This window comes from Rana temporaria, chromosome 12 (genome assembly GCF_905171775.1).
Source record: "Rana temporaria chromosome 12, aRanTem1.1, whole genome shotgun sequence".
NCBI lineage: Eukaryota > Metazoa > Chordata > Amphibia > Anura > Ranidae > Rana > Rana temporaria.
This window is the reverse complement of record NC_053500.1, coordinates 2,993,272-3,061,212: the sequence shown is the minus strand read 5'-3', so window position 1 is coordinate 3,061,212 and position 67,941 is coordinate 2,993,272. Positions and strand designations below refer to the sequence as shown.

General features: G+C 50.3%; 1 protein-coding gene across 1 annotated transcript; it reads left to right on the top strand.

The window, feature by feature from the left end:
* The first annotated feature begins 15,998 nt into the window (after nt 1–15,998).
* PECAM1 (platelet and endothelial cell adhesion molecule 1) lies at nt 15,999–60,182 on the top strand. Its single transcript, XM_040331556.1, has 15 exons — nt 15,999–16,152; nt 16,240–16,266; nt 20,703–20,996; nt 23,296–23,589; nt 24,937–25,209; nt 26,113–26,400; nt 28,134–28,424; nt 29,909–30,196; nt 31,598–31,705; nt 35,646–35,673; nt 35,781–35,851; nt 38,744–38,800; nt 39,511–39,579; nt 54,218–54,240; nt 59,477–60,182. The coding sequence occupies exons 1-15, from the start codon at nt 16,122–16,124 to the stop codon at nt 59,504–59,506; spliced, it is 2,172 nt and encodes a 723-aa protein (XP_040187490.1). The 5' UTR covers nt 15,999–16,121; the 3' UTR covers nt 59,507–60,182.
* Nucleotides 60,183–67,941: the final 7,759 nt, after the last annotated feature.

Sequence of the window (67,941 nt, the reverse complement as noted above, 5' to 3'; positions counted from 1 at the left end):
GTTCAGTATTTTTGAGGCCGAAGCTAAAGGGCCAAACGCCTACATTGGATTTAAAGCCGACAGTCCACTGCGAGCAAGCGCCATGGCCAGGGCAGAACTTGCAAGCGCCTCTGCCAGTGCCGGGCCGCTTGCGGCTACAGTTGGCCTCAGTGTGGACACTGGGGTGTCTTTAGAATTTACAAACCTTGAGGTGAAACTCTTCGGCACCGGGTTCACATTGGGGTCAACAACCAGCATTTCTCTGTTTGGCAGTAAGCTGGCATTTTCTATATTTTAGGCTTTCTTTAGACACATTTGTGTATAAAGCAGAACTCCACACAAGTCACCAAAGTCACCAAAGTCACCAATGTCACCAATGTCACCAAAGTCACCAATGTCACCAAAGTCACCAATGTCACCAATGTCACCAAAGTCACCAATGTCACCAAAGTCACCAATGTCACCAAAGTCACCAATGTCACCAATGTCGGGGTATCAATCATATCAATCAATACATACCAGAGGTGACATGGTGTTTAAAGAGGAACTTCAGCCCCGTGACATTTTGGTCCAGCCCCGCCCTCACGCACGGCCATCTTTGAATATCCTGGATGTGCGCAGATGTGTTGAAGGTCGGTCTTCGGGACCCCCCGGGGGAGTTTCTGCACATGGGCGCACAATGCTGGTATCCAGGATCCTAACCACTTGCCCGACCGCCTACCGCATATTTATGGCGGCGGGTCAGGTCTGTCGCGCGATATGTAATACCGCTAGGTCATTTTGTGCACTAGCCACTGGGCGGTGTGTGTGTCGTGCCAGAGGCGCGATCGCGTGCTAAATGGACAAAGTAGATGCCAATCAGCGGGTCTTGCAAAGCCGATGAGCTCCGGCGTGTTCGCACAGTGCACGTGCGGAGCCCGCCAGGAAGTCTGCACCGTGTTCGCACAGTGCACGTGCGGAGCCCGCCAGGAAGTCTGCACCGTGTTCGCACAGTGCACGTGCGGAGCCCGCCAGGAAGTCTGCACCGTGTTCGCACAGTGCACGTGCGGAGCCCGCCAGGAAGTCTGCACCGTGTTCACACAGTGCACGTGAAGAGCCCGCCAGGAAGTCTGCACCATGTTCACACAGTGCACGTGCGGAGCCCGCCAGGAAGTCTGCACCGTGTTCACACAGTGCACGTGTGGAGCCCGCCAGGAAGTCTGCACCGTGTTCACACAGTGCACGTGCGGAGCCCGCCAGGAAGTCTGCACCGTGTTCACACAGTGCACGTGCGGGGCCCGCCAGGAAGTCTGCACCGTGTTCACACAGTGCACGTGCGGGGCCCGCCAGGAAGTCTGCACCGTGTTCACACAGTGCACGTGAAGAGCCCGCCAGGAAGTCTGCACCATGTTCACACAGTGCTCGTGTGGAGCCCGCCAGGAAGTCTGCGCGGCGCTGCGCTAACCACAGGCAGGGAGACATTTCCCAGATCTCTGCTGCCGAGCATCAGAAATATGTCTCCCTGCCTGTTATTAGCGCAGCGCCGTGCAGAATTCCTGGCGGGCTCTGCACGTGCACTGTGTGAACACGGTGCAGACTTCCTGGCGGGCTCCGCACGTGCACTGTGTGAACACGGTGCAGACTTCCTGGCGGGCTCCGCACGTGCACTGTGTGAACACGGTGCAGACTTCCTGGCGGGCTCCGCACGTGCACTGTGCGAACACGGTACCGACTTCCTGTCAGGCTCCAGACGCTTGTAGACGCTATAACTTTTGCGCAAACCAATCAATAAACACTTAATAGGATTTTTTTTTTTACCAAAAATATGTAGCAGATTACATATTGGCCTAAATTTATGAAAAAAAAAATTTGGGGATCTTTTTATAGCAGAAAGAAAAAAAATATATATTTTTTCACAATTGTCGCTCTTTTAATGTTTATATCGCCAAAAAAAAAAAACGCAGAGGTGATCAAATACCACCAAAAGAAAGCTTTATTTGTGGGGGGAAAAAAGGACGCCAATTTTGTTTGGGAGCCACGCTGCACGACCGCGCAATTATCAGTTAAAGCGACGCAGTGCCGAATCGCAAAAAATGTACTGGTCATTAACCAATTAAGGACCAGGCCTATTTTTTAGACTCCATGGGCCAGACTCACGTAGATCAGCGGATCTATAGATCCGCTCGATCTACGTGATTTAAGATCCGCTCCCGCAAGTTTGCGAGGCAAGTGGGTAATTCACAAACCACTTACCTCCAAACTTGCGGCGGCGGATCGTAAAACCCCCGGCGGAATTCAAATTCCGCGGCTAGGGGGAGTGTACTATATAAATCAGGCGCGTTCCCGCGCCGATTTAAATGCGCATGCGCCGTCCGGGGAATTTCCCGGCGTGCATTGCTCCCACTGACGTCGTTAGGACGTCAGTGGTTTCGACGTGAGCGTGACTTGCGACGCGCGTGTTTGTGAATCGGCGTACGCAAACAACGTAAGAAAATTTAAACTTGACGCGGGAACGACGGCTATACTTAACATTGGCTGCGCCTCATAGAAGCAGGGGTAAGTATACGCCGGGAAAGCCTCTACGGAAACGTCGTAAGAAGACTGCGTCGGGTCCGCGTACGTTCGTGAATTTGCGTATCTCGCTGATTTACATATTATTCAAGGTAAATCAGCGGGAACGCCCCCGGCGCCATTTTTAAATTGAAAATAAGATCTGACAGTGTAACACAGTGTAACACTGTCGGATCGTAGCCCTATCTATGCGCAATTCTATGAATCAGGCGCATAGATAGGACCATTTTCAGGCAGTGTAAGTCGGAGAGTGCGTAGAGCAGGGCGCACTCATCTCTTTGTGAATCTGGCCCCGTATTTAGGCGTTAAAATTATTTATTTTGCTAGAAAATTACTTGGAACCCCCAAACATTATATAGTATTTTTTTCAGACACCCTAGAGAATAAAATGGCGGTCGTTGCAATACTTTATGTCACTCCTGTATTTGCGCTATTCTTGAATTTAAAAATAAGACAACAGTAAAGTTGGCCAAATTTTTTTTTCTTATATTGTGAAAGATGAAGTTACGCCGGGTAAAATGATACCCAACATGTCACGCTTCAAAATTGCGCCTTCCGCTCGTGGCAATTGAACATAATTGTTCTCCAATTGGGAGAGAGGGAGGGGGAGGAGCCAAGAGGGAAAACGTTGATTTTCTGGGTGAAGGTCGGAAGTGTTTGTCCGGAGTTCTGCTTTATTCTGCAGGAACCCAACATACGGGGATCATAAGATAATGACGCTTCTGTAAAATGTCTCTGATTGGCTGTCTTCATTTACTGCTCATTAAAGATAAAAATTGCTTACAAATCGCATTCTATATCGCTGATCTGATACAAAGTTACCAATGTAATCAATATAACCAATAAAAATCAATGTAAAGAGAAGATGTGTGCTCCGTACTTTGTGTGACGTCATTTCCTATCACACCCCTCACACCTCTACGCACTCAGCCCCCCTCACACCTCTACGCACTCAGCCCCCCTCACACCTCTACACACTCAGCCCCCTTCACACCTCTACGCACTCAGCCCCCCTCACACCTCTACGCACTCAGCCCCCCTCACACCTCTGCACACTCAGCCCCCCTCACACCGCTACGCACTCAGCCCCCCTCACACCTCTACGCACTCAGCCCCCCTCACACCTCTGCGCACTCAGCCCCCCTCACACCTCTACACACTCAGCTCCCCTCACACCTCTACGCACTCAGCCCCCCTCACACCTCTACGCACTCAGCCCCCCTCACACCTCTACGCACTCAGCCCCCCTCACACCTCTACGCACCCAGCCCCCCTCACACCTCTACGCACTCAGCCCCCCTCACACCTCTACGCACTCAGCCCCCCTCACACCTCTACGCACTCAGCCCCCCTCACACCTCTACGCACCCAGCCCCCCTCACACCTCTACGCACTCAGCCCCCCTCACACCTCTACGCACCCAGCCCCCCTCACACCTCTACGCACTCAGCCCCCCTCACACCTCTACGCACTCAGCCCCCCTCACACCTCTACGCACCCAGCCCCCCTCACACCTCTACGCACTCAGCCCCCCTCACACCTCTACGCACCCAGCCCCCCTCACACCTCTACGCACTCAGCCCCCCAACACACCTCTACGCACTCAGCCCCCCTCACACCTCTACGCACTCAGCCCCCCTCACACCTCTACGCACTCAGCCCCCCTCACACCTCTACGCACTCAGCCCCCCTCACACCTCTACGCACCCAGCCCCCCTCACACCTCTACGCACCCAGCTCCCCTCACACCTCTACGCACTCAGCTCCCCTCACACCTCTACGCACTCAGCCCCCCTCACACCTCTACGCACTCAGCCCCCCTCACACCTCTACGCACCCAGCCCCCCTCACACCTCTACGCACCCAGCCCCCCTCACACCTCTACGCACTCAGCCCCCCTCACACCTCTACGCACTCAGCCCCCCTCACACCTCTACGCACTCAGCCCCCCTCACACCTCTACGCACCCAGCCCCCCTCACACCTCTACGCACCCAGCCCCCCTCACACCTCTACGCACTCAGCCCCCCTCACACCTCTACGCACTCAGCCCCCCTCACACCTCTACGCACCCAGCCCCCCTCACACCTCTACGCACTCAGCCCCCCTCACACCTCTACGCACCCAGCCCCCCTCACACCTCTACGCACTCAGCCCCCCAACACACCTCTACGCACTCAGCCCCCCTCACACCTCTACGCACTCAGCCCCCCTCACACCTCTACGCACTCAGCCCCCCTCACACCTCTACGCACCCAGCCCCCCTCACACCTCTACGCACCCAGCTCCCCTCACACCTCTACGCACTCAGCCCCCCTCACACCTCTACGCACTCAGCCCCCCTCACACCTCTACACACTCAGCCCCCTTCACACCTCTACGCACTCAGCCCCCCTCACACCTCTACGCACTCAGCCCCCCTCACACCTCTGCACACTCAGCCCCCCTCACACCGCTACGCACTCAGCCCCCCTCACACCTCTACGCACTCAGCCCCCCTCACACCTCTGCGCACTCAGCCCCCCTCACACCTCTACACACTCAGCTCCCCTCACACCTCTACGCACTCAGCCCCCCTCACACCTCTACGCACTCAGCCCCCCTCACACCTCTACGCACTCAGCCCCCCTCACACCTCTACGCACCCAGCCCCCCTCACACCTCTACGCACTCAGCCCCCCTCACACCTCTACGCACTCAGCCCCCCTCACACCTCTACGCACTCAGCCCCCCTCACACCTCTACGCACCCAGCCCCCCTCACACCTCTACGCACTCAGCCCCCCTCACACCTCTACGCACCCAGCCCCCCTCACACCTCTACGCACTCAGCCCCCCTCACACCTCTACGCACTCAGCCCCCCTCACACCTCTACGCACCCAGCCCCCCTCACACCTCTACGCACTCAGCCCCCCTCACACCTCTACGCACCCAGCCCCCCTCACACCTCTACGCACTCAGCCCCCCAACACACCTCTACGCACTCAGCCCCCCTCACACCTCTACGCACTCAGCCCCCCTCACACCTCTACGCACTCAGCCCCCCTCACACCTCTACGCACTCAGCCCCCCTCACACCTCTACGCACCCAGCCCCCCTCACACCTCTACGCACCCAGCTCCCCTCACACCTCTACGCACTCAGCTCCCCTCACACCTCTACGCACTCAGCCCCCCTCACACCTCTACGCACTCAGCCCCCCTCACACCTCTACGCACCCAGCCCCCCTCACACCTCTACGCACCCAGCCCCCCTCACACCTCTACGCACTCAGCCCCCCTCACACCTCTACGCACTCAGCCCCCCTCACACCTCTACGCACCCAGCCCCCCTCACACCTCTACGCACTCAGCCCCCCTCACACCTCTACGCACCCAGCCCCCCTCACACCTCTACGCACTCAGCCCCCCAACACACCTCTACGCACTCAGCCCCCCTCACACCTCTACGCACTCAGCCCCCCTCACACCTCTACGCACTCAGCCCCCCTCACACCTCTACGCACCCAGCCCCCCTCACACCTCTACGCACCCAGCTCCCCTCACACCTCTACGCACTCAGCTCCCCTCACACCTCTACGCACTCAGCCCCCCTCACACCTCTACGCACTCAGCCCCCCTCACACCTCTACGCACTCAGCCCCCTTCACACCTCTACGCACTCAGCCCCCCTCACACCTCTACGCACTCAGCCCCCCTCACACCTCTGCACACTCAGCCCCCCTCACACCGCTACGCACTCAGCCCCCCTCACACCTCTACGCACTCAGCCCCCCTCACACCTCTGCGCACTCAGCCCCCCTCACACCTCTACACACTCAGCTCCCCTCACACCTCTACGCACCCAGCCCCCCTCACACCTCTACGCACTCAGCCCCCCTCACACCTCTACGCACCCAGCCCCCCTCACACCTCTACGCACTCAGCCCCCCTCACACCTCTACGCACTCAGCCCCCTTCACACCTCTACGCACCCAGCCCCCCTCACACCTCTACGCACTCAGCCCCCCTCACACCTCTACGCACTCAGCCCCCCTCACACCTCTACGCACTCAGCCCCCCTCACACCTCTACACACTCAGCCCCCCTCACACCTCTACACACTCAGCCCCCCTCACACCTCTACGCACCCAGCCCCCCCTCACACCTCTACGCACTCAGCCCCCCTCACACCTCTACGCACTCAGCCCCCCCTCACACCTCTACACACTCAGCCCCCCTCACACCTCTACACACTCAGCCCCCCTCACACCTCTACGCACCCAGCCCCCCTCACACCTCTACGCACTCAGCCCCCCAACACACCTCTACACACTCAGCCCCCCTCACACCTCTACACACTCAGCCCCCCTCACACCTCTACGCACTCAGCCCCCCTCACACCTCTACGCACTCAGCCCCCTTCACACCTCTACGCACCCAGCCCCCCTCACACCTCTACGCACTCAGCCCCCCTCACACCTCTACGCACCCAGCCCCCCTCACACCTCTACGCACTCAGCCCCCCTCACACCTCTACGCACTCAGCCCCCTTCACACCTCTACGCACCCAGCCCCCCTCACACCTCTACGCACTCAGCCCCCCTCACACCTCTACGCACCCAGCCCCCCTCACACCTCTACGCACTCAGCCCCCCTCACACCTCTACGCACTCAGCCCCCTTCACACCTCTACGCACCCAGCCCCCCTCACACCTCTACGCACTCAGCCCCCCTCACACCTCTACGCACTCAGCCCCCCTCACACCTCTACACACTCAGCCCCCCTCACACCTCTATGCACTCAGCCCTCCTCACACCTCTACGCACTCAGCCCCCCTCACACCTCTACGCACTCAGCTCCCCTCACACCTCTACACACTCAGCCCCCCTCACACCTCTACACACTCATCCCCCCTCACACCTCTACGCACTCAGCCCCCCTCACACCTCTACGCACTCAGCCCCCCCTCACACCTCTACACACTCAGCCCCCCTCACACCTCTACGCACCCAGCCCCCCTCACACCTCTACGCACCCAGCCCCCCTCACACCTCTACGCACCCAGCCCCCCTCACACCTCTACGCACTCAGCCCCCCTCACACCTCTACGCACTCAGCCCCCCTCACACCTCTACACACTCAGCCCCCCTCACACCTCTACACACTCATCCCCCCTCACACCTCTACGCACTCAGCCCCCCTCACACCTCTACGCACTCAGCCCCCCCTCACACCTCTACACACTCAGCCCCCCTCACACCTCTACACACTCAGCCCCCCTCACACCTCTACGCACTCAGCCCCCCTCACACCTCTACGCACTCAGCCCCCCTCACACCTCTACGCACTCAGCCCCCTCACACCTCTACGCACCCAGCCCCCCTCACACCTCTACGCACTCAGCCCCCCTCACACCTCTACGCACTCAGCCCCCCTCACACCTCTACGCACCCAGCCCCCCTCACACCTCTACGCACTCAGCCCCCCTCACACCTCTACGCACCCAGCCCCCCTCACACCTCTACACACCCAGCCCCCCTCACACCTCTACGCACTCAGCCCCCCTCACACCTCTACACACTCAGCCCCCCCTCACACCTCTACGCACCCAGCCCCCCTCACACCTCTACGTACTCAGCCCCCCTCACACCTCTACGCACCCAGCCCCCCTCACACCTCTACGCACTCAGCCCCCTCACACCTCTACGCACTCAGCCCCCCTCACACCTCTACACACTCATCCCCCCTCACACCTCTACACACTCAGCCCCCCTCACACCTCTACGCACTCAGCCCCCCTCACACCTCTACACACTCATCCCCCCTCACACCTCTACGCACTCAGCTCCCCTCACACCTCTACACACTCAGCCCCCCTCACACCTCTACGCACTCAGCCCCCCCTCACACCTCTACACACTCAGCCCCCCTCACACCTCTACGCACTCATCCCCCCTCACACCTCTACGCACTCAGCCCCCCTCACACCTCTGCGTACTCAGCCCCCCTCACACCTCTACGCACTCAGCCCCCCTCACACCTCTACACACCCAGCCCCCCTCACACCTCTACGCACTCAGCCCCCCTCACACCTCTACGCACTCAGCCCCCCTCACACCTCTACACACTCATCCCCCCTCACACCTCTACGCACTCAGCCCCCCTCACACCTCTGCGTACTCAGCCCCCCTCACACCTCTACGCACTCAGCCCCCCTCACACCTCTGCGTACTCAGCCCCCCTCACACCTCTACACACTCAGCTCCCCTCACACCTCTACACACTCATCCCCCCTCACACCTCTACGCACTCAGCCCCCCCTCACACCTCTACACACTCAGCCCCCCTCACACCTCTACGCACTCATCCCCCCTCACACCTCTACGCACTCAGCCCCCCTCACACCTCTGCGTACTCAGCCCCCCTCACACCTCTACGCACTCAGCCCCCCTCACACCTCTACGCACTCAGCCCCCCTCACACCTCTACGCACTCAGCCCCCCTCACACCTCTACGCACTCATCCCCCCTCACACCTCTACGCACTCAGCCCCCCTCACACCTCTACGCACTCAGCCCCCTCACACCTCTACGCACTCAGGCCCCCCTCACACCTCTACGCACTCAGCCCCCCTCACACCTCTACGCACTCAGCCCCCTCACACCTCTACGCACTCAGGCCCCCCTCACACCTCTACGCACTCAGCTCCCCTCACACCTCTACACACTCAGCTCCCCTCACACCTCTACACACTCAGCCCCCCTCACACCTCTACACACTCATCCCCCCTCACACCTCTACGCACCCAGCCCCCCTCACACCTCTACGCACTCAGCCCCCCTCACACCTCTACGCACTCAGCCCCCCTCACACCTACAGGGGGAATGCAGAAGGGCACAGTACATTGTGTAGATTCCCCCCTGCTGCCCCCCACAGAGCGGGTGGCTTCTGTCCTCTCCTCTCCTGCTGGCTTCCATCCTCTCCTCTCCGACTGGCTTCTGTCCTCTCCTCTCCTGCTGGCTTCCGTCCTCTCCTCTCCGGCTGGCTTCCGTCCTCTCCTCTCCGGCTGGCTTCCGTCCTCTCCTCTCCGGCTGGCTTCCGTCCTCTCCTCTCCGGCTGGCTTCCGTCCTCTCCTCTCCGGCTGGCTTCCGTCCTCTCCTCTCCGGCTGGCTTCTGTCCTCTCCTCTCCGGCTGGCTTCTGTCCTCCCCTCTCCGGCTGGCTTCCGTCCTCTCCTCTCCTGCTGGCTTCCGTCCTCCCCTTTCCGGCTGGCTTCCGTCCTCTCTTCTCCGGCTGGCTTCCGTCCTCCCCTCTCCTGCTGGCTTCCATCCTCTCCTCTCCGGCTGGCTTCCGTCCTCTCTTCTCCGGCTGGCTTCCGTCCTCCCCTCTCCTGCTGGCTTCCGTCCTCTCCTCCCTGGCTGGCTTCCGTCCTCTCCTCTCCGGCTGGCTTCCGTCCTCTCCTCTCCTGCTGGCTTCCATCCTCTCCTCTCCTGCTGGCTTTCGTCCTCTCCTCTCCGGCTGGCTTCTGTCCTCTCCTCTCCTGCTGGCTTCCACCCTCTCCTCTCCGGCTGGCTTCCGTCCTCTCCTCTCCGGCTGGCTTCTGTCCTCTCCTCTCCGGCTGGCTTCCGTCCTCTCTTCTCTGGCTGGCTTCCGTCCTCTCCTCTCCTGCTGGCTTCCATCCTCTCCTCTCCGGCTGGCTTCCATCCTCTCCTCTCCGGCTGGCTTCCGTCCTCCCCTCTCCTGCTGGCTTCCGTCCTCTCCTCTCCGGCTGGCTTCCATCCTCTCCTCTCCGGCTGGCTTCCGTCCTCCCCTCTCCTGCTGGCTTCTGTCCTCTCCTCTCCGGCTGGCTTCCGTCCTCTCCTCTCCGGCTGGCTTCCGTCCTCCCCTCTCCTGCTGGCTTCTGTCCTCTCCTCTCCGGCTGGCTTCTGTCCTCTCCTCTCTGGCTGGCTTCCGTCCTCTCCTCTCCAGCTGGCTTCCGTCCTCTCCTCTCTGGCTGGCTTCCGTCCTCTCCTCTCCTGCTGGCTTCCATCCTCTCCTCCCTGGCTGGCTTCTGTCCTCTCCTCTCCTGCTGGCTTCCGTCCTCCCCTCTCCTGCTGGCTTCTGTCCTCTCCTCTCCGGCTGGCTTCCGTCCTCCCCTCTCCTGCTGGCTTCTGTCCTCTCCTCTCCGGCTGGCTTCTGTCCTCTCCTCTCTGGCTGGCTTCCGTCCTCTCCTCTCCTGCTGGCTTCCATCCTCTCCTCCCTGGCTGGCTTCTGTCCTCTCCTCTCCTGCTGGCTTCCGTCCTCCCCTCTCCTGCTGGCTTCTGTCCTCTCCTCTCCGGCTGGCTTCCGTCCTCTCTTCTCTGGCTGGCTTCCGTCCTCTCCTTCTGGCTTCCATCCTCTCCTCCCTGGCTGGCTTCTGTCCTCTCCTCTCCTGCTGGCTTCCGTCCTCTCCTCTCCGGCTGGCTTCCGTCCTCTCCTCTCTGGCTGGCTTCCGTCCTCTCCTCTCCTGATGGCTTCCATCCTCTCCTCCCTGGCTGTCTTCCGTCCTCTCCGGCTGGCTTCCATCCTCTCCTCCCTGGCTGGCTTCCGTCCTCTCTTCTCTGGCTGGCTTCCGTCCTCTCCTCTCCTGCTGGCTTCCATCCTCTCCTCTCTGGCTGGCTTCCGTCCTCTCCTCTCCTGCTGGCTTCCATCCTCTCCTCTCCGGCTGGCTTCTGTCCTTTCCTCTCCTGCTGGCTTCCGTCCTCTCCTCTCCAGCTGTAAGCACAAAGGGGGATGTTTCAGAATGCAGAGCAGTGGAAGGAGCTGGTAATTATGTCATTTACAGGCCCATTCCTTTTCTGAATAAACACAGTGAGCAGTTGGTGCCAATCACTCACTGTGTTCAGTCGTAACTTGAAGCGTAGTAAACAGCGTGCTTTCGGTTTGTGAATGAACAGGAAGCCGCTGAGGCTACATGTGTGTTTGAGCCTCGGGGGGGGGGGGGGGTCACCCCTGTACCGATCATTATTTCACACGTCTATGTAAGGACAAAGATAAATGTCTGCAGCGTCCAGTTACAGATCATTACCCAATCTCAGCAGCAGGTGGCGCCCAATAGCTGCTAATGAAAGTCAATCTAATCCCAGCAGCTTCCCCCGTCCCTGTGTGCGGCGGCTGCATTCGTTGTCTTTTTTCCGGGCTAAGAATATATATGTAGTAATATATAAATATACATTCACACTATATTACCAAAAGTATTGGGACGCCTGCCTTTACACGCACAAGAACTTTAATGGTATCCCAGTCTTAGTCCTGAGGGTTCAGTATTGAGTTGGCTCCTCCCTTTGTACCCTATATATATATATATATATATATAGATAGATATTCATCAAATTAAAATGTATTTGAATAAATAATAATATATAATAACCACTTTACAACCGCCCTATAGCAAAATTACCTCTACAGGGCGGTTGCTTAACTCTGGGAGGCCGTTAATTTACGTCCTCCCAGAGAATCGTTCCCGCGCGCGCACACGGGAACATCCGTGCGCGCCGGGTCCACGGGACCCGTAGCAACACGGATCTCGGCAAACGGCCAATGACAGCGGCCGTTTACCACGTGATCGCTCCGTCCAATGACGGAGCGATCACAAATGTAAACAAACAGACAGCAGGGTCATTGCAAGTTCATCACTCTCCTCACACCGATCCAGCGTGAGAGGAGAGTGATTTGTGACCCAAACAGTGAGTTTTTTTCTATTGAGCAGTGCCCAGCAGTGCCACATCTGTGCCCCAAAGTGCCACCTCTGTGCCACCTGTGCCACCTCAGTGCCAGCAAACCAACACCAGTGCCACTACAGTCCACACCTGTGCCCATCAGTGCCACACCTGTGCCCATCAGTGCCACCTGTGCCCATCAGTGCCACCTGTGCCACCTCAGTGCCAGCAAACCAACACCAGTGCCACTACAGTCCACACCTGTGCCCATCAGTGCCACACCTGTGCCCATCAGTGCCACACCTGTGCCCACCAGTGCTTATCTGCGCCACATCAGTGCCCACGAGTGCCGCCTGTGCCCACCAGTGCCACCTGTGCGCTAATCAGTGCTACCAGAGCCACTACAGCCTGTGCACATCAGTGCCACCTGTGCCCATCAGTGCCTCCTGTGCCCATCAGTGCCGCCTGTGCCCACCTGTGTGCTAATCAGTGCCACCAGAGCCACACCAGTGCCATCAAAATTCATTTTTTTTACAACATTTACGTTATTTTTAGAGTTGAGCGGACACCTGGATGTTCGGGTTCCGACCCGAACCCGAACTTTAAAAAAAAGTTCGGGTTTGGGAACCCGAACTCCGAACCCCATTGAAGTCAATGGGACACGGACTTTTCGTAAAAAAAAAAAAAAATGCGCGGAGGTCCCCCCAAATTCAATAACCAGACCCTTTAGGTCTGGTATGGATATTAAGGGGAACCCCGGCGTCAATTTAAAAAAAAATTACGTGGGGTTCCCCCCCAAATATCCCTAACCAGACCCCTCAGGTCCGGTGTGGATTTTAAGGGGAACTCCACCCCAAAAAAAAATGGCGTGGAGTTCCCCCTAAAATCCACACCAGACCCCTTATCCGAGCACGTTAACCTGGCCGGCCGCAGAAAAGAGGGGGGACAAAGTGCTGCCCCCCCCCCTCTCCTGAACCGCACCAGGCCACATGCCCTCAACATTGGGAGGGTGCTTTGGGGTGCCCCCCAAAGCACCTTGTCCCCATGTTGATGGGGACAAGGGCCTCATCCCCACAACCCTTTCCCGGCAGTTGTGGGGGTCTGCGGGCGGGGGGCTTATCAGAATCTGGAAGACCCCTTTAACAAAGGGGACCCCCAGATCCTGCCCCCCCTGTGTGAAATGGTAATGGGGTACACTGTACCCCTACCATTTCACAAAGGAAGTGTAAATAGTAGTTTTCAGAAAAAAACACACACCGTAGAACAAATTACTTTATTAATTAAACCAAATAAAAATCCAGCGGTGAAAATAGACGATCGATGCTGCTCGCTGCTCCATCGTTGTCTCTATCCAGCGTCGGGTGATCTCTCCAGCGTCGGGTGATGTGTCCAGCGACGGGTGATGTCTCCAGCGACGGGTGATGTCTCCAGCGACGGGTGATGTCTCCAGCGATTGGTCCAGCGATGAGAACATCCATCCATTCAGAGCACAGGTCAGCGAATGACGCGCCGATGCTTTGACGTTTCTTTTATAGGGGAGGCGGGCCACGCGTCACGTGACCCCGTCCCCCTCTGACGCACACTGTGCTACGTCACTGGGACAGCCCTTGCGTCAGAGGGGGACGGGGTCACGTGACGCGCCTCCCCTATAAAAGAAACGTCAAAGCATCGGCGCGTGAGCTGTGCTCTGAATGGATGGATGTTCTCATCACTGGACCAATCGCTGGACACATCACCCGTCGCTGGAGACATCACCCGTCGCTGGATTTTTATTTGGTTTAATTAATAAAGTAATTTGTTCTACGGTGTGGGGTTTTTTTTCTGAAAACTACTATTTACACTTCCTTCGTGAAATGGTAGAGGTACAGTGTACCCCATTACCATTTCACACAGGGGGGGGCAGGATCTGGGGGTCCCCTTTGTTAAAGGGGTCTTCCAGATTCTGATAAGCCCCCCGCCCGCAGACCCCCACAACCGCCGGGAAAGGGTTGTGGGGATGAGGCCCTTGTCCCCATCAACATTGGGACATCCTCCCCATGTTGAGGGCATGTGGCCTGGTGCGGTTCAGGAGAGAGGGGGCCCCCAGGCAATAGGAGATTATGGGGCCCCCGGGCAATAGGAGATTATGGGGCCCCTGGGCAATAGGAGATTATGGGGCCCCTGGGCAATAGGAGATTATGGGGCTCCCGGGCAATAGGAGATTATGGAGCCCCCGGGCAATAGGAATTATGGAGCCCCCGGGCAATAGGAGATTATGGAGCACCCGGGCAATAGGAGATTATGGGGCCCCCGGGCAATAGGAATTATGGAGCCCCCGGGCAATAGGAGATTATGGAGCCCCCCGGGCAATAGGAGATTATGGAGCCCCTGGGCAATAGGAGATTATGGGGCCCCCCGGGCAATAGGAGATTATGGGGCCCCCCAGGCAATAGTAGATTATGGAGCCCCTGGGCAATAGGAGATCATGGGGCCCCCCGGGCAATAGGAGATTATGGAGCCCATGGGCAATAGGAGATTATGGAGCCCCTGGGCAATAAGAGATTATGGGGCCCCCCGGGCAATAGGAGATTATGGAGCCCCTGGGCAATAGGAGATTATGGAGCCCCTGGGCAATAGGAGATTATGGGGGCCCCTGGGCAATAGGAGATTATGGGGCCCCCCCGGGCAATAGGAGATTATGGGGCCCCTGGGCAATAGGAGATTATGGAGCCCCTGGGCAATAGGAGATTATGGGGCCCCTGGGCAATAGGAGATTATGGAGCCCCTGGGCAATAGGAGATTATGGGGCCCCCGGGCAATAGGAATTATGGAGCCCCCGGGCAATAGGAGATTATGGGGGCCCCCGGACAATAGGAGATTATGGGGCCCCCCGGGCAATAGGAGATTATGGGAACCCTGGACAATACGAGATTATGGGGCCCCCCGGACAATAGGAGATTATGGGGCCACACAGTATACACACACTGAAAAGGTACTGGAGAGGCGGGGCATCTATAATCTTGAGCTTTTTAAAAAAAAAACTGATTTTTACATACTGTCCCTGGTTTTACCGAGGCTGGCAACCCTGATGGGGCCCCCTAGTGGCATGGAGCCCTCAGGCAGTGCCCGAGTGGTCAGTCCCCCCAGAACATGACAAAATATGGGCAATTTCAAGGGGGTATGAATACTTTTTCAAGGCACCATCCTTTATTCTTTTCTATTCTATTCCTTTATTTTCTATTGTATTTTTATTCTATTCGGGGAAATCAGATTTGAATTAAATTTAAAAAACGATTCGAATTCAAATTGAATTTTTGAACGTTTTGCATTTGATTCAAATTCGATTTTTTTGTCTTTTTTGCTTGTAATATGTCAAAATGTGGAGAATTTTAAGGGGGTATGAATACTTTTTCAAGGCATTGGAAACCTCCGCAGGATAATTATTTCATCACAAGCTCGTTCATTCCCCCCCCCCCCCCAGCGCCGACCCCCCCGCCCCCCCGCGTCAATGCTGGCTTGGGCGCGCTTTAACCCTCTCCAGCCTCCAAGGGGTTACTGGCAATCCCTCTGCCACCCTCATCAGAGCTAATCAGGGCGCACATCCCCCGCCGCAGCGCCCGGCGGGGTCATTACGCCATTGTTCAGGAGAACATCTTAAGGACCCAGGCAGGAAAAGTCTCTGCAGGAAAAGTGTCGTTTCCCCAACTTCCTCCCTCGCCTGCCTGTGAGCCGAAATATTCCCACATCGCTTCGCCTCTCCAAACCTGCGCTGGCACCCGGACCATCGAGCTGGACCTCCGTCTGCGCTGGGCGAATCATTCTAGGGGGCGAGTCGCCGTCGCTGCCACCCCAGGACACCTGCGTCCCCACAACTACATTTGCTTGGAATATTATTTATTTTTATTATTTATTTCAAATCTTCAGAATCGCGTAGCGGGCGTCCGTTCCAATGTGGACATGTATTTGGCGGTAGTCTTACTCCTGGCGCGTAAGTGTTGACCAATTCCGCGAGGAAACAAAAGGTGACGACTGTCATTTCCAGGAAATAATTCCACCTTTTTTTTTGTTTTTCCAGCCTGGATGGTCGGCGGACAATCTGTCAGTGAGTAACGCGGATCTCTCTTTATGGCTTTGTGTCTTCGCTGTGCTTGTTTTCCGTTACTGAGACTGTCTGCGTCTTCATATTGTGACTATACATAGGGGGACAATATGGGGGACAATATGGGGGACACATAGGGGGACAATATGGGGGACACATAGGGGGACACATGGACACATGGGGGACACATAGGGGGACACATAGGGGACAATATGGGGGACAAATAGGGGGACAGTATAGGAGACATATAGGGGACAGTATGAGAGACACATAGGGGGACACATGGACACATGGGGGACACATAGGGGGACACATAGGGGGACAGTATGGGAGACACATAGGGGGACAATATGGGAGACACATAGGGGGACAATATGGGAGACACATAGGGGGACAATATGGGGGACACATAGGGGGACAATATGGGGGACAATATGGGAGACACATAGGGGGACAGTATGGGGGACACATAGGGGGACAAATGGGGGACAATATGGGAGACACATAGGGGGACAGTATGGGGGACACATAGGGGGACAAATGGGGGACAATATGGGAGACACATAGGGGACAATATGGGAGACACATAGGGGGACAGTATGGGAGACACATAGGGGGACAGTATGGGAGACACATAGGGGGACAGTATAGGAGACATATAGGGGACAGTATGGGAGACACATAGGGGGACAATATGGGAGACACATAGGGGGACAATATGGGGGACACAAAGGGGGACAATATGGGAGACACATAGGGGGACAGTATGGGAGACACATAGGGGGACAGTATGGGAGACACATAGGGGGACAGTATGGGAGACACATAGGGGGACAGTATAGGAGACATATAGGGGACAGTATGGGAGACACATAGGGGGACAATATGGGAGACACATAGGGGGACAGTATGGGGGACACATAGGGGGACAAATGGGGGACAATATGGGAGACACATAGAGGACAATATGGGGGACACATAGGGGGACAATATGGGAGACACATAGAGGACAATATGGGAGACACATAGGGGGACAATATGGGAGACACATAGGGGGACAGTATGGGAGACACATAGGGGGACAGTATAGGAGACACATAGGGGGACAATATGGGAGACACATAGGGGGACAATATGGGAGACACATAGGGGGACAATATGGGAGACACATAGGGGGACAATATGGGAGACACATAGGGGGACAATATGGGAGACACATAGGGGACAGTATGGGAGACACATAGGGGGACAATATGGGAGACACATAAGGGTGACAATATGGGAGACACATAGGGGGACAGTATGGGAGACACATAAGGGGACAGTATGGGAGACACATAGGGGGACAATATGGGGGACACATAGGGGACAATATGGGAGACACATAGGGGACAATATGGGGGACACATTGGGGGACAATATGGGAGACACATAGGGGGACAATATGGGAGACACATAGGGGACAATATGGGAGACACATAGGGGGACAATATGGGAGACACATATGGGGACAATATGGGGGACACATAGGGGGACAATATGGGGGACAATATGGGAGACACATAGGGGGACAATATGGGGGACAATATGGGAGACACATAGGGGACAATATGGGGGACACATAGGGGACAGTATGGGAGACACATAGGGGGACAATATGGGAGACACATAGGGGGACAATATGGGAGACACATAGGGGGACAATATGGGAGACACATAGGGGGACAATATGGGAGACACATAGGGGGACAATATGGGAGACACATAGGGGACAATATGAGAGACACATAGGGGGACAATATGGGAGACACATAGGGGGACAATATGGGAGACACATAGGGGGACAATATGGGGGACACATAGGGGACAATATGGGGGACACAAAGGGGGACAATATGGGAGACACATAGGGGGACAGTATGGGAGACACATAGGGGACAGTATGGGAGACACATAGGGGACAGTATGGGAGACACATAGGGGGACAGTATGGGAGACACATAGGGGGACAATATGGGAGACACATAGGGGACAATATGGGAGACACATAGGGGGACAATATGGGAGACACATAGGGGACAGTATGGGAGACACATAGGGGGACAGTATGGGAGACACATAGGGGGACAGTATGGGAGACACATAGGGGACAGTATGGGAGACACATAGGGGACAGTATGGGAGACACATAGGGGGACAATATGGGAGACACATAGGGGGACAATATGGGAGACACATAGGGGGACAATATTGGAGACACATAGGGGACAGTATGGGAGATACATAGGGGGACAATATGGGAGACACATAGGGGGACAATATGGGAGACACATAGGGGGACAATATTGGAGACACATAGGGGACAGTATGGGAGATACATAGGGGGACAATATGGGAGACACATAGGGGGACAATATTGGAGACACATAGGGGACAGTATGGGAGACACATAGGGGGACAATATGGGGACAATATGGGAGACACATGGGGGGCAATATGGGAGATGATGGTATTTAGCCGCAATTTTAAAAGGGAACCTATCCGTTTAGAAATCAGGGAGTTGCCGCAATCTGCATCTTTCCTGAGCAAGTCACCAGTTGCAGTTCTTTATGTGTTTTGTGTCCTTGCAGATTCATTCTGCTCTATGACGTTGTGTGGGCCAGGTCCACCATAGTCAAGTGAAAAACTTGGGTGGTCTAACCTGTGCTTATCCATATTGTATTTCGATCACTTATTATTATTATTATTATTATTATTATTATTATTATTATTATTATTATACAAGATATTTATAACATCACCAGTGTGCTCAGTACAACTACAACACAAGACACGAGGGGTCTTGCTTCTAAAAGATTACAATCTAAAGGGGGAAAGTGATACCAAAGGAAATAGCTGTGGTGGAGAAAGTATAAGTTCATTTGTTAGATGGAGGCCTGATAGGCTACCCAAAAGAGAGGAGTTTTCATGGATCTCCCAAAGGTGGACAGAGTAGGAGATAGTCAGACAGATTGGGGTAGGGAGTTCCAGAGGCTCTGGAGAAGTCCTGGAGGAGAGCATGGAAGGAGGTGATGAGGGAGCTAGAGAGCAAGGAGGTCTTGGGAGGAGCAGAGAGGATGGGTTGGGTGATATTTTGGGATGAGGTTGGTGATGTAGCTTGGGGCATAGTTGTCAATGGCTTTGTATGTTGTTGTTAGTATTTTGAATTTTATTTGTTGGGCAAAGCCAATGAAGGGATTGGAGGGATGGGGACACTGAGCAGAAGCCAGTGCAGGTATTGGCAGAGATGGGTGGAGGACACCAAGTAGAAGCCAGAGATGGGTGGAGGAAACTGAGCATTATGCAGTGATAGGGATGGCAGAGAGGGGTGGAGGACACTGAGCAGAAGCCAGTGGAGAGATTGGCAGAGAGGGGTGGAGGACACTGAGCAGAAGCCAGTGGAGAGATTGGCAGAGAGGGGTGGAGGACACTGAGTAGAAGCCAGTGGAGAGATTGGCAGAGAGGGTGAAGGACACTGGGTAGAAGCCAGTGGAGAGATTGGCAGAGAGGGGTGGAGGACACTAAGTAGAAGCCAGTGGAGGGATTGGCAGAAAGGGGTGGAGGACACTGAGCAGAAGCCAGTGGAGAGATTGGCAGAGAGGGGCGGAGGACACGAGTAGAAGCCAGTGGAGATATTGGCAGAGAGGGGTTGAGGACACCGAGTAGAAGCCAGTGGAGAGATTGGCAGAGAGGGGTGGAGGACACTAAGTAGAAGCCAGTGGAGAGATTGGCAGAGAGGGGTGGAGGACACTGAATGTAGACCAGTGGAGGGATTGGCAGAGGGGTGGAGGACACCGAGTAGAAGCCAGTGGAGAGATTGGCAGAGAGGGGTGGAGGACACTGAGCAGAAGCCAGTGGAGAGATTGGCAGAGAGGGGTGGAGGACACTGAGTAGAAGCCAGTGGAGAGATTGGCACAGAGGCGTGGAGGACACAGAGTAGAAGCCAGTGGAGGGATTGGCAGAGCGGTGGAGGACACCGAGTAGAAGCCAGTGGATGGATTGGCAGAGAGGGGTGGAGGACACTGAGTAGAAGCCAGTGGAGAGATTGGCAGAAAGGGGTGGAGGACACTGAGTAGAGGCCAGTGGAGGGATTGGCAGAGAGGGGTGGAGGACACCAGTTGGTGGTGCAGGTCACGTAGTGTAAAACAGCCTCAGAACCTACTGTACCATTTATAAAAGTTTATTTTGTGGGGCTCCGGGGCGATAAAGGTCAAAGAGGGTGTGCCAGGATTAGATGACTTCAGCTATTGTTCGTAGGCTTCAATAAACATCCTCTAATGAAATACAAAATCTTTTCTTTTTTTTTATTAAATGTTAATTGATGTTGCAAATTAAACTAAATTGGAACATAAACTTCCATTTCCATAATTTGTTTTTCATTATTTAACCTTCTTCTTTAGACTTTACGATTAACAGTATTGAACTGCAGGCTTTACCGTCAAAAACCATAATAAATGGCGACAATCTGCAGTTGAAGTGCCTTGTGGACATCGCCAAGATCGGCCACTTTGTGCTGGCCAGTACATTCACCTTTTTCAAGGACGACAATCTGATCCACAATGTCACCACCACCAGCTCTGAGGCCATTTACACCATTCAGAATGCCAGCGTGTCCCGGTCCGGCTTCTACAAGTGTCAAATTAATGCGGAGACGAGACATAAAACGAGTGAAGAAATCAAGGTGAAGGTCACCGGTAAGTCTTTGTGTTTGTACACCGGCTAATACAGGTCACCATTTTTGTTTCTTTGACACATGCCGAGTTTCCAGTGGACACTACAAAACATGACGAGTTTCCAGTGGACACTACCAAACATGTCGAGTTTCCAGTGGACACTACCAAACATGTCGAGTTTCCAGTGGACACTACCAAACATGTCGAGTTTCCAGTGGACACTACCAAACATACCGAGTTTCCAGTGGACACTACCAAACATGCCGAGTTTGCAGTGGACACTACCAAACATGCCGAGTTTCCAGTGGACACTACCAAACATGCCTGAGTTTCCAGTGGACACTACCAAACATGCCGAGTTTCCAGTGGACACTACCAAACATGATGAGTTTCCAGTGGACACTACCAAACATGCAGAGTTTCCAGTAGACACTACCAAACATGCCGAGTTTCCAGTGGACACTCCTAACATGCTGAGTTTCCAGTGGACACTACCAAACATGTCGAGTTTCCAGTGGACACTACCAAACATGTCGAGTTTCCAGTGGACACTACCAAACATGCTGAGTTTCCAGTGGACACTCCTAACATGCCGAGTTTCCAGTGGACACTACCAAACATGCCAAGTTTCCAGTGGACACTACCAAACATGTCCAGTTTCCAGTGGACACTACCAAACATGCCGAGTTTCCAGTGGACACTACCAAACATGCCGAGTTTCCAGTGGACACTACCAAACATGCCGAGTTTCCAGTGGACACTACCAAACATGCTGAGTTTCCAGTGGACACTACCAAACATGCCGAGTTTCCAGTGGACACTACCAAACATGTCGAGTTTCCAGTAGGCACTACCAAACATGTCGAGTTTCCAGTGGACACTACCAAACATGTCGAGTTTCCAGTGGACACTACCAAGATTTCACTAGCTGATATGGGTTAATAGCATAGAACTCATCATGTCAGTGGCTCCATCAATGCAACAGGAGGAAAGACGGAAACATGCTACAGTAGGGGTTGGAGACTGGGGACATGCTACAGTAGGGGTTGGAAACTGGGGACATGCTACAGTAGGGGTTGGAGACTAGGGACATGCTACAGTAGGGGTTGGAGACTGGAGACAGGCTACAGTAGGGGTTGGAGACTGGGGACATGCTACAGTAGAGGTTGGAGACTGGGGACATGCTACAGTAGTGGTTGGAGGCTAAGGACATGCTACAGTAGTGGTTGGAGACTGGGTACATGCTACAGTAGGGTTTGGAGACTGGGGACATGCTACAGTAGAGGTTGGAGACGGGACATGCTACAGTATAGGTTGGAGACTGGGGACATGCTACAGTAGGGGTTGGAGACTGGAGGCATGCTGCAGTAGGGTTTGGGGACTGGGGACATTCTACAGTAGGGATTGGAGACTGGGGACATGCTACAGTAAGGGTTGGACACTGGAGAAATGCTACACTAGGGGTTGGAGACTGGGGACATGCTACAGTAAGGGTTGGACACTGGAGAAATGCTACACTAGGGGTTGGAGACTTGAGACATGTGGCAGTAGGGGTTGGATACTGGGGACATGCTACAGTAGGGGTTGGAGGCTAAGGACATTCTACAGTAGTGGTTGGAGACTGGGGACATGCTACAGTAGGGGTTGGAGACTGGAGACATGCTGCAGTAGGGGTTGGATACTGGAGACATTCTACAGTAGGGGTTGGAGACTGGGGACTTGCTACAGTAGGGGTTGGAGACTGGGGACATTCTACAGTAGGGGTTGGAGACTGGGGACATACTACAGTAGGGGTTGGAGGCTAAGGACATGCTACAGTAGGGGTTGGAGACTGGGGACATGCTGCAGTAGGGGTTGGATACTGGAGACATTCTACAGTAGGGGTTGGAGACTGGGGACATGCTACAGTAGGGGTTGGAGGCTAAGGACATGCTACAGTAGGGGTTGGAGGCTAAGGACATGCTACAGTAGGGGTTGGAGACTGGGGACATGCTACAGTAGGGGTTGGAGACTGGAGCCATGCTACAGTAGGGGTTGGAGACTGGAGCCATGCTATAGTAGGGGTTGGAGGCTAAGGACATGCTACAGTAGGGGTTTAAGACTGGGGACATGCTACAGTAGTGGTTGGAGACTGGGGACATGCTACAGTAGGGGTTTGAGACTGGGGACATGCTACAGTAGTGGTTGGAGACTGGGGACATGCTACAGTAGTGGTTGGAGACTGGGGACATACTACAGTAGTGGTTGGAGACTGGGGACATGCTACAGTAGTGGTTGGAGACTGGGGACATGCTACAATTCTCTTTTCTTTCTCTCCAAGGGCTGTCGGCACCTTTGATCAGCATAACAAAGATGGAGGTCTCAGAGGGAGATGAAATTACAGTCAGATGTGAAGCCCCAAATGAGGAACCCCCCATGACATTCAACTTCTACAAGACAGTCAAGGAGAGGGGATTACCAAAAAGGAAGCGCGCCCCCAACACAAATTATGCGGAAACCACGTATGAGATTAAAGAAGGGGAAAGCATATTGCACTTTGAGTGCACCCTAAAGCTGATGATCGAGGATGAGCCAGAGTCACCTTTAAGTAGGAGACAGACGGTGACCGTGGTGGGTAGGTACTCCTCTTCTTCTACTGCATCTCTAAAGAAGAACTTTAAAAGTTAGATCTTCCTAAATCTCATTGTGCATCCATGAATGACATCTAGATCATTGAACCGAGGCTTATGTTCCTTGGAATCTTCGGTGGAAAGAACTCGGCGGCAACAGCTCCAGGCTTTAGGCTGGATGAAATTAGGCATTCATCTGTATGAATTTTGGGTGAACTAACTCTTCTTAGGCCCAGCGCTCAGAATAAAAAAAAATACTTTGTTAGGGGTTATGTTTTCCCCTTGAAGAATAAGGCTAGGACTTAGGAATTGGAACAGGGACCTCCCCCAGAGGTCAAAGGTCAGAAGGCCTGTTCCCGGAGGTCAAAGATCATGAGGCGTGGCTGACCCACCCCCACCAAAGTATATCGCCTACCCCAACTAAGTCAGGGAATGAACAAGTCGGGTTAGGGTATAGGTTTAGGGGGTTAGGGTTAGAGGTTAGGGGTTAGGGTTTCCACTTGAAGAATAAGGCTAAGACTCAGGAATTGGAACAGGGACCTCCCCCAGAGGTCAAAGGTCAGAAGGTGGGTTCCCAGAGGTCAAAGGTTCCGAGGCGTGGCTGACCCACCCCCACCAAAGTATATCGCCTACCCCAACTAAGTCAGGAAATGAACAAGTCGGGTTAGGGTATAGGTTTAGGGGGTTAGGGTTTGAGGTTAGGGGTTAGGGTTTCCACTTGAAGAATAAGGCTAAGACTCAGGAATTGGAACAGGGACCTCCCCCAGAGGTCAAAGGTCAGAAGGTGGGTTCCCAGAGGTTAAAGGTTCCGAGGCGTGGCTGATCCACCCCCACCAAAGTTAACCGCCTACCCCAACTAAGTCGGGGAATAAAAAAGTCAAGGAATGAACAAGTTGGGTTAGGGGGTTAGGGTTAGGGTTTCCCCTTGAAGAATAAGGCTAGGACTCAGGAATTGGAACAGGGACCTCCCCACAGTGGTCAAAGGTCAGAAGTTGGGTTCCCAGAGGTCAAAGGTCACGAGTCGTGGCTGACCCACCCCCACCAGTTGGAGTGTGGAAGGGGTAGACCCTCAACTTTTTATTTTTGTTGGTGCTTCCATCTAGGAGATTTTTTTTTCTTCTTTCCTGTCTGACTGGACAGGAAGTGAAGGGAAATCCACGGATAGCACTAAATATAGTTTTTTAGTTGTAAAAAACATAATATGTATGGTAATGTTTAGTCCTGGTCAGCACAGACCTACTGGTGGACTTGGATCAGGACCAGCATTGCTTGTTCTGTTTCCTAACAATATCTACACAGTACATTAGCTGTAATGACACCTTCACATGATGTGTTTTTGGTTTTCCCTACAGAGCCGTTTAGCACGCCGACTATCACAGTTCGCCCATCCAACAATTTCACCGAAGGGGCGGTCATGGAGGTGACGTGCACAGTCCAGAAGTCATACCGGCGCTCCGAGGTAGTGAGCATCACCTTACAAAAGGGAAACCAAATTCTGAAGGCTTCCAACTCGGAAAGATTGACTTATTCTCAGGTGGCCACCGTGAGCGACATGGGCAACTACACGTGTAAAGCAGAAGGGAGAACGGCCTCAAAAACCACCAGTGCCATGGTCAAGGTGAAAGGTACATCACGTTCCGAGAGTTTTATCCTCTTTGTGTTGGTCCTCAGAGGGTCAGTGGCCAGGTCCTGGATTGTTGGTCCTTTGGGCAGCTTGCTAAGTTGGTACTCGTGTGTCACCATGTTCCATTCTTCAGTATTGGCAATTTTCTGAAACCTTTTGATGTTATTATTTGCCATAAGGGTTTATTTTGGCCATCAATTCGCTGTCTATTGAGAGTCATATCTTCCATTCTACGTAAAATAGGGATAGGCTCTTGGAACCCAACTGCCATTTTAATCAAGCAGATTGGCAGACTTAAAAAACAGGCAAACCATAGCGCCCATCCATGAGCAATCCGGGCAAGGCTTCCTTTGTTCATAGAAGTGTGTGTAGGCGGGGCCCTGATTTATACCACCGGCAATGACCATGCTAGCCAAGGACCCCTCCCACCATCCTTCTGCAAGAGAAACAAGATAGGGTACCAACACCCGTAACATGGAGGAAATTCACCACCTTGATTACTCATATTTTCCCGATTTCTCCAGAAATAAAGGAATGTCCACACATTCAAAGAAAGCTTTGTGGGTTCCTATCCAAGTTCATTAGTCACCATATTGGAAGACCGCAGATCTCCACGTTCTGTTAGGGGGCGTGGCTACGAGTGACACGTCACTGATCGCTGTTCCCGGTGAGAGGGAACAGACGTTCAGTGACATGTCATTAGGAAGAACGGGGAGATGTTGTGTTTACACTGACATCTCCCCGTTCTTCAGCTCCGTGACGCGATCGCGGGACACCGGCGAACATCGAGTCCTGCGGACACGATCACGGATTCTGATGGCGTATATCTGCGTGCGGCGGTCCTTAATCGGTTATTACAAATGCTGATCAACAACGCAATAAACAAAATGCAATTCTTTTCTAGAGCTGTTTCCGAGACCTCGACTAACTCTAAAGCAAATGAACAACAAGACGGAGTTCATCAATGATGGAGATCTGGTGACTCTGGAATGTTCTGTTTCCAGCTTGCCTCCTCAGGAGTCATCCAAACAGGACTTTTATTTAATAGTCAACAAAGGAGAGCGAAGACATATGCGAAGGGGAGGGAAGTTCATGATGCACTTGAGGTCAGCGGACAGCGGAGACTACAAATGTGAAGTCACCATCGCCAACATCACCAAGACCAGCGAGCAGGTTCCGGTGAAGGTCTATGGTGAGTCGAGTGAGAACCTTCTATATCCACATCTCTGTCTATTTTAGATGAACACACATGGCTCTATACCCACTGGGCGCTTTATTAGGTCCCCCTTGCTAGTACCGGGTTGGACCCCCTTTATTAGGTCCACCTTGCTAGTAGTGGGTTGGACCCCCTTTATTAGGTCCACCTTGCTAGTAGAGGGTTGGACCCCCTTTATTAGGTCCACCTTGCTAGTAGTGGGTTGGACCCCCTTTATTAGGTCCCCCTTGTTAGTAGCGGGTTGGACCCCCTTTATTAGGTCCACCTTGCTAGTAGTGGGTTGGACCCCCTTTATTAGGTCCACCTTGCTAGTAGTGGGTTGGACCCCCTTTATTAGGTCCACCTTAATAGTAGTGGGCTGGACCCCCTTTATTAGGTCCACCTTGCTAGTAGCAGGTTGGACCCCTTTGTTAGGTCCCCCTTGTTAGTAGCGGGTTGGATCCCCTTTATTAGGTCCCCCTTGTTAGTAGTGGGTTGGACCCCCTTTATTAGGTCCTCCTTGCTAGTAGCAGGTTGGACCCCCTTTATTAGGTCCACCTTGCTAGTAGTTGGTTGGACCCCCTTTATTAGGTCCACCTTGCTAGTAGCGGGATGGACCCCCTTTATTAGGTCCACCTTGCTAGTACCATGTTGGAACCCCTTTTTTTAGGTTCCCCTTGCTAGTACCAGGTTAAACCCCCTTTTTTTAGGTCTACCGGGTTGGACCCCTTTATTAGGTCCCCCTTGCTAGTAGCGTGTTGGACCCCCTTTATTAGGTCCCCCTTGCTAGTAGTGGGTTGGACCCCCTTTTTTAGGCCTTCCTTGCTAGTAGCGGGTTGGACCCACTTTATTAGGTCCCCCTTGCTAGTAGAGGGTTGGATCCCCTTTATTAGGTCCCCCTTGCTAGTAGCGGGTTGGACCCCTTTTATTAGGTCCACCTTGCTAGTACCAGGTTGAACCCCCTTTATTAGGTCTACCGGGTTGGACCCCCTTTATTATGTCCACCTTGCTAGTCCCAGGTTGGACCCCCTTTATTTATTCTTTGTGGCATAGATTCAATCAAGGTGTCCATTTTGGATTGAGATGTGGTGAGTGTGGAGGCCATTGGAGCAGGACCGGGATAAGGGATGGGCAGGAAGGGAAGCTGCCCTGGGCACTGCAGAATCATTTAAAGCAGAGGTCCACACAAAAACTGAACCTCCGCTTTTCGGAAACCCTCCCCCCTCCGGTGTCACATTTGGCACCTTTCAGGGGGAGGGGGGTGCAGATACCTGTCTAATGCTCAACCCTGCACTCTACATGGCACACTCCTCAACCCCGCACTCTGTACACGGCACACTCCTCAACCCCGCACTCTGTACACGGCACACTCCTCAACCCTGCACTCTGTCCACGGCACACTCCTCAACCCCGCACTCTGTACACGGCACACTCCTCAACCCCCCACTCTGTACACTGCATACTCCTCAACTATATTGAGTTTGGCCCCCCCGAGTCATAAAAGAACAAATGCAGCGTCTGAATGGTTTAATATAAGTAAAAAAAAAAACATGTCTGTCTACCAATCTAGGGGGGCAGATAAACAATGAACAGAATGGACAAAGTTGTCTTCTGAGATAGAGGAGAAGGAAGCAGCGCTGGATCAGTAATCTATATATAAGGGGACAGTGTGTGTCTTGTCACAATATTTGGTTCTTTTTAGCCTCTAACCTTTGACCTTTCTCCACCAGCTCCAGTCACCAAGCCTGAACTCAAACAAATTATTAAGGATAACAAAATGGTGGTCCTCGGGGACACCCTAATACTAACCTGCAGATCACCTACCGGCACCCCTCCCATCGAATACACCTTGTACCGAGAGGGGGTGCTGCTTGAGAGTAAGGAGAAGAAGGACAATAGTGAGGTCACATTCATGGTCAACACCACCAAGCTCCATGATCTGGGACACTACCAATGTAGCGCCTCCAACAGGAACCAGAAGTCCAGTGCACTCAGCGAGGTTCTCAACGTCACGGTTATCAGTACGTCTTTTATATACACTTAACATTTGTTGGACTTTTTAGCCTTTTACAGAAATATACATACAGTAGGTCAGGGCAGAATTGTGGGGACCTTTTTTAGCTAGCTGACATGTGAACAGTGGTCTCCAGACTGCGGGCGCCAGCCGCATGTGGCCCTTTGCTTGCCTTTATCTGGCCCTTGGGGCACCATGTCATTCCCTGACACCAATGATGGGACACCATTCTTCTCATAGACACCAATGATGGGACACCATTCTTCTCATAGACACCAATGATGGGACACCATTCTTCTCATAGACACCAATGATGGGACACCATTCTTCTCATAGACACCAATGATGGGACACCATTCTTCTCATAGACACCAATGATGGGACACCATTCTTCTCATAGACACCAATGATGGGACGCCATTCTTCTCATAGACACCAATGATGGAACACCATTCTTCTCATATACACCAATAGGGGGGAATAACTGATGGAGCAAAAGGCCAGAGTCAAGCACAGAAATTAGGACCTTAGAAGAGGTTTCAAAGGGATGGAGAGAAGGAAAGTTGGGTCTTCCTCTGGAAACACCAATTCAATGTATTTCATTCTCATATCATATGTCCCACCTGAACACCTGGGGCCATATTCTTAAAGAAAGTAGGCGGGCGGCGCGTAAGCCATTTACACTCCGCCGCCCCAACCTACAGGAGCAAGTGCTGTATTCCCCAAACACTTGCTCAGTAGTTTGGGGCGGCGGAGTGTAATTGGCCCGGCGTATCCCCGCGTATATCCAAGGGGGCGGCTTCTATTTAAATTAAGCGCGCCTCCGATTCTAACGAACTGCGCATGCGCCGGGCTTAAAATAGCCCAGTGCGCATGCTCCAGTTCTCGGCGTAAAACGTCAATGACGCCGACGTGTGCGTCATTGACTTAAGTCATATTCAAGAACGACTTAGTAAAACGACGTACCCGACGGGAAAACACGACGCGGACCCGACGCCATACTTAACATGGCCTACGTGGGACTGGCGTAAGGTTATTCCTCATATAGCAGGGGTAACCTTACGCCTACGCAAACGACGTAAGCGACGGTTACGCAACGCAAATTCGTTCGGGAATCGGCGTATCAGGCTCATTTGCATAAACAAATGAGACCTGAACGTAAACGCCACCTAGCGGCCGGCGGAGTAATTACATTTAAGATCCGACAGTGTAAGTGACTTACACATGTCGGATCTTCAGCGTATCTATGCGAAAATGATTCTAAGAATCACTCGCATAGATACACTGGCCAAAAAAGAGAGATACGATGGAGTATCCTGAGATACTCCATCGTAACTTTACTCAGAATATGGCCCCTGGTCACCATGTCGGTGTATATGGAGAGTAGGAAAGCCGGGTCTTCTGGAAACGCCACATAAATTATATTTCTTCCTCATACAATATGTCCCACCTGATCACCTGGTCTTGTTTTGTATCTTTTTGTACCGGCAGCTCCCGTTAGAGAAGTAAGCCTTCTAATTATCCCTGGAAACGGAGAAGTAGAGGAGGGGGCGGAGCTTTCCTTGGTCTGTGAGGCGAAATATGGAACTTTGCCCCTCACCTTCTATTTTTACGTCAAGAAAGGCGCCGAAATCCTACTGAGAAACGTGACCGAAACGGACATCATGCACGCGCAGCACACGGTGTCATTGTTCACCAAGGAAAAGGACGGCGCCTACTTCTGTAAGGCTTCCAACAAAGCCAACAAGATCGCCAGCAGCGGGAGCGTGGAAGTAAAAGGTCCGATATATATATATATAACTTTTAGATTTGACTTATTAACCACTTCACTACCGGCCCATAGTCATTTGACGTCCACAGATGCGATCTCCCATCCCGGGTGGACGTCATATGACGTCCTGGGTTTTGTGCAGGGATATCTGAATGATGGGGGCAGCTAGAGGCACCATTCAGATATCATTCTTTAGTGCCGACGATCCTGTGCACCATAAGAATGATCATAGCGGCAGTTCCACCGTTTGATCGTTCTTATAGGCGGCGGGAGGGGACATCCCCCCCTCCCGCCGCCATCCGGTGCTTCTCCGGGCTCTCCCGTGCCATCAGCGGCCCTGAGAAAGAATCGTCCGGCGCAGGCTAGGAAGCATAGAGATGACTGGTGACCAGATGGTCACCAATCATCTCTATGACCGTTGGAGGCCCGGGCGCGATGTGATGACGTCACGCCCGGGTACCCAGAAGTAAACAAAGCCCCGATTGCGGCTAGTAAGGAATACTAAACATGAGATCGGTGAAATTTTTTTCACAATCTCATGCTTTCCAGCCTGGAGGAGAGATGTGGGGTCTTATTGACTCCGCCTCTCTCCATAAAGAGGACCTGTCACACGCGATTCCTATTAAAAGAGATGCTTACATTCCTTGTAATAGGAATAAAAATGATAAAAAAAAAGTGTAAAAAAAAAAATAAGTAAAATAAAAAAACTAATTGTAAAAAAAAAAATTAAAACGCCCCTGTCCCCGGCAGCTCGCGCGCAGAAGCGAACGCACATGTAAGTCCCGCCCACATATTTAAACGCCGTTCAAACCACACATGTGAGGTATCGCTGCGTGCGTTAGAGCGCGAGCAACAATTCTAGCCCTAGACCTCCTCTGTAACTCTAAACTGGTATCCTGTAAAAAAAATGTATGCGTCGCCTGTGGAGATTTTTAAATACCGAAAGTTTGGCGCCATTCCATGAGTGTACGTAATTTTAAAGCGTGACATGTTGGGTATCTATTTCCTCGGCGTAACATCACCTTTCATATTTTACAAAAAAATTGGGCTAACTTTACTGTTTTGTTATTTTTTAATTCATGAAAATGTTTTTTTCCCCCCAAAAAAAGACGTTTGAAAAATGATTGCGCAAATACCGTGCGAGATAAAAAAAAAAAAGTTGCAATGACTGCCATTTTATTTCCTAGGGTGTCTGCTGATAAAAAATAAATAAATAATAAAATGGGGGTTCTGAGTAATTTTCTAGCAAAGAGAGGCGTGCCGGAATAGGCGCGGTATGGAAGTGGTTAATGAAAAATACATTTGTAATAGTAATTGAATACCAGGATAATAGTGTATAAATATTGTGTTGTAATGATCGTTGTCAGACTCCATGTGACGTATACTCATCTTGGTCCCTCTGTTTGTAGCCATCCTCGCCAGATGGAAGGCGGCCGTCATTGCCACGTTTGTCTTCGTCATTATCGTGGCTGCCATTGCCATCGCCCTCTACTTATACCTGGACAAAAAGAAAAAAGGTAACGTCTCTCTAAACCAGTGTTTTTCAACTCCAGTCCTCAAGGCACACCAACAGGTCATGTTTTCAGGCTTTCCATTATTTTGCACAGGTGATTTGATCAGTTTCACTGCCTTACTAATCACCACAGCCGTTTCATCTAAAGGAAATCCTGAAAACATGACCTGTTGGTGTGCCTTGAGGACTGGAGTTGAAAAACACTGCTCTAAACCACACTATTGGAGAGTTGCTTGAGAGCTCTTTGGAGGGATATACTAAAACATTTGGCTTAATGTAGCTTAACGTGTAATAAAGTTCCTGAAACCTCAATCAATTGCCCTAAAAACAGCCTAAGATCTCAACTTTACAAACCTATCCAAGAAGTTTCTTGCGATTCCGTGTCTCACAAGGCAAACTAAAGACATTAAGCTTGTATTTTGGAGAGCTTAATGTGGCTTAACGTACAAAAAAAACCTTAAATGTTAACCAATTTCCCCCAATCTTCACACAATAGAAGATTCTATCCATGCCAACATATTCTGAGAATTTCAGCTCATTTGGTCAGTGGCGGTGCGTCTATAGAGGGCGCCGGAGCGCCGCCCCCTCCCGCTCCCGCACCACCACTGAATACAATACATAGATGCATGCATTGCATGAATCTGTGTATTGTTGCTGCTGCCCACTATTCAGATGGCCGGCCCCCTGTCGGGCGCCGGCCATCTGAATAACGGCAGCGGGTTGGCTTTGGAAGTGCCAGCGGCTCTGATAGGCTTTCCGATTACAGCCCTCATGCTGTAATCGGCTTCCAAATACACTGACAGGCCTCTCAGCCAATCAGGTTACCGGTAACCTGATTGGCTGAAGCATCATCAAGGGCGGGAGAAGACATTGAGGGACCGTGGAAGGAGGTTGGCTGACCCCAGAAAGGTAAGTGCTGGGCGGGGGGGGGGGGGGGGCAAGGGGAAAGCATGTTATAGGGCACAGTGGCAACAATTAAAGGGCACAGTGGTGACAATTGATGTTGGCACAGTGGCAAGAATTAAAGGGCACAGTGGCGACAATTAAAGGGCACAGTGGCGACAATTAAAGAGCACAGTGGCGACAATTAAAGGGTACAGTGGCAACAATTAAAGAGCACAGTGGCAACAATTAAAGGGCACAGTGGCAACAAAGAAAGGGTACAGTGGTGACAATTGATGTTAGCACAGTGGCAACAATTAAAGGGCACAGTGGTGACAATTGATGTTGGCACAGTGGTAACAATTGATGTGGGCACAGTGGTAACAATTGATATGGGCACAGTGGTAATTGATGGCATGGCACAGTTAAAGGGCACAGTGGCAACAATTAAAGGGCACAGTGGTGACAATTGATGTTGGCACAGTGGTGACAATTGATGTTGGCACAGTGGTAACAATTGATGTGGGCACAGTGGCGACAATTGATGGGCACAGTGGCGACAATTGATGGCACAGTGGCGACAATTGATGGCACAGTGGCTGCGTTTGATGGCATGGCACATGGCACAGTGGTGAAAATTGATGGGCACAGTGGTGATAAATGATGGGCATAGTGGCTGCATTTGATGGGCACAGTGTGGCTGCAATAGTTTGCGCCCCCTAAAAATTTTGCGCACCAGCCGCCACTGCATTTGGTAAATCACACGAAAAGTTATTCACATTGAGCTATTTTTTACAATACTAAAACAGTTAGGCCCAGATTCTCAAAGGAGATACGACGGCGTATCTCTGAGTCTGAGCCGTCGTATCTATGCGCCTGATTCTTAGAATCAGTTACGCATAGATTTCCCTTAGATCCGACTGGCGTAAGTGTCTTACACGGTCGTATCGTAACTGCATATTTACGCTGGCCGCTAGGGGGGTGTACGCTGATTTACACATAGAAATATATAAATCAGCTAGATACGCGAATTCACGAACGTATGCCCGGCCGACGCAGTACAGATACGCCGTTTACATTAGGCTTTTCCCGGCGTAAAGTTACCCCTGCTATATGAGGCGTACCAATGTTAAGTATGGCCGTCGTTCCCGCGTCGAAATTTGAAAATTTTACGTCGTTTGCGTAAGTCGTCCGTGAATGGGGCTGGATGTAATTTACGTTCACGTCAAAACCAATACGTCCTTGCGGTGTATTTGGAGCAATGCACACTGGCATATGTCCACGGACGGCGCATGCGCCGTTCGTGAAAAACGTCAATCACGTCGGGTCATGGTTATTTTACATAACACACGCCCACCTCTTCACAATTTGAATTAGGCGGGCTTACGCCGGCCTATTTATGCTACGCCGCCGCAACTTTGTTTTGAGAATACGGCACTTGCCTGACAAAGTTGCGGAGGCGTAACGTAAATAGGATACGTTACGCCCACACAAAGATACGCGCATCTACGTGAATCCGGGCCACTGTGTGAAAATGGCTTAATGTAGCTTAATGTGTAATAAAGTGCCTAAACCTCAATCAATTGCCCTGAAACGTTGCCCCGCCTAAGATCTCAACATGCCAAACCTATCCAAGAAGTTCCACGCGATTCGGTGTTCCACAAGGCAAACTATGGGACATTAAGCTTGGCATTGGAGACTGCTAGAGGCTTCTACCATGGCATTGGAGACTGCTAGAGGCTTCTACCATGGCATTGGAGACTGCTAGAGGCTTCTACCATGGCATTGGAGACTGCTAGAGGCTTCTACCATGGCATTGGAGACTGCTAGAGGCTTCTACCATGGCATTGGAAACTGCTAGAGACTGTGTCTATGTGAGTAGAGAGATGATGTCATACAAAGTATCTATGTGTGTAGAGAGATGATGTCATACAAAGTATCCATGTGAGTAGAGAGATGATGTCATACAAAGTATCCATGTGAGTAGAGAGATGATGTCATACAAAGTATCTATGTGTGTAGAGAGATGATGTCATACAAAGTATCCATGTGAGTAGAGAGATGACGTCATACAAAGTATCCATGTGAGTAGAGGGATGACGTCATACAAAGTATCCATGTGAGTAGAGAGATGATGTCATACAAAGTATCCATGTGAGTAGAGAGATGACGTCATACAAAGTATCCATGTGAGTAGAGAGATGACGTCATACAAAGTATCCATGTGTGTAGAGAGATGATGTCATACAAAGTATCCATGTGAGTAGAGAGATGACATCATACAAAGTATCCATGTGTGTAGAGGGATGACGGCAAAAAAGTATCCATGTGAGTAGAGGGATGACGTCATACAAAGTATCCATGTTAGTAGAGGGATGACGTCATACAAAGTATCCATGTGAGTAGAGGGATGACGTCATACAAAGTATCCATGTGAGTAGAGGGATGACGTCATACAAAGTATCCATGTGAGTAGAGGTATGATGTCATACAAAGTATCCATGTGAGTAGAGAGATGACATCATACAAAGTATCCATGTGAGTATAGGGATGACGTCATACAAAGTATCCATGTGAGTAGAGAGATGATGTCATACAAAATATCCATGTGAGTAGAGGGATGACGTCATACAAAGTATCCATGTGAGTAGAGGGATGACGTCATACAAAGTATCCATGTGAGTAGAGGGATGACGTCATACAAAGTATCCATGTGAGTAGAGGGATGACGTCATACAAAGTATCCATGTGAGTAGAGAGATGATGTCATACAAAGTATCCATGTGAGTAGAGAGATGACATCATACAAAGTATCCATGTGAGTATAGGGATGACGTCATACAAAGTATCCATGTGAGTAGAGGGATGACGTCATACAAAGTATCCATGTGAGTAGAGGGATGACGTCATACAAAGTATCCATGTGAGTAGAGGGATGACGTCATACAAAGTATCCATGTAAATAGAGGGATGACATCACAGATCTCTGAATTCAGAACAACCTCCATTACATTCTGGGATCGGGAATTTTACTTTCTCTTCTTTTTTTGTATCTTTTCCAGGGAAAAACATTTTGAGTGACTCATCGAGGTGCGTCCCGCCGTTCCTGACATTTTCTGTGTAGATCTGTTGTTTTCATCGTTGTCTGATGCCAATTTTAGCAGATTTTCCATGGAAGGTGTGTTTTTGTTTTCCAGATCATCAAAGGCTGTTAATTCCAGCGGTGAGAAGTCAGCGGCAGACGTAAAAAGCGATGACTCGTATTTTGGTGAGCTGCCTAAATCTTCAGTCACTTCCCGAAATCCGTCACTGGGAATCTCTCTGTCACCCGAAGCAATAACCCACAACAACTAGACTTCAGCCCCTGATGGTCCCTTCACTTCCTGTCCTATGGGGGGGGGGGGGTCGTCAGTGAGAATATCAGTGTCATCTGAGGCTACAACCCACAGCAACCAGACCTCATCCAAGAGTAGGGAAGGTCCCCTCACTTCCTGTTCTATGGGGCCCCGTCACTGAGAATCTCAATGTCATTCTAGGCAATACCCCACAGCAACCACGCCCCATCCAAGAGTGGTGAGGGCCTCCAGATGGTCCCTTCACTTCCTGTCCTATGATGGCCCCTCTTTACCAAGAATATCACTGGCATTCCAGGCAATAACCCACAGCAAACAGACCTCATCCAAGAGTAGGGAAGGTCCCCTCACTTCCTGTTCTATGGGGCCCCGTCACTGAGAATCTCACTGTCATTCCAGGCAATACCCCACAGCAACCAGGCCCCATCCAAGAGTGGTGAGGGCCTCCAGATGGTCCCTTCACTTCCTGTCCTATGATGGCCCCTCTTTACCGAGAATATCACTGGCATTCCAGGCAATAACCCACAGCAAACAGACCTCATCCAAGAGTGGGGAAGGTCCCCTCACTTCCTGTTCTATGGGGCCCCGTCACTGAGAATCTCACTGTCATTCCAGGCAATAACCCACAGCAACCAGACCTCATCCAAGAGTGGGGAAGTTCCCCTCACTTCCTGTACTATGGGGCCCCGTCACTGAGAATCTCACTGTCATTTCATGCAATAACCTACAGCAACCAGACCTCATCCAAGAGTAGGGAAGGTCCCGTCACTTCCTGTTCTATGGGACCTCGTTACAAAGAATCTCATTGTCATTTCAGGCAATAACCTACAGCAACCACACCTTGGGAACCCACTGCAACCAGACCCCATCCAAGCGTGGTGAAGGCCTCCCTATGATGGCCCCTCTTTACTGAGAATATCACTGTCATTCCAGGCAATAACCCACAGCAACCAGACCCCATCCAAGAGTGGTGAGGGCCTCCAGATGGTCTCTTCATTTCCTGTGCTATGATGGCCCCTCTTTACCGAGAATATCACTGGCATTCCAGGCAATAACCCACAGCAACCAGACCTCATCCAAGAGTGGGGAAGGTACCCTCACTTCCTGTACTAAAGGGGCTCTGCCACTGAGAATCTCACTGTCATTCCAGGCAAAAACCCACAGCGACCAGACCCCATCCAAGAGTAGTGAGGGCCTCCAGATGGTCCCCTCACTACCTGTCCTATGTGGGGGCCTCGTCAGTGAGAATATCACTGGTATTCCAGGCAATAACCCACAGCAACCAGACCTCATCCAAGAGTGGGGAAGGTCCCCTCACTTCCTGTACTATATGGGTTCCGCCACTGAGAATCTCACTGTCATTTCAGGCAATAACCCACAGCAACCAGACCTCATCCAAGAGTAGGGAAGGTCCCGTCACTTCCTGTTCTATGGGGCCCCGTTACAAAGAATCTCAATGTCATTTCAGGCAATAACCTACAGCATCCAGACCTTATCCAAGAGTAGGGAAGGTCCCCTCACTTCCTGTCATATGGGGGCCCCGCCAGTGAGAATCTCACTGTCATTCTAGGCAAAAACCCTCAGAAACCAGATTTCATACAAGAGTAGTGAAGGCCTCCTGATGATCCCCTCACTTTCTGTCCTATGGAGGCTCCGTCATTCCAGGCAATAACCCACAGCAACCAGACCTCATCCAAGAGTGGGGAAGGTCCCCTCACTTCCTGTTCTATGGGGCCCTGTTACTGAGAATCTCACTGTCATTCCAGGCAATAACCCACTGCAACCAGACCCCATCCAAGCGTGGTGAAGGCCTCCAGATAGTAACTTCACTTCCTGTCCTATGATGGCCCTTCTTTACCGAGAATCTCACTGGCATTCCAGGCAATAACCCACAGCAACCTGACCTTATCCAAGAGTAGGAAAGGTCCCCTTACTTCCTGTCCTACTGGGGCCCCGTCACTGAGAATGTCACGGTCATTCCAGGCAATAACCTACAGCAACCAGACTTCATCCAAGAGTAGGGAAGGTCCCGTCACTTCCTGTTCTATGGGGCCTTGTTACAAAGAATCTCACTGTCATTTCAGGCAATAACCTACAGAAACCAGACCTCATCCAAGAGTAGGGAAGGTCCCCTTACTTCCTGTCCTATGGGGGCCCCGTCAATGAGGATATCACGGTCATTCCAGGCAATAACCTACAGTAACCAGATTTCATCCAAGAGTAGGAAAGGTCCTCTCACTTCCTGTTCTATAGGGCAACCGTTACAAAGGATCTCACTGTCATTCCAGGTGATAGCCCACAGCAACCAGACCTTATCCAAGAGTGGAGAAGGTCCCATGATGGTCCCCTCAATTCCTGTCCTATAGGAGCATCATGGTAGTGGAAGTGATGAGTTCCTTTTTAGGGAAATGGGTTCAGCATTCTTTCTTAGACTAGGGACAATGACACAGAGGTGCCACGACTGCATTATGGCCACTAGGTGGCTCAGACTATCCTAGGAAATAAGTGTGTTCCTCATTTCCATTGAGCGGCCATAATGCCATTATGTCCCCATTCCTACATTCCATCTGCCTAGAATATAGATAGACAGCTATGCATTTTTGTTATAAATACACCACTTAGTGTCAAAGGGAAGGGAAACCCAAAATTGGCACTGGAGCCTGTTCCTTCATAGATGCCCTACTGCCTAGAATTCCCTCTTCAGAAACCACCATTTGTGAACATACAGAACCCCTGACTGCAGGAATCACGGCTCTCTGTGCCATACATTGAATGTGGAGTGTGACAATAATATTATTTAATTGCAGGCAGTGTACAGAATGAAGAAGAGCTACATATCCTGAGAACGGCAGAAGAAACCAACGGTATGAATGTCATTTATCTGATTTTTAGGGACTTTCCCAGTTCCTGCGTGGAAGTCTTTCTGGTTATTAATGATGCAACACCCTCAAATCTTTCATCTCTTATCAGTTATAGAAGATGCATCCCGGCCAGAGCTGAAACTAAAGCCTGGAGACACATACATTGAGTTAAATGGCATTTCATTCCATAATGGCTAATCTGCCCCAATAAACTGGTTTATATGAGAACGCCATCTTGAGATGGTGAAGAGCAATTCCCAGACACACCCACCCCAGGTTCCTTGTTAAATCCTAATGTTATATTAAGGCGCCACAATTAAATTTCTTCCAGTCACCAAACAGATGGGAATCGGTTCTGGAAGTGACTCCCAAAGTACCCTCCCAGTCACCCTGTGAAGTGCTCTCTGAATTCTGCTTGCAGTGGGGTACAGAGTTTAGATGCGTCTCACTGACTGATTTCACTTATTTTGTGATATGTTTCCAATTTCGGATGTATTAAATGTCAGGGAAAAGCAATGAATACACAAAAGTTATTTCTTTTCAGTTTAATGAACATATCTGAACATCATATTGATGGGTGGGGAATTCCCAACTCTGATATCGTTATTAAAGTAATGCAGACAGTGTTGTGTGACCTCTGAGGAGTAAGGTCCCCCACCCAAATTAGGACTCCATCTTCAGCCTCCGTCATTGACTTTGTGTTCTTCCTTCAGGAAACAACCAGCAGAACCATGAAGTAGAGTACACAGAGGCCGACGGTTCAGCACCGGATCCTCATCACGGTGAGAGTCACATTTTCCCCTTATAAAGGATACAATGCTAAACTGATACAATGTCACCATAATACAATGATACAATCTCCTTATAAGGATACAATGCTAAACTGATACAATGTCACCATAATACAATGATACAATCCCCTTATAAGGATACAATGCTAAACTGATACAATGTCACCATAATACAATGATACAATCTCCTTATAAGGATACAATGCTAAACTGATACAATGCTAACTTAATACAAATATACAATTCTGCAATAATACAGTGTTTGGGGTCACCGATGTCAATTTGGATCAAAGTCATCTCACAAAGTCCAAAATAATCTGTATCTGGAAGTGACTGCTTTGTATACTGGAGATAAGATTGTCCCAATGTATATTGCACATGCCGTCTTCCCATTGTTTGCAGAAAATGGGAAGACAGCATGGCCTGGATCCCTATTGTATACTGCACATGGTTTGTTTCATTATACATGGAATACAGGGAGCTGCATGGCCTAGATATATGGCTCCCCCATTGTATTCTGCACATGTTTTGTTCCATTATATATAAAATATAAGGGGGACTGAATTGCATGGATATATGGCACCCCCATTGTATACTGCATGTGGTTTGTTCCATTATATATGAAATATAAGGGGGCTGCATGGCCTGGATATATGGCTCCCCCATTGTATACTGCATGTGGTTTGTTCCATTATATATGGAATATAAGGGGGCTACATGGTCTGGATATATGGCTCCCCCATTGTATAATGCACATGGTTTGTTCCATTATATATGGAATATAAGGGGGCTACATGGTCTGGATATATGGCTCCCCCATTGTATTCTGCACATTGTTTGTTCCATTATATATGGAATATAAGGGGCTGGATGGTCTGTATGTATGGCAGCCCCATTGTATAATGCACATGGTTTGTTCCATTCCATATGGAATATAAGGGGGGCTGCATTCCCTGGATATATGGCTTCCCCATTGTATACTGCCGGTGGTCTGCTTCCCCATTGTATACTGCTCATGGTTTGTTCCAACATCCATCAAATATAGTGGGACTGTATGGTCTGGATTATGCCTCCCCTATTGTATACTGCATATTGTCCTTTGTTTAGAAAGTATGGAGACCCTTGGTCTAGATTTATGCTTCCCATTCAAGTTCTGGCTGACACCCATAAAAGGGACAAAAAGTCTATAAAAAAATGTTCACAGAGGGTTTTGAAAGGCGTTGAATTGAGTTAAGTTCCGTCCATATAGCAACATGGCCAAGGGGATAGTGAAGTACAGAGTGGAAATGTAGTCTTTCATTTTGTTGGAGAAATACTAGGAGGCAAATCGAAGATAATGTGCCTAACTTCAGTTTGAAGCTTCTCGTATTTGAACTTTTCCCCCTGTTTTTGGTGTCAGAGTATGTTCATAAAACCTGGGCTCCTTCAGTGGTGTCTCTATCGGAGTGACCCTTCGGTGTGCCTCTGTCAGAGTGACCATTGGGTGGTGCCTATGTTGGAGTGAACATTGGGTGGGGCCTCTATCGGAGTGACCCTTCGGTGGTGCCTCTGTCGGAGTGACCCATCAGTGGTGCCTCTATCAGAGTGACCCTTCGGTGGTGCCTCTATCGGAGTGACCCTTCGGTGGTGCCTCTGTCGGAGTGACCCATCAGTGGTGCCTCTGTCGGAGTGACCCTTTGGTGGTGCCTCTGTCGGAGTGACCCATTGTGGTGCCTCTGTTGAAGTGACCCATCGTAGTGCCTCTGTCCAAGCAACCCTTCGGTGGTGCCTCTGTCAGAGTGACCATTGGGTGGTGCCTATGTCGGAGTGACCCTTCGGTGGTGCCTCTGTTGGAGTGGCCCTTCGGTGGTGCCTCTGTCGGAGTGACCCTTCGGTGGTGCCTCTGTTGGAGTGGCCCTTCGGTGGTGCCTCTGTCGGAGTGACCCTTCGGTGGTGCCTCTGTCGGAGTGGCCCTTCGGTGGTGCCTCTGTCGGAGTGACCCTTTGGTGGTGCCTCTGTCGGAGTGACCCATGGGTGGTGCCTCTGTCGTGACCCTTTGGTGGTGCCTCTGCCAGGGTTGCAGAGGCTCCTGTACTGTACACTAACGCCAAGTTCTAGTACAGAGTCATTATGGAGCTCTGTACTAGAAAGCTCACACTCCAGGAATGGTATCACTTCCTCTTCTGGGATTCTTCGCAGCATCTAGTTGCCTTCCTGTTGAAAAGGATCCGATTGAGAGTTCCTCTGCAGGTCTCAGCTCCACGATAATCATCAGCTGAGAAAACCTTCATTCTCCTCCATGACAATGGCAGATTGTGTCTGAGAAAGCAGAACTACATCTGTGGTCTTCAGGGGATTGGGGCATTAAATGTGTACATTAAACTCTAGAACAATGTCGGGTTCCTGTGGTGGAGATCACTCTTACAGCTGGGAATGTCACTACTGGGACTCAGTGGCGGCTGGTGCTCCAAATTTTTTGGGGGGGGCACAAACAAACTGAAAAAAAAAACATCAATTGCAGCCACTGTGCCCATCAAATGCCGCCACTGTGCCAATCAATTGTCACCAGTTTGCCCCATCAATTGCCGCCAACTTGCCCCATCAAATGGCACCAGTTTGCCCCATCAATATCTGCCAGTTTGCTCCACCAATAGCTGCCAGTTTGCCCCGTCAATAGCCGCCAGTTTTTCCCGTCAATAGCCGCCAGTTTGCTCCATCAAATGCCGCCAGTTTGTCCCATCAAATGATGCCAGTTTGCCCCATCAAATGATGTCAGATTTCCCCATCAAATGCCGCCAGTTTGCCCCATCAAATGATGCCAGTTTGCCCCATTAAACTGATCTTAACAATGTTTAGCTAAGAAGGAACATGCTGACAATAGCTGAGAGCAGAGTGACCTAAGGAGTTAGCTTATCAGTGCGCTTTTCTCTGCCTTCATTGGCCCAGATTCAGTAAGATTTGCGCATAAATTACGGAGGCACAGGGCAACGATTTTGCCCTGCGCCCCTGCAAATTTGCGCCGCTGCCCTCGATTCACGGAGCAGTATCTCCGTAAATTGCGAGGGCGTAAGCGCGCAATTGCTTACTGAATCTGGGCCATTGTCCAATCAGTTCACTTGCTTGTGGTTTAGTTCCACAGTAACTGGACTGTGAAGGTAGAGAAGCTAACTCCTTCTAGTGTCAACATGTTCCATCCTAGTTCATCTAAAGACTGTTAGGACCTAGTTCACCTGCTGGCGTTATTGAGGCTCCTTGGGCTGGGAGTGGGGAGGTGACTGAGCTGTATTCCTCCACTATAGTAAGAGAGGTTCTGCTGTGAATTTAACAACTGACAGGGGTGGTTCCAGCAAGCAAGCAAGTCTCTGGCTAGCAGGCAAAACAATGAAGTGAAAGGAGGAACTAAATACCCTCCCAGCAGCCAGCGTGGGGTGGAAACTGATTACTGGGATCTACTAGGTGACTCCCGCTGGTAAACACTGGAACTACAACTTTCGGTCCAGGGAACCACAGTTCCACCAGCAGATGATCTAGGTCCTAGCAATCTTTTATCACATGAGCTGAGAGGGAACATGCTGACACTAGAAGGAGTTATCTTATCAGTGTGCTTCTCTACTTTCATTGTCCAGTCACCGACTGGGGGCAGGAAGGTGATCTAGCTGTATTGCTCCACTATAGGTTCTGCTGTGAATTTAAGAACAGACAATTTGGTTCCAGCAAACAAGCAGGTCTCTGGCTAGCAGGCAAAACACTGAAACAAGATGCATTAGTAGAGGAGGAACTAAATACCCTCCCAGCACCAGGTGAAAACTGATATACTGGGATCTGCTGGCTGCTGCAAGACACCCACTGGTGGACACTGGAACTACAACCCTTTGCCCAGGCAGCCACAGTGCCACCAGAAGTTGAACTAGGTTCTAACCGTCTTTAGCACATGAGTTGAGAAGGAACATGCTGACACTAGAAGGAGTTAGCTTATGGGTGTGCTTCTCTACTTTCACTGTCCAGTCACCGAGGAACTAATCACTGAAGCAAGAACACTGAAACAAGAGCAAGAGGCACTAGTAAAGGAGGAACTAAATACCCTCCCAATAGCCAGAACCAGGTGAAAAAGGATTTACTGGGATCTGTTGGCTGCTGTGAGACACCCACTGGTGGACACTGGAACTACAACCCTTTTTTCCAGGGAGCCACAGTGCCACCAGCAGGTGAACTAGGTCCTAACAGTCTTTAGCCGATGAGCTGAGACGGAACATGTTGACACTAGGAGTTAGCTTCTCTACCTTCACTGTCTAGTCACCGTGGAACTAAACGCTGAAACAAGAACACTGAAACAAGGGCAAGAGGCACTGGTAAAGGAGGAACTAAATACTCTCCCAACAGCCAGAACCAGGTAAAAACTGATTTACTGGGATCTACTGACTGCTGCGAGACACCCACTGGTGGACACTGGAACTACAAGCCTTTGCCCAGGGAGCCACAGTGCCACCAGCAAGTGAACTAGGTCCTAACAGTCTTTAGCACATGAGCTGAGAAGGAAAACACTGACACTAGAAGAAGTTATCTTATCAGTGTGCTTCTCTACTTCCACTGTCCAGTCACCGAGGAACTAATCACTGAAGCAAGAACACTGAAACAAGAGCAAGAGGCACTAGTAAAGGAGGAACTAAATACCCTCCCAGCAGCCAGAACCAGGTGAAAACTGATTTATTGGGATCTGTTGGCTGCTGCGAGACACCCACTGGTGGACACTGGAACTACAACCCTTTGCCCAGGGAGCCACAGTGCCACCAGCAGGTTAACTAGGTCCTAACAGTCTTTAGCCGATGAACTAGGACGGAACATGTTGACACTATAAGGAGTTAGCTTCTCTACCTTCATAGTCCAGTCACCGTGGAACTAAACCACAGTGCCACCAGCAAGTGAACTAGGTCCTAACAGTCTTTAGCACATGAGCTGAGAAGGAAAACACTGACACTAGAAGAAGTTATCTTATCAGTGTGCATCTCTACTTCCAATGTCCAGTCACCGAGGAACTAAACACTGAAGCAAGAACACTGAAACAAGAGCAAGAGGCACTAGTAAAGGAGGAACTAAATACCCTCCCAGCAGCCAGAACCAGGTGAAAACTGATTTATTGGGATCTGTTGGCTGCTGCGAGACACCCACTGGTGGACACTGGAACTACAACCCTTTGCCCAGGGAGCCACAGTGCCACCAGCAGGTTAACTAGGTCCTAACAGTCTTTAGCCGATGAACTAGGACGGAACATGTTGATACTATAAGGAGTTAGCTTCTCTACCTTCACAGTCCAGTCACCATGGAACTAAACCACAGTGCCACCAGCAAGTGAACTAGGTCCTAACAGTCTTTAGCACATGAGCTGAGAAGGAAAACACTGACACTAGAAGAAGTTATCTTATCAGTGTGCTTCTCTACTTCCAATGTCCAGTCACCGAGGAACTAAACACTGAAGCAAGAACACTGAAACAAGAGCAAAAGGCACTAGTAAAGGAGGAACTAAATACTCTCCCAGCAGCCATAACCAGGTGAAAACTGATTTACTGGGATCTACTGGCTGCTGCGAGACACCCACTGGTGGACACTGGAACTACAACCCTTTGCACAGGGAGCCACAGTGCCACCAGCAGGTGAACTAGGTCCTAACAGTCTTTAGCACATGAGCTGAGAAGGAACACACTGACACTAGGAGGAGTTATCTTATCAGTGTGCTTCTCTACTTCCAATGTCTAGTCACCAAGGAACTAAACACTGAAGCAAGAACACTGAAACAAGAGCAAGAGGCACTAGTAAAGGAGGGACTAAGTACTCTCCCAGCAGCCAGAACCAGGTGAAAACTGATTTACTGGGATCTACTGGCTGCTGCGAGACACCCACTGGTGGACACTGGAACTACAACCCTTTGCCCAGGGAGCCACAGTGCCACCAGCAGGTGAACTAGGTCCTAACAGTCTTTAGCACATGAGCTGAGAAGGAACGTGATGAGAGTAGAGTGACCTAAGGAGTTAGCTTATTAGTGTGTTTCTCTGCCTTCATTGTCCAATCACCAGTCGGGGGGGGGGGGAGGTGACCAAGCTGTATTGCTCCACTATAATAAGGGAGGACGGGTCACCAGCCTGGTTCTTTTGAAAAATGCAGAACCGGCAATGGTGGTTCCAGTTGTCTTGGCAGTTGGCAATTCATTGTTTAGAAAACCAAAGACACCCTCCAATTTATGAGTTTAAAATGCCAGGGCAACATTACACACGACTTGAAATGACATGTGATTCCCGAGCAACTGTGGAGGGAGACCACGGCATACACTCTCCATCACCTGTTCCCTTCCACATAGGCCGGGCGCTGGCGGGTTATTTCGGGAAGAGTTAAAGCAGCTCATTGTTTGGCGTCTCTTCCTGACGGATGGACAGGAAGGGTGTTCGGCTGAGATAAGGCGGCATCATACGGAGCCCGGCGCACAGATTTCATGTGCCGAGATCCTACGTCTGATAGATCGCATAGCTCGCCACATAAACAAAGTGTTCCCTGGAAACTGTGACACCCCCCATCATTGTCATTATAGGGGGCAGATAAGCTCTGTTTATGAAACCTTCTATCAACTGACTATATGGTGTGGGGGGAGGGGTGAGTGCAGGCGGAGAGCGGGCCCCTCCCCAACGTCGTACTACACGGGGGGCCCCGTCTGTCTTCTAGACTTCGTTTTAAGGGAAATTAAATAAATAAGACTTTGGACCAGATTCTGGTAGATCGCCGCATCTTTGCGGCGGCGTAACGTATCTCATTTACGTTACGCCGCCGCAAGTTTTACGGGCAAGTGCTTGATTCACAAAGCACTTGCCTGTAAAGTTGCGGCGGCGTAGCGTAAATCCTCCGGCGCAAGCCCGCCTAATTCAAATGATCCGGGTAGGGGGCGTGGATCATTTAAATTAGGCGCGTTCCCACGCCAAACGTACTGCGCATGGGCCGTCCCTAAAATTTCCCGATGTGCATTGCGCCAAATGACGTCGCAAGGACGTCATTGGTTTCGACGTTAACATAAATGCCGTCCAGCGCCATTCACGGACGACTTACACAAACGACGTAAATTTTTAAATTTCGACGCGGGAACGACGGCCATACTTAACATTGACTGCGCCTCATATACCCAGGGGCAACTTTACGCGTCGCAAATCTTACGTAAACGTCGTAACTTCACTGCGTCGGTCAGGCATACGTTTGGGAATTCGCGTATTTTGCTAATTTGCATACTCGATCGGGAAAACGACGTCGGCGACACCTAGCGGCGAAAAAAAAATGCATTTAAGATCCGACAGCGTTAGAGCCTTACGCCTGTCGGATCTAATGGATATCTATGCGTAACTGATTCTATGAATCAGGCGCATAGATACGTCGGGCGGACTCAGAGATACGACGGCGTATCAGGCTGCATGCCCTCAACATGGGGGGATGAGTGCTTAGGGGCAGGGGGAGCCTGTGCCCCCACCCCAAAGCACCTTGTCCCCATGTTGATGAGGACAATGGCCTCTTCCCGACAACCCTGGCCGTTGGTTTCCGGGGTGTGCGGGCGGGGGGGCTTATCGGAATCTGGGAACCCCCTTTAAGTAGGGGGCCCTCAGATCCCGCCCCCCCCCCCATTCTATGTGAATGAACGGCCAGGCTGCTTGCTCGGATAAGGCTCTAGTATGGACTTTAGGGGGGGACCCCCACGCCCTTTTTTCAGCATAGGGGGCTCCCCTTAAAATCCATACCAGACCGAAGGGTCTGGTATGCTCTTAGAGTGGGAACCCATGCCGTTTATTTTTTTTTAAGTTTGGCGTGGAGTTCCCCCTCAAGATCATCAGAGCACAAGTCGCCTGCCAAAGTCGCATCAGGCAAGGCGGGCGATTCGACTTTGATCCGACTTCAATGATATTCAATGGGCTGAAGTCGGATCAACATAGTACAGGGAGCATTTTCAAAGTCGGACCAGTTAAGGCGCCTCCCATAGGGAAACATTGATTTTCACGCGTCATGCAACATGAGCTCCCAATGGGCCATGGGGTGCTCAACCTGCGGCCCTCCAGCTGTTGCAGAACTACAAGTCCCATCACGCCTCTGCCTTTGGGAGTCGTGCTTGCAACTGTCCGTGGCTTGCAATGCCTCGTGGGACATGTAGTTCCGTAATAGCTGGAGGGCCGCAGGTTGAGCACCCATGCAATAGGCAGTAGGGCTCGTTATTTGCGATGGGGATGGTGGTAAAACCAGGAGGTTGAGCCGTGTTTTTACCGCCACCCCTTAAGCTTCAAAGGCAGCCAATCGGGGGGGGGGCTGTATACATGCCGTGGCGGCAGCAAAAATGATCCCCGCTGTTGTGATTGGTGGTCAGTACCAGCGCCAATGTGATTCATTCAAGCGAAAGGGGCCGCATCTCGCAACCGCGTGCAATGTATGCCGCTGCGGCACGGTAGGGCGCCATTTACAGGATTAACCGCTTCTCGACTATTGCGCGACGATATACGTCGGCAGAATTGCACGGGCAGGCAGAAGGACGTATATATATATATATATACGACGTATATATACGTCCCCATTTAAGAAGCGGCATTGTGGGCGCGCACGCTCGTCCGTGAGCCCGACCGCAGGTCCCGCGGACTCGATGTCGGCGGGGATACCTGCAATCGTCTCACGGAGAGGAAGAACGGGGAAATACTGATGTAAACGAGGCATCTCCCTGTTCTTCCTAGTGACAGGACACTGATCACAGCTCCCTGTAATCGGAAGCGGTGATCAGTGACGTGTCACACACAGCCCATCCCCCCTACAGGTAGAAGCACTCCCTAGGACACGCTTAACCCCTTCACTGCCAGTGTCATTTTCACAGTATAGGGAACAACGATCGGTGATGTCACACGCCAAGCCACGCCCCCCCTACAGTAAGAATCACACATTAGAATCAACCCCTTCCCTGCCAGTGTCATTTTCACAGTAATCAATGCATTTTTATAGCACTGATCGCTGTAAAAATGACAATGGTCCCAAAAATGTGTCAAAAGTGTCCGATGTGTCCGCCGTAATGTCGCAGTCACGAAAAAAATCGCAGATCGCCGCCATTACTCGAAAAAAAAAAATATTTAAAAAATGTCATAAATCTATCCCCTATTTTGTAAACGCTATAACTTTTGCGCAAAGCAATCAATAAACGCTTATTGCGATTTTTTTACTAAAAATAGGTAGAAGAATATGTATTGCCCTAAACTGAGGAAAAAATACTTTTTTTATATATTTTTGGGGGATATTTATTATAGCAAAAAGTAAAAAATATTGTGTTTTTTTTTTAAATTGTCGCTCTATATTTGTTTATAACGCAAAAAATAAATACCACAGAGGCGATAAAATACCACCAAAAGAAAGCTCTATTTGTGGGGAAAAAAGGACGCCAATTTTGTTTGGGAGCCACGTTGCACGACCGCGCAATTGTCAGTTAAAGCGACGCAAAAAGGGGCCAGGTCTTTGGCCAGCCAAATGGTCCGGGGGTGAAGTGGTTAAAGCTGGTGGTGAAGTCGCATACTATTGGCGCCCTCACTGCCTGACTGATGCGGCTGAAAAAAGAACCAGATCGCTTTTCAGAGGTGTGGCAGCCGATGGGTTAAACGTAGCCTTAATTCCCGATCGATCAGACGATCGTCCAGGGTGGAAATGTATTGATCATGTTGCATCAATTGGAAGCAGTAAGCCCCTCCTCCCCCTCCCCCTTCCGTTCACATGCTTCTACAGCGCGATTTCAAAGCCACACATCACTGCGATTCGCACTGACAATTTCATTGCGACTTCATTTAATAATAGTCTGGGCGAGTCGCAGTGAAAAATCGTTAAAAAGTAGCGCCGGAAGCTTTTTCATAATCGTTGCGACACGAGTCGCGGCGATACGGACGGCTCCATTTCCAGCAATGGGGTGTCACTTGTCATGTGATTTGGAACTGTCAAGTCGCACCGGTGTAAGCGGTACACCCGGGTTCACACCGCACGTGACTTCTGTAAGTCAATGCAAGTCGTTGCAAAAGTCGGAAAGTAACGCAGGAACCTTTTTCTGAGTCGCACCGATAAGAACCGTTTCCATTGCAGAAAATGGAGTCCAACTTCTGACAAACGCTCCAAAGTGGAAGCAATTGTCGCAGCGTCGCATGAACCGGGCCGGAGCCACTTTGTTCATGAATTCCATTGCATTTCAATCAGTGAGGGGGAAGGCACACAGGTGTAATCAATGGGGGGATTTACTGACACAGATCAGGCGCAGCTGTGCGTGGGAGCCAATCAGCGTCTGACTTCAGCTTTTTCCAATTAACCCCTTCAGTACCATCAGGGGGGGTACAGGCAGTACACCTGTAAGGGGCCCTGTGGTCCCCAGGAGCCCAGATAGCTACCCCCCTTTTTTTTGTTATTTTTTTTTTATTATTATTTATTTATTATTATTATATTTTTTTTATTAATTCTTTGTTCGTCAACACCCAAAGGCCCCCCCTGACCTCTAAGGGGCCCTGTGGTCCCCAGGGGCCCGGATGGCATCCCCCCTTTTTTTTTCCGTCAGCCCCCAAAGCACCGTCCCCCCCCCCCCAACTCTAAGGGCCCCTTTTTTTTTCATTTTTTTTTTGTTCGTCAGCACCCAAAGCCCCCCCCCGACCTTAATTCACGGCAGCAGCACCCCTCGCTTCTCAACTTGTGACACCCCCCGCTTCTCAACTTGTGACACCCCCCGCTTCTCAACTTGCGACACCCCCCTCCCCCCACTTCTCAACTTGCGACACCCCCCCACTTCTCAACTTCTGACACCCCCCCACTTCTCAACTTGCAACACTCCCCCTGCTTCTCAACTTGTGACACCCCCCGCTTCTCAACTTGCGACACCCCCCCTACTTCACAACTTGCGACACCCCCCCTACTTCTCAACTTGCAACACTCCCCCCTCTTCTCAACTTGCAACACTCCCCTGCTTCTCAACTTGCAACACTCCCCTGCTTCTCAACTTGCGACACCCCCCGCTTCTCAACTTCTGACACCCCCCGCTTCTCAACTTCTGACACCCCCCGCTTCTCAATTTGTGACACCCCCCCCCCCCCGCTTCTCAACTTGCAACACTCCCCCCACTTCTCAACTTGCAACACTCCCCCCACTTCTCAACTTGCGACACCCCCCCTACTTCTCAACTTGCAACACTCCCCCCTCTTCTCAACTTGCAACACTCCCCTGCTTCTCAACTTGCAACACTCCCCTGCTTCTCAACTTGCGACACCCCCCGCTTCTCAACTTCTGACACCCCCCGCTTCTCAACTTCTGACACCCCCCGCTTCTCAACTTGTGACACCCCCCCCCCCACTTCTCAACTTGCAACACTCCCCCCACTTCTCAACTTGCAACACTACCCCCACTTCTCAACTTGCGACACCCCCCCTACTTCTCAACTTGCAACACTCCCCCCTCTTCTCAACTTGCAACACTCCCCTGCTTCTCAACTTGCAACACTCCCCTGCTTCTCAACTTGCGACACCCCCCCACTTCTCAACTTGCAACACTCCCCCTGCTTCTCAACTTGCAACACCCCCCCCCACTTCTCAACTTGCAACACTCCCCTGCTTCTCAACTTGCAACACTCCCCTGCTTCTCAACTTGCGACACCCCCCCCCTTCTCAACTTGCAACACTCCCCCTGCTTCTCAACTTGCAACACCCCCCCACTTCTCAACTTGCAACACTCCCCTGCTTCTCAACTTGCAACACTCCCCTGCTTCTCAACTTGCGACACCCCCCCACTTCTCAACTTGCAACACTCCCCCTGCTTCTCAACTTGCAACACCCCCCCCCCCACTTATCAATGTGCAACACCCCCCCTACTTCTCAACTTGCAACACTCCCCTGCTTCTCAACTTGCGACACCCCCCCACTTCTCAACTTGCAACACTCCCCTGCTTCTCAACTTGCGACACCCCCCCACTTCTCAACTTGCAACACTCCCCCTGCTTCTCAACTTGCAACACTCCCCCCACTTCTCAACTTGCGACACCCCCCCCTACTTCTCAACTTGCAACACTCCCCTGCTTCTCAACTTGCGACACCCCCCCCCCCACTTATCAATGTGCAACACCCCCCCTACTTCTCAACTTGCAACACTCCCCCTGCTTCTCAACTTGCGACACCCCCCTCCCCATTTCTCAACTTGCGACACCCCCCCCGCTTCTCAATTTGCGGCGGCAGCCCCCCCCCCCTGGTTCTTTGCTCCAGGGGGCCCATGCCTGAAGCTGTGTAAGGGGCCCCAAAATTCCTGACGGCGGCCCTGTGCATGTGATTTGCACAGCTGTGCGATGTCAGAAGTCGCCCCGATGCTGACTGAGCCTTAGGCCAGGTTCACGTACATGTGGCCGCGCTCGCTTTGCGGTCCGGCGAGTTTCTCTTCATTGTTTCGGGTGCAAATTTTTGCCTGAAATCTTCCCCGATTCGTCCACAAAAGTAGCGCCAAAACCGCCCTGAGTACCGGACACTTTCACCTCCTTCCTGCCCAGCTTTTGGTGCCGCGCTGTACTCATGTGACATTTTCTTCACAGAGCTTCCTTTTGGCGCCATTTAATCAAAGCTGTGTGTTTTATTTATATTTTTGCTAAATGACAAAAGCCTAAAAAATTCGAAAACATTTGTTTCTGTTCTAAAACGATACAAATAAATCGTCTTCCTTCATAAATTGAGGCCGACGTGATTCTGCTCCATTTCTACCATGAAAAAGAACCCAAATCCGTCTTTATTGCGTCTGTGACGCGCGACCCAAATTACATTTTCATCGTTTCTTTTGGGACAGACGGAGATTTCTTTTGCTGGAATTGAATCACCACATGGGGTTTTTTATTTTTTTGGCTAAATCAACCAAAAGAAAAAGACCCCAAATTTTGAAAAAAAAAAAAAAAATTTCTTTGTTTCTGTTATAAAATTTAGCAAATTAGTAATTCTTCTCCTTCACTGGTGGGCGGGCACTAACGATGGGCACTGATGGGGCTGTGTTGATGCGCACTGATGAGAATGCACTGATGGGCACTGATGAGTAGGCACTGATGTACTCTGAGACTGTGTTGATGGGCCCTGATGAGGTGGCATTGATGGGCACTGAGGCGGCTGTGTTGATGGGCAATGAGGCGGCACTGGTGAGGCATCACTGATGAACACTGATGAGGCGGCAATGATAGGACTGTGTTAATGGGCAATAAGGTACACTGGTGAGGCTTCACTGATGGACACTAATGAAGCGGCACTGATAGGACTGTGTTGATGGGCAATGAGGCGGCACTGGTGAGGCTTCACTGATGGACACTGATGAGGCGGCACTGAGGAGGCTTCACTGATGAGGCGGCACTGATGGGGCTGTGTTGATGCGCACTGATGAGGATGCACTGATGAGGATGCACTGATAGGCACTGATGAGGAGGCATTGACAGGCACTGATGAGGCTGTGTTAATGTGCACTGATCAGGATGCACTGTTCTCTGATGAGGCTGTGTTGATGGGCACTGATGAGGCTGCATTGATGGGCACTAATGAGGCTGTGTTGATGCGCACTGATGAGGCTATGTTGATGGGCACTGAGGCCGCACTGATGGGTCTGTGTTGATGTGCACTGATTGGCACTAATAGGTGGCACTGAGGCTGCACAGAAGGGCACTGATGAGGATGCACTGAGGTGGCTGTGTTAATCCGCAATGATTAGGCTGTGTTGATGGGCACTGAGGCTGCACTGATGGGCAATGATGAGGCTGCACTGATGGGCAATGATGAGGCTGCACTGGTGGACACTAATCGGGACTGGTAGGTGGCACAGGTGGGCACTGATGAGGCTGCACTGATAGGCACTGAGGAGGCTGTGTTAATGTGCAATGATTGGCTGTGTTGATGGGCACAGATTGGCACTGAGGCTGCACTGATGGGAACTAATCGAGACTAGTAGGTGGCACTGATGGACACTGGTGAGGCTGCACAGATGGGCACTGATGAGGCTGCACTGATAGGCACTGAGGCGGCTGTGTTAATGTGCAATGATTGGCTGTGTTGATGGGCACAGATTGGCACTGAGGCTGCACTGATGGGCACTAATCGGGACTAGTAGGTGGCACTGATGAGACCGGAGTCACTTTGTTCATGAATTCGATTGCATTTCTATCAGTGAGATTTTGGAGGGGGGAGGGTGAGAACACACACAGGTGTAATCAATGGGGGGGGGTAATCAGGTGCAGCTGTGCGTGGGAGCCAATCAGCGTCTGACTTCAGCTTGTTTAATTAACCCCTTCAGTACCGGACACTGTCCCCTCCCTCCTGCCCAGGCCAATTTTCAGCTCTCACACTCTGAATGAGAATTGCGCAGTGGTGCCACACCGTACCCACATACCCAGGAGGTGGCACTGATGGGGCTGCACCGATCATCGGTGTAAATGGCGTACTCGCCGCGCCCTGTCAGATCGGCTCTCCTCGTCTCTGTGTGAGGAAAGGAGAGCCGAGGACCGGCAAGCTGTGATTGGATGATTGATTGCAGCGTGTGTAAGATTGATACAATCGTATGATTTCTATTATTGATACTTTGTTGCTATAAAAACACAACAAATCACTTCTTTTTCCCTTTTCTCTTCCAGATTCTGTAGAGAACAACTCGAATGTAAGTATCTGGCGGTGGGGGGGAGGGGGGAATAAAACGAATCGAACGCTGGGGGGATGAAAGGGTTAAAGGGCCAGTTTAGAGGGCGGGGCCCCATTGATCCCGGTGCGGGGCCCCCAGGTTCCATGCTACATAAACAATGGCGATTAGTCATCCTTGGCCGAGGCGGCTTGTCATTGTTCAGATATTTCCTCGGAGATGTTTGATTTTTTTTTTTTCCAAAGGCCGCGTCTTAAACGATCGCTGTCGCTCCGCGGCGGAGGAAGGAAACGCACTCCTATTTCCTTCGCAGCTCCATTAAAATTTATGGAGCTAAAAAAAAAACGATCTACGAGCGAGCCGCCCGCCTTATTTTTCTTCCATGTTTACTTAAACGCGGGCGAGGAATGCGCCTGTTTGTGTGTCGCCGCGCTGATAGATCGGCGCATTGTCTCGGGGGGTCCCGGCTGGACTATTAGAGGAAGGGAATTCGCGGGGAGGAAGCGGCTGGACGCGCATTTATTGCCTATAAAGGGAAAAAAATATTAAATCTGCTGCAGCGCCGCAGAAAATCGAATATTCGGATCGTTTTTTAGTTTTTTTGCGCGTTTAGAAGCCCCAGTCTCACCCGTGCGATTTGTCACCTATTCAAAAACGATCAATTATTCCCTATTTCGCGGGAAAATTAAATCTGCTGCAGCGCCGTAGAAAATCGAATATTCAGATAGTTTTTTAGGTCTTTCATACGTTTAGACCGCCCAGTCTCACCCGCGCGATTTGACGCATATTCAGGGAGAAAAACGATCAATTATTCCCTATGGAGTCGGGTCACATCTCCACTGCGCCAAGTTTTGGCGCTACTTTTGTGGACGAATCGGTGAAGATTTCAGGCAAAAATTTGCACCCGAACCGGTGAAGAGAAACTCGCCGGACCGCAAAGCGAGCGCAGCCACGTGTACGTGAACCTGGCCTAAGGCTCAGTCAGCATCGGGGCGACTTCAGACATCGCACGTGATTCGCACCGCACAGCTGTGCGAATCACATGCACAGGGCCGCCATCAGGAATTTTGGGACCCCTTACACAGCTTCAAGCATGGCCCCCCTGGAGCAGAGAACCAGGGGGGGGGGGGGTCCTGCCGCCTGAAATTGAGAAGCGGGGGGGGGCTTTACAAACAAAAAGAAGAAATAAAGAAAAATATGTATATATAAAATAAATTATAAAAAAAGGGGGGTAGCCATCCAGGGCCCTGTGGACCTCTGGGCCCTTTAATAAAAAGAAAAAAGAAAAGAAACCTCTGGGCCCTTTAATAAAAAGTAAATAAAAAAAAATATATAAAAAACATAAACATTTATAAAAAAAAAATACATAAAAAAAGGGGGGGTTGCCATCCGGGCCACTGGGGACCTCCTGGCCTTTTAATTAAAAAAAAAAATATATATATATATATAAACTAAAAAATAAATAAACATTTATTAAAAAAAATTAAAAAAAGGGGGGGGGTTGCCACATGGGGCCCTCTGAGCCCTTTAATAATAAAAAATATATATATATAAAAATGAAATTATTTTTTTATAAAAAAAGGGGGGGTTGCCATCCGGGGGCCCTGGGGACCTCTGGGCCCTTTAATAATAATAATTAAAAATTATATATATATATATATATATATATATATATATATATATATGTATGTATAATTTTAATTTTGTTTATATATATTTATTTTTGTTTATATTATATTATATATATATATATATATATATATATATATATATATATATAATATAAACAAAAATAAATATATATAAACAAAAATAAATATATATAAACAAAAATAAATATATATATAAATATATATAAACAAAAATAAAAATATATATATATATAAAAAAAGGGGGGGTTGCCATCCGGGGCCCTGGGGACCTCCGGGCCCCTTACAGGTGTACTGCCTGTACCCCCCTGATGGCGGCCCTGCGTGACATGCAATGCGAATTTGCGTCGCATTCGGAACCAAAGTCGAGCAGGACCCTTTCGTTGGTCCGCCCCGGAATCGGATCGCATTGGCTGTTCACACCCAATGCGATCCGATTCACATCCGAACCGACAGCTGGCACTGCGATATGCGAGGGGCGCTCGCGGCAAATTCGAGCGCCGCATAACGCACTGCGAAGTCGCATTGACGTCTGATGATTGGCCAATAAATACGCCTGACCTGCATGCTTTGGCCAATCACAGCACAATCTGCTGTGAGAGCCGTGGTTGGCCAAAGGCATTGTGCCTTTGGCCAATCACGTTTTAGGTGGGGCTAAGTCCACGCCCCCCCCCCCCCACGCACTATATAAGGCCGCCCACATGGTGGCCGCGTGTAGTGTGATATTGTGGAGAGATTGAGATCAGGCAGGTTAGTATAGAGAGATATAGAGAGAGAGAGATGTGGAAGAGTGAATATCAACCATAGAGTCAGGGCGGCCATCACAAATTTTGGGGCCCCTTACACAGCTTTAGGCAGGGCCCCCCTGGAGCAGAGAGAGGGGGGGGGCTTGGGGACCATCAGGCCCCTTACAGGTGTAATGCCTGTACCCCCCCCCCCCCTGATGGCGGCCCTGCATAGAATGCAGATATGGACATTAAAACCATCCCCCCCTCCCCCCATCACCAGGAGGAACAAATCACCTGAGAGATCTCAGGTCCTGCACACGGCTTGTAAACGACATTGTGCTGAGTTAACCCCTCGCGGTCATAATGCCCCGTTCGCAAAGGCGTGCCGCAGTGTACGTCCGCGCGAGGGCCGTATTTACCTGTACAGGTGTCGGGTGCACCCCGCCCTGTGCCGGCCGTCCCATTCATGTTGATTGGGTGCTGCTGCGCAGACAAAGCCGCCGCTCCCAATTTTTAAAAACGGTGCCGGTGCACGACCCCCAAACACAGGCAACGTCTACCCCCCACCCACACAGACTTCAAAGTGGGGGCCACGGCTGTGTGCGCGCAGCAGCGCCCAATTGGCATGGAACACCTGTACATCCCCCTATGTGAAGGTCGGTCATTTGCTAATGTTTTGCATTAAATTCTGCAGAGCAGTGCAATGCCCGGGCTCCTTGAGTCTAGGTTCACACTGCCGTGATGTGGCGCATCGCACGTGATTCGCATAGGGATCGCACCGCATTCGCACGCGATGCGATTTGAGCCATTCATTCTGTACCGCACTAAAATGGTGCAGGGCCCTTTTTTCCTGTTTCAAATATTTTTTTAAATTTTATAATTATCAACGAAATTCCATTAACCGCTTCCCGACTGCCGCACGCACACGCGACCGGCTGCTGCATGGACACACGACTGGCTGACGCATGCACACGCGACTGAGTGCCGCACACGCGCCCGCCGCAAGCTCTGTGAGCCCGACCGCGATTCCTGCGGACTCGATGCTTGTGGGTTTTCCGCGATCGTCACACGAAGAGGAAGAACGGGGAAATGCTGATGTAAACAAGGCATCTCCCCTGTTCTTCCTAGTGACAGGACACTGATCGCCGCTCCCTGTAATTGGAAGCGGTGATCAGTGTTGTGTCGCACACAGCCCATCCCCCCCTACAGTTAGAAGCACTCCGTAGGACACACTTAACCCCTTCAGTGCCCCCTAGAGTTAACCCCCTTCACTGCCATTTTTACAGTAATCGGAGCATTTTTATAGCACTGGTAGCTCCTCCCGCTAAAAGTTAGAATCACTCCCTAGGACACACTTGGCCCCTTCAGCACCCCCTAGTGGTCAACCCCATTCACTGCCAGTGTCATTTACATAGTAATCAGTGCATTTTTATAGCACCGATCGCTGTGAAAATGACAATGGTCCCAAAATAGTGTCTAAAGTGTCCTAAGTGTCCGCCATAATGTCGCAGTCACGATAAAAATCGCAGATCGCCGCCATTACTAGTAAAAAAAAAAAAATATATTAATAAAAATTCCATAAACCTATCCCCTATTTTGTAAACGATCTAACTTTTGCGCAAACCAATCATTAAGCGCTTATTGCGATTTTTTTTTTTACCAAAAATATGTAGAAGAATACGTATCGGAATAAACTGAGGACAAAAAAATTTTTTAGATATATTTTTGGGGATATTTATTATAGAAAAAAGTAAAAAATATTGAATTTTTCTCAAAATTGTCCCTCTATTTTTGTTTATAGCGCAAAAAAATAAAAACCGCAGAGGTGACCAAATACCACCAAAAGAAAGCTCTATTTGTGGGGAAAAAAGGACGTCAATTTTATTTGTGTACAACGTCGCACGACCGCGCAATTGTCAAAGTAACGCAGTGCCGTCTCACAAAAAAAATGGCCCGGTCGGGAGGGGGGGTGTTAGATCCTTTCGGAGCTGAAGTGGTTAAATATGGACGTAACGTGTAAAAATTTAAATTTGCATACATTTTTTTCTTTCTTTTAAATATTTTTATTGAAAATTATCCAGCACAAGTTATTTAGACAACATTTTGTATGAACGCAAGAGAAATAAAATTTCGAAATTCGCATATGTTTTTTATATCGCATACAGTAAAACCTCGGATTGCGAGCAGAATCTGTTCCGGAAGCATGCTTGTAATCCAAAGCGCTTGTATATCAAAGCGAATTTCCCCATAAGAAATAATGGAAACGCAAAGATTTTTTTTTTACCAAAAATATGTAGAAGAATACGTATCGCCCTAAACTGAGGAAAAAAACTTTTTTTTATATATTTTTTGGGGGATATTTATTACAGCAAAAAGTAAAAAATATTGCATTTTTTTCAAAATCTTCGCTCAATTTTTGTTTATAGCGCAAAAAATAACAACCGCAGAGGTGATCAAGTACCACCAAATGAAAGCTTTATTTGTGGGGGGAAAAAGGACGCCAATTTGGTTTGGGAGCCACGTCGCACGACCGCGCAATTGTCAGTTAAAGCGACGCAGTGCCGAATCGCAAAAAGGGGCAAGGTCCTTAACCTGCATAATGGTCCGGATCTTAAGTGGTTAAGTGGTTACGTTTGTCCTGTGCAAACGGGGCAAAATTGAATGTTTTTTTTAAAGCTATATTCTCTGCTGGTCGAATGTGTGAAATGGGAAAAATACCACATAATGGCCACTAGATGGAGTTAAGGAGCATACTCATTTCTTATGATACTCGGTGCCATCTAGTGGCCACAATGCAGTATTTTTTTATTTTTTTTAAACCTACACAATATAGTTTGTTGATGTAGGCAGACCGGTAATGGACTTTTTTTGTCATTGTAGGAAAACCCCAACACCAACAACCTCACATAGAGACGAAGGACCTCCCCCCCCCTCCCGGGGCAACATGGATCAATAAAAGTCCCTCCTCCTCGTCGCGTATTGTGGTGCGGCACCCCCAATAACCGACATCATCCTCTTTGAAACCGCCAAAGGGTCCGGCGCCTGGCAACCCCGTTTTTACAACCAGTCAATTTCCCCGCAATCCAAAACCACTATATGGTGGGTTCTTCATCCTGACCAGGGGGGGGAGGGGCCTGGAACCCACGAGACGGAATCCATGTTTCTATGTTTACAAGAGACCCGTGTCAATTTTAAAGACAGTTCTGGGTTGGGGGAGGCTTCATAGCACATCTCATGCCACCAGCAGTTTATGGGGCACAGCTGCTTGGAGGGGGACCCCCCCCCCCCCCGATATCATTTACAGAAACCTCCAATGGGCGGGAACCTGCGAAGAGCGTTACAGAGGCGTGATAGGTCTACGAGGAGCGTGTCAAGAAACCGGTGCACAGGGACACAACTCTACAAAAATGGAAGAAATGGCTCGGCCCATATGGGAATTTGTCTCCGCCCCCTCCCCCATTGCGTCCTTTCAGTATGTCCGACGTTAGCTTTACCCCTTTATCTATAAAGAAAACCAAAAACACTGGAATCTGCATTGCATCATTTTGTATTTGCTTGTTGTAAATAAAGATTTTATACCATTGAACCCTTCTGCCTGGTTTTATGACACGGACCCAAGCGACACTCCTTTCTGGACCGTCAGCCCTTAGAATGTTCCTTATATTGGTGATCAGTGGGAAGAATGTCCCTTACATTGGTGATCAGTGAGAAGAATGTTCCTTACATTGGTGATCAGTGGGAAGAATGTCCCTTACATTGGTGATCAGTGGGAAGAATGTCCCTTACATTGGTGATCAGTGAGAAGAATGTCCCTTACATTGGTGATCAGTGAGAAGAATGTCCCTTACATTGGTGATCAGTGAGAAGAATGTCCCTTACATTGGTGATCAGTGAGAAGAATGTCCCATACATTGGTGATCAGTGGGAAGAATGTCCCTTACATTGGTGATCAGTGGGAAGAATGTCCCTTACATTGGTGATCAGTGAGAAGAATGTTCCTTACATTGGTGATCAGTGAGAAGAATGTCCCTTACATTGGTGATCAGTGAGAAGAATGTCCCTTACATTGGTGATCAGTGAGAAGAATGTCCCTTACATTGGTGATCAGTGGGAAGAATGTCCCTTACATTGGTGATCAGTGGGAAGAATGTCCCTTACATTGGTGATCAGTGAGAAGAATGTCCCTTACATTGGTGATCAGTGGGAAGAATGTCCCTTACATTGGTGGTCAGTGAGAAGAATGTTCCTTACATTGGTGATCAGTGAGAAGAATGTCCCTTACATTGGTGATCAGTGAGAAGAATGTTCCTTACATTGGTGATCAGTGAGAAGAATGTCCCTTACATTGGTGATCAGTGAGAAGAATGTCCCTTACATTGGTGATCAGTGGGAAGAATGTCCCTTACATTGGTGATCAGTGGGAAGAATGTTCCTTACATTGGTGATCAGTGAGAAGAATGTCCCTTACATTGGTGATCAGTGAGAAGAATGTCCCTTACATTGGTGATCAGTGAGAAGAATGTCCCTTACATTGGTGATCAGTGAGAAGAATGTCCCTTACATTGGTGATCAGTGAGAAGAATGTCCCTTACATTGGTGATCATCAGTGGGAAGAATGTCCCTTACATGGGTGATCAGTGGGAAGAATGTTCCTTACATTGGTGATCAGTGAGAAGAATGTCCCTTACATTGGTGATCAGTGAGAAGAATGTCCCTTACATTGGTGATCAGTGAGAAGAATGTCCCTTACATTGGTGATCAGTGAGAAGAATGTCCCTTACATTGGTGATCAGTGAGAAGAATGTCCCTTACATTGGTGATCAGTGAGAAGAATGTCCCTTACATTGGTGATCAGTGAGAAGAATGTCCCTTACATTGGTGATCAGTGAGAAGAATGTCCCTTACATTGGTGATCAGTGAGAAGAATGTCCCTTACATTGGTGATCAGTGTGAAGAATGTTCCTTACATTGGTGATCAGTGGGAAGAATGTCCCTTACATTGGTGATCAGTGAGAAGAATGTTCCTTACATTGGTGATCAGTGAGCAGAATGTCCCTTACATTGGTGATCAGTGAGAAGAATGTCCCTTACATTGGTGATCAGTGAGAAGAATGTCCCTTACATTGGTGATCAGTGGGAAGAATGTCCCTTACATTGGTGATCAGTGGGAAGAATGTTCCTTACATTGGTGATCAGTGAGAAGAATGTCCCTTACATTGGTGATCAGTGGGAAGAATGTTCCTTACATTGGTGATCAGTGGGAAGAATGTCCCTTACATTGGTGATCAGTGGGAAGAATGTTCCTTACATTGGTGATCAGTGGGAAGAATGTCCCTTACATTGGTGATCAGTGAGAAGAATGTCCCTTACATTGGTGATCAGTGAGAAGAATGTCCCTTACATTGGTGATCAGTGGGAAGAATGTCCCTTACATTGGTGATCAGTGGGAAGAATGTTCCTTACATTGGTGATCAGTGGGAAGAATGTTCCTTACATTGGTGATCAGTGAGAAGAATGTCCCTTACATTGGTGATCAGTGAGAAGAATGTCCCTTACATTGGTGATCAGTGAGAAGAATGGGGCAAATCCACAAAAGAGATACTCCGGCGTAAGCCGTCGTATCTCTGGTTCTAACTTTGGAACTGATCCTCAAAAGCAGTTTTCCTAAGTTAGGCAGAAGATCCGACATCTGTAAGGGACTTACACTGCCGGATCTTAGGATGCAGTACCGCATCCGCCACTGGGGGCATTTCGAGTCGAAATGCCTCTGTTAGTATGCAAATTAGCACTTAGGGCGATCCTCAAAGCTTTTGTACCTAGTTTTTTCGCCGTAAGTGTTAGTTTGCCTGGTGTAAAACTAGGGCTGCTTTTACAAGGTGTAAAGTTAGTCACACCTTGTAAAGGCCCATTCAAGCGACGGCATTTGGTATGCATTCCCGAGGGAGAACTCCATGCCAATTTTCAATGAAAAAAACGGCATGGGTTCCCCCTCAGGAGCATACCAGGCCCTTAGGTCTGTTATGGGTTGTAAGGAGACCCCCCTCCGCCGCAAAATTGACGTAGGGGGTCCCCCTACAATCCATACCAGACCCGTATCCAAAGCACGCTACCCGGCCAGCCAGGAAGGGAGTGGGGACGAGCGAGCGCCCCCCCCCCCCTCCTGAGCCGTGCCAGGCCGCATGCCCTCAACATGGGGGGGTTGGGTGCTCTGGGGCAGGGGGGCGCACTGCGGGCCCCCCCACCCCAGAGCACCCTGTCCCCATGTTGATGAGGACAGGACCTCTTCCCGACAACCCTTGCCATTGGTTGTCGGGGTCTGCGGGCGGAGGCTTATCGGAATCTGGGAGTCCCCTTTAATAAGGGGGCCCCCAGATACCGGCCCCCCACCCTAAGTGAATGGATATGGGGTACATCGTACCCCTATCCATTCACCTGTAGGCAAAAAGTAAAAGTTAATAAACACACAACACAAGGCTTTTTAAAATATTTTATTATTCTGCTCCGGACGCCCCCCCTGTCTTCGTTATTAGCTCAATTACCAGGGGGGGCTTCTTCTTCCACTCTCCGGGGGTCTTCTCCGCTCTCCGGGGGTGTTCCGCTCTCCGGGGGGGGCTTCTCCGGACTCCGGGGGGCTTCTTCCATCTTCTCCCCTCTTCCGCTCTTGACTCGGCGAACCCCGGTTCTTCTGCAGCTCTCCGGTGCCTTCTTCTTCAGCGCTGGCTGCCTGCTATGTTTGTGTGTTAGCTCGATTTCAAACAGGCAGCCGGCGCGGTCTTCTGTGACGCCAGGGTCTTCTGGTCTTCTGTTCTTCCGATGTTGCCTCGTCGCCTGTTGTCGCTGTAATGATGGAAGCGCGCCTTGCATCACATTTATATAGGCATCACCGTCCCATCATGCTCCGGTAGGTACCCACGTGGTGGGTGCACGTGGGTAGGCACCCACCACGTGGGTACCTGCCGGAGCATGATGGGACGGCGATGCCTATATAAATGTGATGCAAGGCGCGCTTCCATCATTACAGCGACAAGAGGCGACGAGGCAACATAGGAAGAACAGAAGACCAGAAGACCCTGACATCACAGAAGACCGCGCCGGCTGCCTGTTTGAAATCGAGCTAACACACAAACATAGCAGGCAGCCAGCGCTGAAGAAGAAGGCACCGGAGAGCTGCAGAAGAACCGGGGTTCGCCGAGTCAAGAGCGGAAGAGGGGAGAAGATGGAAGAAGCCCCCCGGAGTCCGGAGAAGCCCCCCCCGGAGAGCGGAACACCCCCGGAGAGCGGAGAAGACCCCCGGAGAGCGGAAGAAGAAGCCCCCCCTGGTAATTGAGCTAATAACGAAGACAGGGGGGGCGTCCGGAGCAGAATAATAAAATATTTTAAAAAGCCTTGTGTTGTGTGTTTATTAACTTTTACTTTTTGCCTACAGGTGAATGGATAGGGGTACGATGTACCCCATATCCATTCACTTAGGGTGGGGGGCCGGTATCTGGGGGCCCCCTTATTAAAGGGGACTCCCAGATTCCGATAAGCCTCCGCCCGCAGACCCCGACAACCAATGGCAAGGGTTGTCGGGAAGAGGTCCTGTCCTCATCAACATGGGGACAGGGTGCTCTGGGGTGGGGGGGCACGCAGTGCGCCCCCCTGCCCCAGAGCACCCAACCCCCCCATGTTGAGGGCATGCGGCCTGGCACGGCTCAGGAGGGGGGGGGGGCGCTCGCTCGTCCCCACTCCCTTCCTGGCTGGCCGGGTAGCGTGCTTTGGATACGGGTCTGGTATGGATTGTAGGGGGACCCCCTACGTCAATTTTGCGGCGGAGGGGGGTCTCCTTACAACCCATACCAGACCTAAGGGCCTGGTATGCTCCTGAGGGGGAACCCATGCCGTTTTTTTCATTGAAAATTGGCATGGAGTTCTCCCTCAGGAATGCATGCCGAGCGACGCTGTCATTTTTTTTTATAATTATTTGTTTTCCCGGCGCGTCTTTTTTTCACCCGTCGTAACTTTAGTGTCCCGTCGCAATCCACAAAGCCGCCCGGCGTCAATTACGTTCGCGCGATGCACGTCGGGAAAATGACGTCACACGCATGCGCAGTACGGCCGGCGCGGGAGCGCGCCTCATTTAAATTGTAAACGCCCCCCGGAGAGGAGGAACGCCTTACGACGGCGGCACTTAACTTACACTGCTTGAAATTTTTACGTAAGTGCTTTGAGGATCAGGCACTTAGGTAAAAACTTTAAGTCAGTGTAACTTAACTGCTGAAAGTTAAGTTACGCCGCCTGGCTGAGGATTTGGCCCAATGTCCCTTACATTGGTGATCAGTGAGAAGAATGTTCCTTACATTGGTGATCAGTGAGAAGAATGTTCCTTACATTGGTGATCAGTGGGAAGAATGTCCCTTACATTGGTGATCAGTGGGAAGAATGTCCCTTACATTGGTGATCAGTGAGAAGAATGTCCCTTACATTGGTGATCAGTGAGAAGAATGTCCCTTACATTGGTGATTAGTGGGAAGAATGTTCCTTACATTGGTGATCAGTGGGAAGAATGTCCCTTACATTGGTGATCAGTGAGAAGAATGTTCCTTACATTGGTGATCAGTGGGAAGAATGTCCCTTACATTGGTGATCAGTGGGAAGAATGTCCCTTACATTGGTGATCAGTGAGAAGAATGTCCCTTACATTGGTGATCAGTGAGAAGAATGTCCCTTACATTGGTGATCAGTGGGAAGAATGTTCCTTACATTGGTGATCAGTGAGAAGAATGTCCCTTACATTGGTGATCAGTGGGAAGAATGTTCCTTACATTGGTGATCAGTGAGAAGAATGTCCCTTACATTGGTGATCAGTGAGAAGAATGTCCCTTACATTGGTGATCAGTGGGAAGAATGTTCCTTACATTGGTGATCAGTGAGAAGAATGTCCCTTACATTGGTGATCAGTGGGTAGAGTGACCCTTAAATGTCCAGATCCGAGGTCATCATGGCTTCCAAACACCTGTAAGTGCCAAAAAATAGTTCATTGTTAAGATTTTATTTTGGATACAATAAATAAAATGTTATTTGTGGAGTTTGAGAATTTTGATGATCTGAAGGACAACAGAGAACATTTAGCTGTCAAACCATTAAAGTCCTCAGAGACATCTTACTGGTGTGTGTTGGTGGACTCCTGGTTCTGCACAACAACCTATCATAGAACGGCCCTGAGACTGGTAAAGCTGGTAGGTTGTAGGTAAGTCTACACCTCCCTCGATACAAGCACCGGGATGACTCACCTGTCCTTATCAAGGCCACCATGATCACCAGGGTCAAAACCAAGAGGATTAGGAAGATCAGAAGGCGCATCCATAAGATTAACCAGTGCGATGTTGGTTCTGCAGAGAAAATGATAAATCTACAAATGACTAATCCTAAATCACATTGATAACAACCCGGGAACGGACGGGCAAATATACACCAAACCTGAACAACTCGAGGTCACTTTGATGTGGCTGGGACCTGTCATAAAACGGTGATCCCATCGGGTCATTTCTTTATTGTTCAAATAATGAACAGACAATACTTCATATGTCTAGCCGACTGGGGAGCTTTAAATTGCTGTACACGTGTTTACCAGACTAATCCTAACTGTTCTGCTAAAAAAATAAGACTGTTGTTTACAGAACCCAATAGCTGAAGCTCAATTATTATTTTTTAAAGAGCCCTTATTTACACTAAATGATCTAGGGGACTTACCCATCCTCCTCCCTCCCTCTCTCCCTCCCTCGGGATCCTACTTCCCTCCCTGTGGAACCTCCCTCCCTCCCCCATGATCCTCCTTCTCTCCCTCCCTCCTCTGGGATCCTTCTTCCCTTTGTCAGGGCTGGGCTCAGCCCTTCCTTCTCTGAGTTGGCTGCTCAGCTGTCGGCTAATTGCCAGCTCCTATCTCTCCACAGTGACTCACCTGTTGATGATCCTGCTCGTCAGTCCTGCCTACTTAAGCCGTCAAGCTTAGTTGCTCTCTGCCTTCGCCTTGGTCAACATCACAGAGACTATCTCATGCGTTCCTGTTGGAGATTTGCTTGGCTGACATTCCTTCTGGCTCCAGATCCTGCTTGCTGTTCTACTACATTTATCTCTGGCTCTCTGACCTTTGTTATTATTATTATTATTATTATTATTAACTGTACTTCTGTCTCGGTCCGATTCATGGTTTCTGACACTCTTTTACCTTAGAGAAGCCCTTGAGGTCTTGAGGAACCCTGTGCTAAAACTAATTTATTAGCGATCAGTGGGAAAATGCCCCTTACTTTGGTGAATGCTGAGGGAAAAAGCCCCCCTTACAGTGGTAGTCAGAATGCCACCTTTATAGACAGCCAAAACCATTATTGGTGTTTAGCAGTTGGCTTTGCCCATTGGCCTTGACCCTTGAGATCTTGGGGAACCCTTACTAAAATTAATTCATTGATCAGTGGGAAAATGCCCCCCCCCTTAAAGTGGTGATTAGAATGCCACCCACCTAAAACCATTATTGGTGATCAGTGGCAAAATGCCCCCCCCCCCCTTAAAAGTGGGAATCAGAATGCCACCCACCTAAAACCATTATTGGTGTTTAGCAGTTGGCTTTGCCCATTGGCCTTGACTCTTGGGGTCTTGGGGAACTCTTACTAAAATGAGTTTACTGATTTATTGGTGATCAGTGGGAAAATCCCCCCCCCCCCCTTTAATGTGGTAGTCAGAATGCCACCCAACTTAAAACCATTATTGGTCTCATGCAAATAGTTTTGCCTATTGGCGTTGACCTTTGGAGTCTTGGGGAACGCTTACTAAAATTAGTTCACTGATTGGTGATCAGTGGGAAAATCCCCCCCCCCCCCTTTTAAAGTGGTGATCAGAATGCCACCCAGCTAAAACCATTATTGGTGTTATGCAAATGGCTTTTGCCCATTGGCCTTGACCCTTGGGGTCTTGGGGAACCCTTACTAAATATATTTCACTTATTCAGTGGGAAAATGCCCCTTTAATGTGGTAGTCAGAATGCCACCCACCTAAAACCATTATTGGCGCTTAGCAGTTGGCTTTGCCCATTGTCGTTGCCCCTTGGGGTCTTGGAGAACCTTTTACTAAAATTAGTTCACAGATTGATTAGCGATCAGTGGGAAAATGCCCCCCCCCCTTTAAAGTGGTGATCAGAATGCCACCCTTACAGACAGCTTAAACCAATATTGGTGTCGTGCAATTGGCTTTGCCCATTGGCATTGACCCCGGAACTATGCAGGCACCATAAGATGGGAGATCAGTCGGTCCCAGCTCAAGGAACTCCTGGCAACCTCTGGAAGAAACCCTGGTTGAGGATGGGATTGAATACT

Excerpts from the sequence above, each read along its gene's own strand:
- PECAM1 (XM_040331556.1), top strand. The coding sequence starts at position 16,122 with ATGTATTTGGCGGTAGTCTTACTCCTGGCGC. Across the intron at positions 20,997-23,295 it reads AATCAAGGTGAAGGTCACCG|GGCTGTCGGCACCTTTGATC; the intron begins GTAAGTCTTTGT and ends TTTCTCTCCAAG. Across the intron at positions 23,590-24,936 it reads ACAGACGGTGACCGTGGTGG|AGCCGTTTAGCACGCCGACT; the intron begins GTAGGTACTCCT and ends TTTTCCCTACAG.